We start from the raw sequence: 64,212 nt of genomic DNA, 5'->3' as shown, positions 1-64,212 counted from the left end.
AGAGTATAGGGCGCTTTGTCATTTGTTCGCGACGGATACAGGCGATAAAGCCACCACCAAAACGGGAAACTGGGTGTTGATAAGCTGTGATGACAAGATAAGATTCCCTCTTAGATGATGGAGATCCCAGAAAAGTCAACAATCGGCTGGATCATTCAGTAAAGGTCGAATGAAAGTGCAATGCTTCCGACATGGAGACAATTGCTGCAGTGAAAGTGTGAGAAGAAACAGGGATGGCGTTGGGTGCAATATAGCAGTTTTGTCGGCGCGCACTGTACCCTCCGCCTTAAAACCGCCGGACGGGGGGGGGGGGGGGGTCAACTCACTGTCACTGTGCCCTCCGCCCTAAAACCGCCGGACGGGGGAGTCAACTCACTGTCACTGTACCCTCCGCCTTAAAACCGCCGGACGGGGGAGTCAACTCACTGTCACTGTACCCTCCGCCTTAAAACCGCCGGACGGGGGAGTCAACTCACTGTCACTGTACCCTCCACCTTAAAACCACTGGACGGGGGAGTCAGTCCACTGTTACATCGGCGAGAAGACAACAGTCACGTGCACATCATGCACTGATTCAAAAACCACATGCGAACCTGGAGCCAGGCTGAGCCGAAGCGACGCCATAGATATCCGCCGTGGATGAATCGTGGTCAGGAGCGTGTCCCCGCACGTCCGTTTCTCTGCGCGCCAGACGTATCTGTGCGCGCCAGAAGTAAGCGCACGTCCGTTTCTGTGCGCGCCAGACGTAAGCAGATGTCCGTTGCTGTGCGCGTCAGACGTCAGCGGACGTCCGTTGCTGTGCGCGTCGGACGTCAGCGGACGTCCGTTGCTGTGCGCGTGAGAAGTAAGCGGATGTTGGTTTATTTGCGCGCCGGACGTCAGCGGACCTGTACGGGAGCAGGATGGACCGTGCTCTGCACATCCTTGAAATGTGATCGGTCTGACGCGGCCAGGATTGCAGATATTTCCCTGAAACTCCGCCCCACATTGCGGGGGAGGAGGAGAGCTCCGGACGGCTGGTGGTCACTATTGATGCATGGAACGTCATGACATGATTTCATACGTAAACATTGGAGTTCCAGGTTTCATCCAAAGCCACGTAGGGTAAACATGGATATGCCAATGATGATGTTGAACATTGCTGGCTGGATCAGCTCCGCACGAAATTACCCAGACCCATATCAGTCTTGCATAACTTCACCGCCTATCCTCACACTCTTCGTCACCTACTCAACAATCTCCAGGAAGTGGACACTTGAAATGTTCAGAGCAATCCAGTCACCTACGCAGTCGTGTAAGATAGGGCATTGAACGCCTACAGGGCACCGTAAAGGTATCAAACCATTGTCTGAAGTCACTGAGCTGTACTTCAGACACGCCAAACCAGGCACCCCACCACTTGCACATTCACACCATAGGCTACAGCACCTAGCGAGTTCGGCGACTTTTTGTAGCCGTCGACTTGCGGGTAAGTGTACATCCGGCATCACCATACTCCTGAAAGTGTACATCTGTCATCACCATACTCCTGAAAGTGTACATCCGGCGTCACCATACTCCTGTAAGCAGAAACACACCAAGTCGAAGAAGAACAAATAGCGACTGCTGGTATCAGCTAGGAAACAGGCCCAAAAACAAAGAAACTAATTACGAAAAAGGCACACCTCCCAACTCAAGGCGCTCGCAGCCCAGCCCGTTCTGGCACCGCCCGCCGGCGTCGGCTGCTGACGGTCGACGGTGCCGATCGGCCTGTCCCGTACCGCCGACATCAGCTGTCACCTGCTGCTGACGTCGGCTGTCACCTGCTGCTGACGTCAGCCGTCACGTGCTTCTGACATCAGCCGTCACGTGCGGTTGACATCAGCCGTGGCGATCACTCGGCGGCACTCCTGGCAGCAGCCGCCGTGATCAGTGAAGCCGTCCAGCCACCAGTCGCTGACCAGCCGCCGTGATCAGTGAAGCCGTCCAGCCACCAGTCGCTGACCAGCCGGCTTGACCGACCGCTGGCCTTGCAAACAACGGCGCCGGCGGAGCGTGAGACGACGCTAGTGTCAAGTTCATCCCGCTGCACGGTGGGTGGAAGGAGCTGAGGCGCCCGACACCGGTGCAGTCGGAGGAGCTGAGGTGGCCGACACGGGTACGGCTGGAATAGCTGAGGTGGCCGACACAGGTGCAGTCGGAGGAGCTGAGGTGGCCGACACAGGTGCAGTTGGAGGAGCTAATTGGACTGGGGTGGTGCGATGAACATAGGAAAACTTCGCCAGTTTCGCAAGTGTTCATCGTAGGTAAATGTGGTGTGCAAATGGAAAATGGAACAGATGTTGAACATGAAGCATGTGGTTAGTGATCATGTCGTGATATATGGGCGCAGCGCTCGTGGTAAGCCGAGCGTCAGTGGCCAATGAGTGTTATGCAATGAGTGCAGCGCTGCCGGGCCCATAAAACATCACTTTCAGCTCACAGCACTGCAGGACACTCACTTGTTAGGTAAGCATATCCCCAGCGTTGACAAACGTCACGTACCGTGTCCCGTTGTACCTCAAGCTCAGCGTCACTCGCAGTGTCAAGAAGGAGACTACCGTCAATCAGCTCACGAGAAATCGCCGCTGCTGGGTATTACCGATGCATCGCCTCTGTGCAACGCTCAGCTCTTAGCCATCATCAGCCTGACGTCATCAAAGTTGGTGGCGCGATTAACAACCTGACGAGAATTCCTGGGACTCTATGTTGTGCTGCCAATGTCAAACGAAACCGACATGTAATGGTACAATGCAACCATTTCCGACTTGAGATCTTAATAGTGATACGTGCATATGTACCCGGCCACTTTTGGTCCCAGATTTGTGGTGTCGATGCGTATTCCAATACATTTAGTTCCCCAAAATCATTCCATCATATGAATACTACCTAAAGTTCATCGCTAGTGGCATGTTGACATTAGCTCGCCATGCTGCGTTCTGCCATATTCGTAACGGATGCGTCATAAATCTGATTGGGCCACGGGTCATTCATGCATAAATCTCTCTGAAGTGAGCCGTTCTGCGCTCGCTACAGCGCTTCATGACCAGCCTGCTCTCGCGGCAACAGTCACGGCTCCCTTGAGCAGTAACTCTTCATGACCAGCGTGCTCTCGCGGCAACAGTCACGGCTCCCTTGAGTAGCAACGCTTCATGGCCAGCCTGCTCTCGCGGCAACAGTCACCGCTCCCTTGAGCAGCAACTCTTCATGGCCAGCCTGCTCTCGCGGCAACAGTCACCGCTCCCTTGAGCAGCAACTCTTCACGGCCAGCCTGCTCTCGCGGCAACAGTCACCGCTCCCTTGAGCAGCAACTCTTCATGGCCAGCCTGCCCTCGCGGCAACAGTCACCGCTCCCTTGAGCAGCAACTCTTCATGGCCAGCCTGCCCTCGCGGCAACAGTCACCACTCCCTTGAGCAGCAACTCTTCATGGCCAGCCTGCCCTCGCGGCAACAGTCACCGCTCCCTTGAGCAGCAACTCTTCATGGCCAGCCTGCTCTCGCGGCAACAGTCACGGCTCCCTTGAGCAGCAACTCTTCATGACCAGCCTGCTCTCGCGGCAACAGTCGCGGCTCCCTTGGGCAGCCGCCCATCACGTGCGCCCCCCCCCCCCCCCCCCCCACCCCACCCCCTTCCCCTCCGCTCTGATACGGGGCCAGGTTTGCAGCACTGGCCCCAAGCCACATGAGTCAGGCGGACGTCGACACAAATGAAGGAAGGCAGCCTGCCCCATTGCTCTGATCATGAGGAGGGTGGCAGATATGAACGACGCTGGTGTCGGTGTCTGTTGTCGGGGCACCTTGCCCGCGGCCGAGGGTGGGAAGCGGTGTCGAGGGGGACGGCAGGTGCGAGCAACACCGGCGTCGGTGGCTATCCCGCGAGTCACAGCACCGTGCCCGCAGCCGGGGGTGGGAAAGCGGTGTATGAGGAAGCGTGGACTTCGGGGGCTCCGCAGTGATTGGTCTGGGTTTGGGTTCCGATATCCAAACACGGCTCTACGGCCGTCACTGCTTCGTTATTAGCCCCACGTTTAATGCGTGATCCTCTGAGAACTGATCTCCCTCTGCCGCATAGATAATCGCTGGTGGCGTTTGGCCGTACCGATCCATTACGGCGCAGCGCCACAGCTTCGATGGGCTTTAGAACATGTAAGCACAGGGCGGGTAATTCATCCCGAGCATTCGGCATTGAACGGGCAGAGGTAGTTGTACCCAGGCAGAGGTCGTTGTACCCAGGCAGAGGGCGTTATACCCAGGCTCATTATGCGAAGGCCACGTCAACTCGGATACCCTAACCACCCGGTCTATTGATAACAGATAAGGCCTATCCATAGCCATCACCTCGATGACATCACCAGCAACATGATCTCGCCCAACGGCGACCACTGTGCTGATTTGTCTTTTATGATTATGTTATTTTGCTCGGTTCCTCCACGTTCAGTTTGTCATGTGAGATCATTTACGCATGGTGTGCGACTTCAAGTACAGGTTATCTCATTACAACAACTGCTCGATTACATGATTGTGAGCAAACATCAAACAGTTTTGTGCCCTCACTCCTCCGGAAAACTCGGTATTGTTTGACTTCATCGCCTATGACACAACTACCACTACCCGCATCGCTCAAAAGGCTCGACTTATCCACGCACCGTTAGAAACCAGGCCACCCAGGTTTGAAATACGGTCTATAAATCAATGAGCAGCGGACTTCGTGGTCCCTCAAGACATTGCAGTGAGGTGATTGCCAGAAACGCGAGCGTTTGCAATCACCTCAACCAGTTCCTGTGCCAGCTGTCAGCACTGATGGCTAGTCGGACCGCCCTGTTAGTGCGCGTGATGCCGCGAACAGACACCCGTAGGTAGCAACTTGATGGAGTGCAGAGGTGGGCATAGGCTTACAAACGCTTACTGGGTGCACAAAGTGCTGACAGCGACCCTCTTTGGATCCATGGACGTTCGTCTGCGTGGTGATAAACGGCCGGCTCGGCAGATCAGAGAATGGATCAGGTCGTCGCCCCATGACCCATGGAACCATGTCCCATGACCTGTGGACGACATTCCATGGACGGCTTGAGCACGTATGGGACTGCGCTTGCAGAAGAAGATTAAGAAGCGGTAGTGCAATGCAGCGCTAGGCGAGCTAGAGTGAGCCTGGTACGCCGGCTCACCCGGGTGGCCGCTGCAGCGCACGGCTCGGATGGTACCATAGCGCCACTGCAGCCGGTCGTGTCGGTAAGGCGCATAATTGTCACGGCGCTGTAGGCTCGTAAATGAAACTGACGCAAAGCATCGCTCCAGTCGTTACAAGCATTCTGAAGCATCGTAGGTGCCGATCAGTCGTGGCGTCATGCCGGCGCGTTTTTCTCCAACTGTTAGTGAGTCTGCCGACCACGACAGGCGACATCGCATGGGAATCCGGCCGCGCCCGGCCCGCGTGACGTGACAGCACTCCTGCACGCGCCAAGGCCACGCCTGTTGCGAGGCGGCCGCACTCCTGGGCCATACAATGGGCTGGACTGTGTGCCGCGTTTAGCACGCTGCTCGTGCCAGCCCGGTGCGCGTTGCGGCGGCATCGACGGAGCGTCACCCCACGTCTCTTCGTGACGGGTTTAATCGGCGGAGGCTGCGTGACGCAGACCGGGGATGTGCGCTGGGTCAGAGGCGCACCTGGCTGCACCTGGCTGCGCCATGATTGCATTGCGACTGCACCCGATTGCACCGCGACTGTACCCGACTGCACCGCGACTGTACCCAACTGCACCGCGACTGCAGCCGACTGCACAGCGACTGCGGCCGACTGCACCGCGAATTACGCTCCCGATCCGAATGCAGCAACTTTGTCCTGCCCCAGAGTTGTGAACGGAGTTCATTCAAGCCTGGCGCTACAATTGAAAAACTGCTGTCACATTGCGGAAGCCGCCCTGGAGGAGGTACACGGGACAGCTGATGTCCGTTTCCGTTGTCAACGAGAGCGGCTTGGCGATCGCCTTCGCTCAGCCCACTGTGCCCCGCTCACCTGCCGATCCGGGCGCGGGCCAGTCACGTGGCCACTCGTCGGCAGCGTGCGGGCGCGGCCGGTGTGGTCACGTGGTGTGGGCCGGTCCGAGCGCCGGTTCACACGTCCTGCTCGCACGGGCCCGGCTCGGAGACTCCGGGGCTGGCCGCCACCGGGCCGACGGGTCAGCCCTGCCTCGCCACCCCCGGTGCACAGCGCCGCCGGCCACCTCCAGCGGTCAGACGTCGGCTGCCGGTGATAGCGCTGGATGACTCTCGTGCCAGCCATTTGCAGCATAGTGTAAACATTGGTGTCCGCGCGGTCGTCGACAGATATATTGGCGGTGTTTGTACGCGAATGGGTGAATAGGTCGGCGCTGTGGCGGGAACTCCGAGACGAGTTGTAGGACTTCGGGCGACGCTTTAGTGTGACAGCGATAGGAGGCTCTAATGAAGCTGCTCTGGCTTGAAGACATTTCTGAAAGACCCTGCGCAATAAGAAGATGAAAATATAGCAAAACGGCGAGCGCCTAGAGGGGAACGATGTACAAGCTCAGGTCACGAAAGCAACTGTAAATGTGTTGGACCAGTCTTATTCCGAACCAGGCGGCCATAATTGGATCGTATGATTGTCAATGGTTGGATCGTATGAAGTCAATGGTGTATGATTTGTCTGGGATCTTATTAGGTAAATGTCACAGACAACAAATAGTACCTGAGAAGAGTGTTATAAATACCCAGTCCATACTCATGTCCATACATGTATTCATCCGGCCTGCGTTCTTTAGCAGCAACTCTCATCCGGCATGAAGAGGAGTGCCGTTTTAAAGAGTTCTGGACGCCCAGGCGCACCAATGATTGCAGGTTATTAACACGAGAGCTGTGGTGATGTATGAAACAAATGACCCCAAAAGACCGAAACAAATTACCCTGTCTTCCCCCCCCCCCTTCCTCCCTTCCACAACTCCGCTTGTGATAGTCGTCGCCATGGTCTGCATCCCGTCTAGTGGGGTGGCCAGATCTTAAGATCGTCTCGATACACTGTCTGCGTCGTCCTCTGCACCTTCCTCGGCTATCGGGTGAATTGATATTGGTGAGTGCATGAAATGCGACAGCCGTATGCAGAAATAATGATAATCGATACACCTTTGCTGTTAATTGAGTCTTAGGAAGACAGCCCACGAGACACCTTGCAGCGTTCGAGTGCCCACTCAAGCCCAGATAACTGGTATTGGGTTGCACTGGATGGGGTTAGGATGTCCCCCGCCGCCAGCACTGTCACTTACTCAAGTCCAGAGATTGGAAGTGCCCGACTAATCACCCAGAGAGAAATGGTTGCCATGCATCTCTTACGAAAACCGCACCCATCTAACCGCGACCAAATAGATGTCACCGAGCGGTACACCCTCCCCTGATTCCTGACCCGACCCCAAGCGCGGCTCGTAGCACCACCGGCACCAGTGACCATCAGACGAGCGCACAGCGCGTCCCGGCCCGTGTCGCTGCAGACGGGTTCTGACAGTGACGGAGAGGCTGCCGTCAGCGGCCCGCCCGCTGACCAGCATCGGTGACAGCGGCGCGCGCGCGTCTGCGGGCGGCGGCGGCGGACGTCAGGCTGCCGCCAGCGGCCCGGCCGCCGACCAGCATCGGTGACAGCGGCGCGCGCGCGTCTGCGGGCGGCGGCAGTCCCGGACGTCAGGCTGCCGCGCAGATCGTGGCACCGCACGGCTGAGGTGGGCTGGCCGGACCGGCCGGGCGCGGACACGGCTCAGATGGGCTGTCCGGACCGGCCGGGCGCGGGCACGGCCGAGGTGGGCTGGCCGGACCGGCCAGGCACGGGCACGGCTGAGGTGGGCTGGCCGGACCGGCCGGGCGCGGGCACGGCTGAGGTGGACTGGCCGGACCGGCCGGGCGCGGGCACGGCTGAGGCGGGCTGGCCGGACTGGCCGGGCGCGGGCACGACTGAGGTGGGCTGGCCGGACCGGCCGGGCGCGGGCACGGCTGAGGTGGGCTGGCCGTGAGGTGGGCTGTCCGGACCGGCCGGGCGCGGGCACGGCTAAGGTGAGCTTGCCGAACCGGCCGGGTGCGGGCACGGCTGAGGTGGACTTGCCGGACCGGCCGGGCGCGGGCACGGCTCAAATGGGCTGGCCGGACCGGCCAGGCACGGGCACGGCTGAGGTGGGCTGGCCGTGAGGTGGGCTGGTCGTGAGGTGGGCTGGCCGGACCGGCCGGGCGCGGGCACGGCTGAGGCGGGCTGGCCGGACCGGCCGGGCACGGGCACGGCTGAGGTGGGCTGGCCGTGAGGTGGGCTGGTCGTGAGGTGGGCTGGCCGGACCGGCCGGGCGCGGGCACGGCTGAGGTGGGCTGGCCGTGAGGTGGGCTGGCCGTGAGGTGGGCTGTCCGGACCGGCCGGGCGCGGGCATGGCTTAGGTGAGCTTGCCGAACCGGCCGGGTGCGGGCACGGCTGAGGTGGACTTGCCGGACCGGCCCGGCGCGGGCACGGCTCAGATGGGCTGGCCGGACCGGCCAGGCACGGGCACGGCTGCGGTGGGCTGGCCGTGAGGTGGGCTGGTCGTGAGGTGGGCTGGCCGGACCGGCCGGCGCGGCACGGCTGAGGCGAGCTGGCCGGGCACGGGCACGGCTGAGGTGGGCTGGCCGTGAGGTGGGCTGGTCGTGAGGTGGGCTGGCCGGACCGGCCGGGCACGGGCACGGCTGAGGTGGGCTGGCCGTGAGGTGGGCTGGTCGTGTGGTGGGATGGCCGGACCGGCCGGGCGCGGGCACGGCTGAGGTGGGCTGGCCGTGAGGTGGGCTGGTCGTGTGGTGGGATGGCCGGACCGGCCGGGCGCGGGCACGGAGTACCGCCTGACGTCGCCGCTCCGGAGACAGGTCAACGGTCCCTCAGACTTGTCTGGAGGAACGCTGTGAACGCATGCGGCTGAGCGGCCGCGAAACTTGGACCGGTCCGTCGGGGGTCACGCATCAGGCTGTCCGGTGTAACCGTGATCACCTAGATGGTTACGTGAACACGTGACCATCGCGTGGCCATGCGGATTCGTGACCATCGGGCGGTTGCGCCAACGCCTGGTCAAGAGACGGGGATGTGGTTGTCGAACCGCAGAGTGGTCACGTGGCCAGTTCATCACCGAACAAGCCTGCGTACGCTAGACTATTGGAAGGTCACGTGGACACCTGAACAACGGCAGTGACGTGGACGTGTGGCCGCCGAATGGTTACGTGTGCACGTGACCAACGCACGTTTACGTGGACATCTGGCCACTGGACGACCATGTGGATACCTGGACAGCGGGCGGTCATGAGAACACATCACCACCGGACGATCCTGTGGACGCCTGATCAACGGGCGGTCCACGACATTCAACTGATCGGCGATCTGTTGCTGGGTGCTGGTGGGCTGGGCTAGTGATGGTCCCCACTAAGGCAGGTACTTCCTTAGCCGGTTAGAAATCAGATGGCTCGCGTGGGCTGGAGAAAAATAAATCGACAAAGCGTTGTTATCGCGTTTGCTAAGGCGGGGTCACTCCCGGTAAGGGCGGTTCTTTACGTCACTGTTTTACTAATTACACCATTTTTGGCGTCATCAGACGCTGAGACACGTACAAGAGTTTGTTTTGTAGCGTCTGCAGCTGGTGTCACGCCGCAGGCGAGCGGCAAATGTCAACAGTGCACACGTACAAGGTTTTGCATTTCAGACTAAATTTACGCGTGCGACTGAAATTTATGGTGACAGCGCGTGCTTGGGTTCTGCGAAGACGAAAGGGGAGCATAGCGTCGTACCTATGCCAACACGTCGTTGCTATGAATGGATTGGCGCATGTGAAGCTGACGGAAGGGAAATGAATACATAGGTGCCGCTGGACTTAATGTGATACCAAACCAGAAATGTGGGGAAAATGGGATAAGCGGCGACGAAACTCATCATTCGTCACATTATGTTACACGCACCTCGGCGCCGCGCTATGTAGTGAGCACGCTTGACTTCATGAGACCAAATCACGCCGCGCGGTAGGCGTGAAATGGCCAATAAGTACGTGATGCAATAAAAAACCGCATGAAATACCAGGGCTAAATTGACAGTCCCGAAGACCAACCATCGGCCTCGCTCATGCTTACAGCACTTTTCGTGCATTTCAGATTTGATACCAAATTAGGTCCTTGCCTAAAAAACTAGCATGTAGAGGACTAATGCGAGCCTTTCATTGGGTGGATTTCCGGGATCAGAACTGACGCTGGCAGAACTTATTGCGTAATCCCGGACCTTCCCCATCTGAATGCAAAATCCATATCACTGGCAGAACTGTTTGAAACAAATTAAAAGCAGCAAAACACCGTATGTCAAAGGCGACTCGAGAACTGGCAAGGGCCGTAGGAGTACACGGCGACGGCGATCAGCAACAAGGGCCGTAGGAGTGCACGGCGACGGCGATCAGCAACAAGGGCCGTAGGAGTACACGGCGACGGTGATCAGCAACAAGGGCCGTAGGAGTACACGGCGACGGCGATCAGCAACAAGGGCCGTAGGAGTACACGGCGACGGCGATCAGCAACAAGGGCCGTCAGCTGGCGGCAGCAACGATGGGTCACACGCTAAAGGATCCAGGGTCTGGTGTTTGTAAAGCAGCCAGGCAGGACTAGTAACTCGCACCTGGTGATTGCAAAAATGAGCCAGTAAGAGCCAGGAACCAGGGTGTAGTACTTGCAAGGCATCCAATGGATCCAGGAATATGGTGCTGGCGTCTACTAAAAAGGAAAAACAGTCGGAGCCGGGATCCAGGGCGCGCTGTTATCATGAGAGGACAGTGGGAGCCGGAACCGGGAACCAGTGTTGGAACCCAGGCACATATCTGGCTGGAGATCATTTGGGGACACATTGTGTCAAGCCAAAGTGTTTATTACACCTTTTGTGTTCATTCGCGTCCGGCCAGGGATCTGAGACAACCGCGCCGGCCGGGGGTCTGAGACAACCGCGCCGGCCGAGGGTCTGAGACAACCGCGCCGGCCGGGGTCTGAGACAACCGCGCCGGCCGGGGGTCTGAGACAACCGCGCCCGGCCGGGGGTCTGAGACAACCGCGCCCGGCCGGGAGTTTGAGACAACCGCGCCGGCCGGGGGTCTGAGACAACCGCGCCGGCCGGGGGTCTGAGACAACCGCGCCCGGCCGGGAGTTTGAGACAACCGCGCCGGCCGGGGGTCTGAGACAACCGCGCCGGCCGGGGGTCTGAGACAACCGCGCCGGCCGGGGGTCTGAGACAACCGCGCCGGCCGGGGATCTGAGACAACCGCGCCGGCCGGGGGTCTGAGACAACCGCGCCCGGCCGGGGGTCTGAGACAACCGCGCCGGCCGGGGGTCTGAGACAACCGCGCCGGCCGGGGGTCTGAGACAACCGCGCCCGGCCGGGAGTTTGAGACAACCGCGCCCAGCCAGGGGTCTGAGACAACCGCGCCGGCCGGGGGTCCGAGACAACCGCGCCCGGCCGGGGTCTGAGACAACCGCGCCCGGCCGGGAGTTTGAGACAACCGCGCCGGCCGGGGGTCTGAGACAACCGCGCCGGCCGGGGCAAGCTGACTTCCCACCCAGGATCTCATTTTCCAGACACCATATAAGAAAAAGGAAGATGCCGTTGTGAAGGTCTCGCCAAAACATGAAAAATGTAGACACAGTTTTTAGCCTTAGGTCAAATATGGGGTCACCAGAGGTCACAAAATGTCAAAAGCGTTCGTTCGGGTACATGCAGTTTAAACCTACGTCAACACTCCATGATGGATATCTAGGGTTCAGAAATAAGCGTTAAGACTATGCAGAGCCCAGTTCTATTTCCTCACAATTGTCAGGTGAGATAAGGTGACCGTTCAAAATTTGTCTACCTGTAGCCTTTCGAGACCGATACTTTTTCACAATGTGCTTCTAAGTTCATTTTCTTAGATGCAACTGTGAGAAAAAGTATTCTAGACACAGAAATGTCATTGCGGGCTGACTTAGAGATCATCTAATGTCACCTTACGTTAAATCTATAAATCATCCAACTGCAATGTCAACAATGCTAGCGGGATCCATGTGACCAGCACAATGCTTTGTTATGGTTACAGATAGTGTGTTGTACATCTACAGGTACCCAAGATCGCATCAGCTTCATAAACACGATGAAGAAGTGGTTACAAACGTCACGTTCGTTAATCTAGCATCGTCGCTACTGAAAACACAGATCGCTGACCTTGATGAACTCATATGATTTTGTTGCCCTCACGTGACCTATTGTGATCTCATTATGTGCCAGCATTCCGAACATGTCTTCAGTGAAGTATCCGAATTCTCCTTTCAAACTTGCGTATTAAGACTTTTTATTTTGAGACCAGCATGTGCGCAGAAGCCAACCATTGTGGTAGGCCATGACCGGGGCAAGGTTATGTGCTCGGTGGTCGCATGATGGTTATGTATGCAATTTGATATTTTTCGAAATATGCGAACACCAAAACTACACAAAGATATATACGAATTTGCATTATATTTCATGAAAAATAGCAAAACTTGACCGGATTTTAGGTCACTAAACTCATCCGTTTTGAAAATCTGAAGCATTCAAATTGTGCGTACTATCACATTCTACAACTGCAGCGACAAGTTTGAACAACGACTAATGACCCACAACAAATTATGTGTGATCAAAGTTGTTTAGAGATTGACCGCTTTGACCTGACTTGGGTCACTGATCTTGATGGATCAAATCTTCAAATTCCCACAAATAATCCCAATTTAATAGATAAACGGATACCGAAAAATTGGTGCCGCTGCGAACGTTTGTTTTTGAATTGTATTCGACAAGCTCCAGGAGGGGAGGGCAACTCTCCTGCCGGGCGGGCACAAGTCGCTATCACTAATGGTTCAAGCCAATAACAAACATATATGCAATGCGAGCTGGCATAGCAGAAATTTTTGTCCGATCAGGTGACCTGACCGTAAACTGGCATGATCTTGACCCCACACAAACCATTAAGCCTTAGACCCTGAAGTCTCCTTGAGGGTTGCGATAATTTCTACGGTATCTGACATGAACTGTGATGTCATCAGTCGCGTGACGGATGTCATCGCCATGTCAACGACCTCTCCCGTGAAATTGGTCAGGGCTATCGACTGCCGTTCCATGTTTTTACCCTTCAACGCGAAGGAAAGGTCACGAGAGGTCAAATGCGAGGTAGCGGGGGAACTACCATTCTCACTAACACCACTCTCATGGTGAAATATCCCAGCGGATGGTGAAATATCCCAGCCGGAGCGGGAAAGCCGCCAAACCGCCAACAGCTTGCACAAACCGCTCTCATGGAGATCTGTTGAGAACAAATAAAACTCTCGTGCCAGGAACGGGGCTCTAAAAAGGGAGTTAGACGCTCGAACGTCGGCCGTAACGATGTTGATCTCGTTGATCGGTCAGCTCAGCGCTCTACGAATTGGAATAAAGAATAGAAATTGATTACGTCGAAGCGTTGGTAGCAAAATGCTGCGGCGTACGGCAGACTGTCACCTCAAGCTGATATCCTTGAGCTATAAAGTTGGCAGAACAAGAAGCAGAAATCATCTAGGATCATCGATTCCGCAAAAAAACATCTGGATGTCTCACCGTTTCAAAGCTGTCTAGTTTTTTGTGAGGATCACAAGCTAACAGCAGCGTTTAAGTTAGTGCTGATGCCACTAATTGTCGGCAAGACGTCACATACAGCGTGGGCGCACGGAGAAATAGTAGACCCGGTCGTCAGCGCCACGCGTGGATGATACCAGAAAACAGGCGATCGAACCATGCATTTTAGAATCTCCTGCGGATAGCACTTGTCAAGGCATTGGTATATCCTTCGTTCATGTGTTTGGCAGACGCAGAAGCACTGATGCGTAACGGTCACGTGCACATGGATAGATGACGTTGCTAGAATATTTGTCGCCTTTGGATCGCTGGGGTGAATTTTAAACGACGTCTCCAGCCTTACATCTTGACCTGCCCTGACCGACGTTTCTAACGCCAGCCCCTTGACATGTACGAAAACGGATGGATCTATGGCTTACGCACATTTCTGCATTGAAGTCTGCACCCACCGACCAACAATTTTTCCTAGTGTTATTATCCATTGTCTTCTCCATCAGCATTGATTTCATGCCACTGCAATGTCTGGTCGCCAAGTTCTGGACCTGCTTCCGATCGGCGAACTTGAGCTCTTCCACGGTATGAGAGTTATATCACTGGAGTGTGGCGCGAAACAGCGGTGATATTACAGCGTTGCAGAAATACACTGCTAGGTCGTGCCAGCCCCGTCGCTGTGCTTGCAGTTATTGCCACTCAGTTTCTAATCTTCCTTTTTTTCAAAATAGCGTGCAGCTTAACCACCACACTGTCGGATCCCGGCATCATTAGCGAGATTTCAATAATTTAAGCTATCGAATAGTGATGCTGTATCGGCGTAAAGCTGTGTCAAAAGCTGCATTGACCCAGCTATACCCAGATCAATACAGTTTTTGTCTTTTTCGGCTTTTGTTGCGAAATGCCTTTACTCAAAGGCACACCTCGGGTGGAGCACCTGCTGTAACGTAACGGTATTGTCACCCGACAGTACAGATGTGCGACCTCTGCGCAAAACATGTGGATGCAGGAATCGGTGAAAGAAACCCGTGTGGCAACGCCGTCCCAGCATCTGTCCCATTGCAACTGGGGGCGACCCAGTGTATAGCCGAGTCCCCTGGCCAATGCAGCACCGCCACTTGCCGGCACGCATTTTTTGCTGTTTTTCTGCCGAGCTGAGCTGCAACTCGCAGGTGCGCGAGCTACGGTGAGGACATCGCTGCAGCCTCCCCCCCCCCCCCGCCGCGGGAAAATAAAATGCGCCGATCGCTACCGGACCGGAATCAATCTCCGGAGTTCGACACCATGAAGACATCGGTCGTCCTGGCTCTGCTGGCGCTGGCTGCGGCCAGGCCGCGATCGCGTCAAGTCGACCAGCAGCAACAGGTGGTGACTGACGGGCCCCAGGAACAGGTGGTGACGGAGGGCCCGAAGCCCGAGGGTCTGCCGCTGGGACCTGCAGACGACCTCTTCGAGTACCGCAACCCCGAGACGACCGACTTCGGGGACATGCTGTTCGAGTCGGACATGGTGCTGACAGAGGAGCAGCGGTTGAACCGGCAGGCCGCCAGCAACCTCTGGACCAGCCCGGTCAGCTTCGCCATCAGCTCGAGCTCGGCGGGCGACCGCGCGGCCATCCTGGCCGGTATCCAGCACTGGCGCGACCATTCCTGCATTGAGTTCGACGAGGTGTCCGAGGGCTCGTCCACGCCACATATCAATTTCGTCAAGTCGAGCGGCTGCTGGTCATATATCGGCCAGATCACCAGCTCGGGTGGCCAGCGCATCAGCATCGGCAACGGCTGCACCAGCCTGGGCACCGTGGCTCATGAGATTGGCCACGCCATGGGCCTCAACCACCAACAGTCGCGCCCCGACCGCGACACGTACGTCCAGATCAACTTCGAGAACATCAAGTCAGGCAAGGAGGGCAACTTCCGCATAAGCAGCAGTTCTGACAACTACTCGGTGCCGTACGACCTGACGTCGGTGATGCACTACGGCAGCACCTACTTCAGCTCCAACGGTAAGGACACGATCCAGGTGAAGAACGTGCTGTATGAGGGCCTGATTGGAACACGCGGTGGGTTCTCGCACCGCGACAAGCACATCATCAACGCCATGTACCAATGCGACGATGCCTGCAGCAGCAAACCAACGTGCCTGAACGGTGGCTTCGTCGGCAAGGACTGCACGTGCGTGTGTCCGCACAACACGGAAGGCGCCAACTGCGAGTCGGAGACGGAGGACTACTACGGCGAGCTGGCGTGCGGCGACGAAGACATGACGGACGAGGGTACCATTACCTCGCCAAACTATCCAGCGAACTTCCCGCGCAACGTCGTCTGCTTCTGGGTGATCACGGCCCCCGAGAACCAGCAGGTCGAGCTGAGCGTTACCGACATGAAGATGCTGTACCGGTATGGGGGCAGCTGCCCCTGGGACTACTTGACCGTGCGCCATTCCGGCGACATCCACTACGACGATGTCAAGGCCTGCGACGCGGAACTCACGGGCCAGACGTTCACCTCCGCTGGAAACAAGATGGTCGTCAAGTTCAAATCCGGTAACTACGGCTGGTACCGCGGCTTCAGCGCCGCTGTCAAGTTCGTCTAATCTGCCTAGGATGGTCACCACCAAGGCGGCCAAGATGGCGGCGGCGTCAGGCGCTGGCGGGGCGAAGCAGGCCACGCTGCAGAGCTCTGGCGGCGCCTGCCAGACGGAGGACGCCACACGTCGAGTCCACGCCAAGCAGGGGCGAGGTGCTTAGGGAAAAACCGCGCCATGATTCTAGTTCTTGTATTCGTCGTGCCCTTTTCAGCGCTTTGGGCGAGATTCTTCGGCAAGATTTTGGGGGCGGGGGAATTTGTAGCTCGTACTGCGCGATATTGACAAAAAAAACTCGGTTGTGTGGCATGTTGGAACGTTCCGGCTCATGCTGGGACCGAAGCATTGAGAAAAGTACGGAAAACAATGATAAATTAGTACGCATAAGCCTCAGGTCTACCTAACCCTGAACGGTTGGGGAGCATTCCGTGCATGCACCGCTTTTAATCTATTTACTGACAGACATCACTGGGCTGCTGCCAGTGTTACAAATGCTACATGGTACCTGTCTCTGCCCTTTTTTCTCTGATTCCACTTCCACGCGTACGCGTTCCGTTAGTGATTTTCTTCCGCGTGGTCCTTTTAGCTGCCTTTCTGTTTGTAGATATCAGGTGGACGATTTGCACGCACACACAGGGACCAGCGTAGCAACGTAGAACATAGGGAAGCGCAATGTGGGTGCTGGGGTTATTTGTGTGACGGCCAGCCTGGGTGACTGCTGTGTCTTCTTCTGCAATAAAAAATATCAAAAAGGGTTTTCATTATGAGGTATATGAGCAGGGGGAGAGCACATTCCCAGGCCAAAACTATTGCCCGCTAAGGAATGCAGCAAATACGACGATGGTCCGCCACTGCGGCACTTGCCTCGTGCCGCAGTAAAGAACCGATAGTGTCTGCCTTAGAGGCAAAGGTGCCATCTTGGATAGTTGCTTATTCAGTTGGGGAGGGGCGTCAGTACCCTACCTCCCCACCCCCAACCCCCACCGCCCAAACTGGGCTCCAGCCCTCCCACCAACTTTGAGAAGAAAGTGGGCCAGATCTGGGCAGAAACCTGTTATTGGCATATTTCGACAGAAAGGCTGGGTCACTTTCACTGCCCAGCATCTTCCTCGACTCATTTTATAAGAATTCACCCCCTCCCCCGTAAAGAGTAAAATTGAAGTGTACAGCTATCATCCTTTAACCCAGCACACTTGGCAAGGCCTTGGTAGGACGTGTAGGTTTGATACGCTAGGTAGGACGGTTTTTGGTGTCAATTTTGCCAAGATAGCTCCAAGATTTCCTCAGTAGACGTTTGGAGTCCTTACTGTGCCAAGGTGCTGTTCAACAGGGCTTATAACATGTTGACACGCGCCTGGGTGGCCGGCTAGATACCCTTCGCTCGGGTGGGGGTCAATTTGCCCCCTCCCCCTGAGATCTTGGGAACTAAGAGAGCTAGAGACACCAAATTCCCAGGGTGTGTTGACCTGTACGTGAACTCCCTCTAGTCAAAGTTTGAGGTTCGTAGGTCATGACCTTTGGGTCAAATAAGGTCAAACAAGGTCAAATTCCATCTTGGTCTCCATAGTGTCTCCAGAACCTAGATAACTGTTTCTAAGCAAGAGGTCACATACTCAATTAAGGTCAGTAACCTTGTATGACCTTTTGAAGGTCATGGTGACCAAAATCATGCAAGACTGCTGAGTTTTGCATTTGAATAAGCGACAAAGAAAACGCTAGGCGGTGTGTTTCTGAAAACAACATGTTTTAGGCCATTCATGGTTCATTTTAGGTCAGTTACCTATTCTGGCCTCTAAAGGTCCAGGGGAGATGTGTAATGCGGTTCCTGCTATAAATGAATTAGAAATGAGCACCAGAAACTATCCCATACAGCAAGCCATAGAGTAACAAAACAGGTCGGTTTTGACCTTGGTCTGACCTTTATGCCTGACCTTAAGTCAACGTAATTTACTCTTTCAATATTTACGTTGCCTAAGAAAGCATCCCAGAGGTGCATGGCTTCGTCTAAAACGCCGTTGTTACACCAGATTGAACGATTCCCTAAAAACTGACTTCGCTGAAATGGCCTGACTTTGACCTGCCATAGGTCAGCGACCTTACAAGGTACCTCTAAGTTTTTTATGCCAAACGATGTGCCATTCAATTGCTTACAGCTATAAGAATTTGGCGCGGCTGCGCTGCGCCGTTCGGGAACCATTCTAGGAAAAACCTTCGGGGGGGGGGGGGCAATTTGAACCCCAACCAGAGCGTGTGTTAAGTGGGGAAAATAATCCTACGCTCAACCAAATATCCTCACACTAACCAGAAATTTTCCTCGCTGTCTTACCACTTTTTAAATGAAGGATTTCCTCCTGTCGTCTTTTAGAAGAAAGAGCAAGAGAGAGAGAGAGAGAGAGAGAGAGAGAGAGAGAGAGAGAGAGAGAGAGAGAGAGAGAGAGAGAGAGAGAGAGAGAGAGAGAGAGAGAGAGAGAAGAGAGAGAGAGAGAGAGAGAGAGAGAGAGAGAGAGAGAGAGGAGAGAGAGAGAGAGAGAGAGAGAGAGAGAGAGAGAGAGAGAGAGATATATATATATATATATATATATATATATATATATATATATATATATATACATGTACATGTTTATATAAAAGATAGGTTATGCTTTGCTGAGTGTTTGTCGACATAGTGCAACCGGAAGGTAAGGAAACCCATACCATGTCTTGAAATATTATGAACGCGACTTTGCATGCTCCACGTTTTGATTGTGTTTCACCAATGATTAATTTTCAAGCCACCAGACATGATTCTGAGAATTGATGATAGCATATCTAGGAAGTTTCGAAATGCAATTCTATTGTATTTGTACATTTTCATAGGAGCGTCATTTCTTTCGCCGACACCTACTTGTAGAAATCCACATCCTAGAACTTGAAAATTGAAATTCTCCCTCTGGAGGCATTCTGACTATCGACACACGCCACATATAGCAGTCAGTTTGTTTTAGTTTTGGTTGTTTTAGTCAGTAGCAGCTTGTTTTAATCCGTCAGGTCCAGTGAAAGTGCCTAGCATTTTGCTTTCGTTTTCGTGTGAATACCAACACGACTAATCCTAATCTGAGGAACCGGAATAGCGAGGCAGGGTAGGAGAATCCGTGTCTCGAAACCGTCCTATCGCATACGCCATATTAAGATTTGCCCTGCCCTACTCAAAACTGCTTAAAAAAGCCATGCCATTCTCTGGCAAGCGGCAGTGATGTAGAGGAGTGATAAGCGGAGTGAGGAGTGATGAGAGGAGTGAGGGACGTTAAAAGATGCTCAGCTTGTGGTACATAGCTCATGGAGCTATTCATCTAACACCGAAGCGCGACCTTCGCTGGAACAAAACCGCCTACTGCAAGTGTTGCCTACCGCTTGCAAAATAATGTGCTCAGAAAGAGACAATACGGGAGTGGAATCCAGCACGTCTGATTTTAAGGCGGCCTTTGCCAGTGCGATGCGCGACAGTTAGGACAGGCCGCCCGCCAGACGATGGTTAGGGCAGGCCGCCTCCCCAGACGACAGTCTGGGCATGTCGCCTCCCCAGACGACTGGGAATGCACGTGCCTGTTAGCGGGGGCATTCGCCAACGAGTGGTCCGAGCCGCAGGTTCAAGCCTGGCTACCGGCCTCGCTTTTGCCTTCTCCGCTGCAACCGATGTGAGATATGCCGGCACTAGTGACCTTGGCCACTACGCGCTTTATGGAATAACTTAGTAATCCCCACCATTCTGACCAAAGGCGACAATCCCGCCAGCAATGTCGGAACGCCCTAGAAAGGCGACGCGAGTGGTCAAGCCTCATGCTTGTGTCGTTGCTTACACTCTTCACATTAACGTTGTTGCCCAACTTCCCCGCATAATGCGTGGGTAGGGTTGGGTGGGGAGTGGGGGTCGTGCCCCGCACCCTGCCACCACGTCCATGGGTTCTACACCAGGTACTGCAGTCCTGAAGACCGGAGCCGGTAGCGGACCGAAACTTAGACCTGACGTCCGCCAAGTGCTGTATTCAGATCCTTAGGACGTCGTCTTGGCGCCAGCCACAGCCACACACGCTGACGCCGGACAGCGGCACATCAGGGCAGGTATCAGTCGTCCGGCCGCACCACCCGGGGTTACAGCCCGTACTGCCAGGGGCAGACGACCTGCCCCGGCAGGCTCCCGGCGGCGGAGTGGCCCGCCCCGCCAGGGGTGACGGCCCGCACCGCCCGGGGTGACGGCCCGCACCGCCCGGGGTGACGGCCCGCACCGCCCGGGGTGACGGCTCGCACCGCCCGGGGTGACAGCCCGCACTGCCAGGGGCAGACGACCTGCCCCGGCAGGTTCCCGGCGGCGCAGTGGCCCGCCCCGTCAGGCCCCGCCCGTGCACGCTTGAAGCTGCCACTTCACGCCACTCACGTGTTAATAAGCACCGTCGCATTGATGCGCCGCGCCGCAATAGCTATTACACACGCCCAAAGCCCGGTAAACGTAACAAAACTCGAATAAAGCGGTGAGCGCAGCACAACAGACGCCGGTAGCGTCACCGGCTGATTGATACGGCTGGCAGGGCGACGACCACCGCCGCCGGGGTGGCGCTGCCGGTCGCGAGGGGCAGACAGGGGTTATCGGCGCGATCCAGTCCCTCCTCTATACTAACGCGTTCCGAGCAGCGCCACGCCACAAAGCTGCCGCTAAAAATCGGTAGCAAAACTGACAAGCGCGATCCCAGCGCCACACTGCAGCAAACGCGCGAACTGCTCGTTGAGGGGACGGCCGCGCAACGCAGCACACGCAGAGAACAGTGTAACTGGCATCTGACTAGGCAATCGTGACACCGGGACGGCGGATTACATATCAGATGTCGGTCGGTGACGAGGCGTGACGTCACAGGGTGACGAGTGACGTCACATCGGCGACGCGACGAGTCGGGCGGCCTGGCCAGCCCGGAGTGATGTCGGCGGAGTCGGCGCCAAGGTGACCACTCCACGGTGACCACGGTCATCGAAGCCACGGTGACCCCTCCCGAGGCAACAGCAGCGGGCGGGAGTCAAACAGAGGCCGTGCAGTGCCCTCGGCGCAATATCCTGCGGGGGGGGGGGGGGACCGAGCACATCACGAAAAATGTCATTGGCAGCCAATAGTCCGCAACCGCATGTTCACACTGGGAAGCACCGCGCGCTTCCATCGAACACTGCGCTGCGCCACTACGCCACTCGCGCGAGCAACGTCACGAAAAATGCAGAACGATCGGACCGAGCGGACCGTCACTGTCGGCCTCGTACCTACGTCATGGGGGCACCGTTGCGGGGCGCGTGGTCCTTGAGCAGCTCGCCGGCGGACAGCTGACGGCCACCGTCGGCCAGCGGCGGCCAGGCGGCACCCTCGGCCGCCAGCTGAGCCGTCACAAGTACATGCGCCGGCTGGGACGACTGCAGACGCCGCAATCTGGGCGTCCGGTCAGATGTCAGACAGGGGTGAGACAGGGGCCAAGCAGGGTAAGGGTCAGGTGAGATCAGCGTCAGATGGGGGGGGGGGGGGGGAGAGGAGTCAGACAAGGTGAGAGTCAGGCAGGGTGAGGCGGGGTGAGGGTCAGGCAGGGTGGGCGTCAGGCGGTGAAACAGGGGTCAGACAGGATGAAACAGGGGTCAGGCGGGGTGAGACGGCGGTGAGACAGGTGTGAGGCAGGTGAGACAAGGGTCTGACAGGGTGAGACAGAGGTCAAGTGAGGTGAGACAGGGGTCAGGCGGGGCGAGACAGAAGTCACGTGGGGTGAGACAGGGATTGGACAGGGTAAGACAGGGGTCAGGCAGGGTGAGGCAAGGTCAGGTGGAGTGAGATGGTCAAGTGGAGTGAGACAGGGATCAGGTGCACAGGCGCGGGCCGAGAAACAAGTCAGGTGCATGCACATAGCCCAAATCTTGCTTCGAAGGAGCATGGGGGGGGGGGAGGGAAATGTCGAATGTTCTCCGAAATCCTGTCAGTTTGGACAAAATTCATGCGAAATCGCCCAGCATCTGCTCCCGACCTCTTGGCTCAGGGGAGAGGGAGGGAAAGATCGTGGGCAGGCCCCGATCGGATACGTGCTCGGTCGGATGGAGTGACGAGCTGGACGGAGTCCCGGAAGGCGGTTTGCGGAACCCCTGAGCCGTAGGAGGCGTTCAAAGGGAACGGAACTAGAGTCGTCGCGCGGTCAGATGCTCAGCCATTGCGACAGTCGAACCCGCCAGATGTGAAGCAAGGTCATATGAACGTGAACATTGTCGGGGAGCATGGCTGTCTGATTTGCTGAGCCCCACCCCAGCTGACAGCCGCCGACAAGCGGGGGGCTGTTTTTCCGGACGTGGGGGTCGGTCGGACAGTGCCTTTTGCGTAGCTCAGGCCCTGATCCGCCATCCGCTCTCACCACAGTGATGGCCCCGCGACAAACTACAGGTGGCGGTGGGGGGAGTCAGATATCCCCTTTCCGACATCTTGAGACAGATCACGTAAAAAGAAATGAAATGTTGTTACAGACTCATACAGTTCTGCTCCCTCCTCTCTCCCACTTCGCCTGCCTTCTAACCTGGGTAGCAGCCGCTCCTGGACCAGCGCCTCCACCAGGCCGTGCTCCAGCAGGAGGGCGAGCACCGCGTGTCCAACCGCCACGCCCAGCAGCAGCAGCCGCCACTGCAGGGACGGCGGCGCCCGCAGTTCCAGCCACGAGCTCATCCAGGCCATGGGCGCGGCCACGCACCATGCGCAGAAGGCCACGTTGAGCGCAATGGCCGCCGAGAAGTAGGGGTTGGTGTAGAGCCGGCGCCGGAACGGCGGGCCGCGGCTGAACACCACCGCCAGCAGGATGTACTGGAAGGAGGAGGTGCAGTAGACGGCAAAGTTCTCGTGGCTCCAGAAGTTGTCATCCTCGTCGCTCTTGGTCGGCACGTACGGCACGAACCAGGGCTGCTGCTGCACGTTCCAGTAGACGAGCAGCTGTATCAGCGCCACCAGCGACACCTGCAGCGCCTGGCGGCGGACAGGGGGAACGGTGTCAGCCGCTAGGCACCAGGCGGGCACCCTCTGGCTACATCCAAAACACGGGCCAGCGATCCATACCATCCGCCGCTCTCCTCGCTCTGTCATCAGACAAGTCCAAGCCCTCTCGCCAGCAACGGCACATCCAGGATTCCACCATCGACGGCATGGGGGGTGTCGCGCCAGCGACAGAACGACCGATATTGTACAGCTTCGGTAGCATGGATAGTAACGCAGTAGCTACAGCTAAGAGAACATCTATGCAATGACAGCATGGACAAGAACTCACCAGTGACAGCATTGGCAGCAACCTGCCAGGGATACTGTCCATTCCACTAGGGACGGTATTGACAGTACCTCACCAGTACCAGTGTGGGCAGTACCCCACCAGCGGCAGTATGAGCAGTATCTCACCAGCGACAGTATGGGCGCGACTGACACGAGCCTGGCCGTGGGCAGGCGCTTCGACAGCGGGCCGGGATACGCCTTCGTCATGCCGAACACGCCGGCGAACATGGTAATGATGAAGAAGTCGATGTACAGAAACTGGAAGTCGGTCAGGCTGTTATCCTTCTCATAGAGAATGAGGACCGAGATGAACTGCGTCAGGCTGTAGGCGGCCATGTACTTGAAGATGCCGAAGGAGGTGACAAGCGCCGAGCGGCCCTCGCGGATGATGGTCGGCACGCAGCTAATGTTGGTCTCCTGGGAGGTGAAGGGCGAGGCCACGCTCGCCTCGGCCTCCGACAGAGAGACGCCCGTGTGCGCCGCCTTCAGCGCGCCGCAGTCGTTGGCACCGTCACCGCACATACCTAAAGCGGGGGCGTAACGGTCGTTACGGCGGGAGGGCCACGCTTAAGCTCTTCAGCTCTGGGGACACGCCTCTGACGCCGTCACAGCTGGCCGTGCACTCAACCACGGCCGACCGCACGTGCTTTGCATGGTTTGACGCTTGTCAATAGCCAGATAACGGCATTCAACTCAGCAATTGGGGCATGTCACGCACCACCGAAGTGCAAAAGAGCAGCTATTGGCACATCGACATAAAGGCAGTCCCAATCACTGCCCAGCCCAATGTTTGATGCGACGCTGCTGGTTTCAAGGTCTAGGGCGCGTTGCAGCCGTCAGTGCATCCGGGCTCCATCACGGACCGTGGCTAGCCCTGCCGCCGCCGGTCGCCACCTACCGACGTAGTAACCCAGCTCCTTGATACACTCCACCAGGTGCTGCTTCTGGTCGGGTCGCATGCGCGCGAACACGGCCCCGCGGACGGTCAGACGCGGCAGCAGTTCGCGGAAGTGGCGACAGATGGCGTCGAAGTCGGGCCCGGTCACCGCCAGACGGCAGTCGGCGCCGGCGTCGACGTCGACCGCCGCGTGGCCGGCGGCGGCCGGCGGCGCCGTCTGCTCGAGCCGCCGGTAGGCCAGCCGCGGGCCGCACCCGGAGGTCGGCTCCACCGACACGGAGACGACGGGCGCGCCGGCCGGCAGCAGGCCGCAGTCGTGCGCCACCGACAGCGCCGTCAGCATGTTGTCGCCTGCCGGCACATGGTGTACGTGACGGACACCACTGGTGCGCCAGTTGGCACCAGACGCCACCTGTGGTGTGTCGGCACGCGGAGCGGGCAACACAAACACGACTGATGGAACATGATCAGACCAGTCTCAGGCATTGCCCCAGCGACTTTACCACGATGGCCAGTAGGTACATGCCGCAGATTCTTTCCTTATTCGCGTTATGGCGCCTAAATATATATAAAAAAACATCACAATGTCACCGCTCTTAAAACCTCAATAGTACATGCCATCAGACCTGAACAACCGAACGAACGAAATGACCCAGGAGATTCGTAAGCCATGCAATCCAATACTCGCCTTTCGATCCATGCCAAATTCGGATGTAATGTAAGATTCGTCCCAAGCAATATTCGTGTACCATTCACTCTATAGTGGTCTTTAGCAGAAGCCGACTATAGTTCCTGCCGAAGCGCAGCCGCCCCCGGTCGACGCTGGGCGTTGGCTACGGCTGGCTCCCCCACCTGTCACCATGATGGTCTTGATGTTGGCCTCGGCTAGGTCACGCAGTACCGGTCGTGATTCGGCCTTCAGCCGGTTCTCAAAGACCATGAGGCCGAGGAACGTCAGCTCGCGCTCCACCTCCTCGCGCGCGATGCGCTGCGCGCGCGCGTACGTCAGCCGCGGCAGCGCCCGGTGCGCCAGCGCCAGCACGCGGAAGCCGCGCTGCGTGTGGCCGTCGAGCACCGGGTGAATGTCGGCCGGCACTGCAGGCCAGGGCGGGGCACGCTGTCACGGCTGGGCGGCGGGACGGACAGGGCAGCTGCCGGCCGGCGCTGGCCAGAGGTAACAACGCAGAACATCGGCCAACGACCGACAGCGCGCGGGCGGAAGAGCACACGACAACTACAGCGGTCGTGCCCTGCTGCAGTGGTGAACTCAGTGGTGATGTGGTGACAAAACTCACAGTGGTGAGTTTTGCCTCTTATCTGACAGCCTGCATAAACCACCTCTTGGGTAAAGCTCTGATGTACGGCGTGTGTCGGTTGTGCGGCCTGCCACGCCGTTGCCGCCGGCGGGCGTGACTCGCTCCTCCTGCTCCTCCCTGGAGAGGGTGCTCACCGGTGGCTGGGTCGGACAGGGAGATGATCATCTCCGGCGAGCCCTTGCAGAACAGCTCCATCTGCTTGGCTCCGAGGCGGCGCGTCAGCACGGACATGCGCTGCAGCGACGAGGCGAACACGAACTGGCGCACGAGGCCCACCTCGAACGGCACCGGATCCTGCCCGACACACAGCGCGGGCCCGGCTCCATAACACAAACACGAGTGAGATCGTGGCACAAACCTGCCAGCGGTGAACTGTGCCACTGGGAAGTTCTTTCTCCCGGATTGCAACGCACTACCAGCGCATACAGAACGTTATACTGTTTTATCTGTGAGAATAACATTCCTCACATATGCACTTAACAACTTACAAAAGAACAGGCCAACAAAACAATACGATGAGTGCGCTAGATATCAATAACGCGACGCAATCAGTCAACACACTTCCGCACGACCACAAGACAGCCTTAATACGTGGGTGAGTTCGACTACGCATGCCCATAGAGGGATAACATGGCAAGCACCAAGCACCATGTTCTTGACACGAACGTATCAGGGAATACGAATTAAAACCACAAAACCAATCATAACAACCGGACATTTAAATTTGATTTCAGCCGCAATCTACATATGCATGTATGCATGATGTGCAGAGCACCACGGTGGCAGTGTTTGACGTCATGGCAGAGCGATAGTTCATTAACACGCGCCCGGGTGGCCGGCTAGATACCATTCGCTCAGGTAGGGTGGAGGGGGGGGGGGGAGATCAATTTGACTTCCTGAGATCTCGAAAAATAAGAGAGTTAGAGACACCAAATTCAAATGGTGTATTGGCCTGTACGTAACCTCACTTAGGACAAAGTTCGAGGCTACTAGGTTATGACCTTTGGGTCAAATAAGGTTAAACAAGGTCAAATTCCAGGTTGGTCTCCAAAGTACCCCAAAACCTAAAAAAAACTATTTATAAGCACGAGATCACGTGCTCAGTCGAGGTCAATGACCTTGTCTGACCTTTTGAAGATCATAGTGAACAAAATCATACGGGACTGAGTTTTGCATTTGAATAAGCGACAAAGATTACGTTAGGCGGTATGTTTCTAAAAACAAAATGCTGACCTGGGTCATTTTAGGTCAATGACCTATTCTGACCTCTAAGAAGCCCATGGAAGATGCACAATGCGGTTCCTGCTATCAATGAATTATAAATGAGCACCAGAAACTATCTCATACAGCAAGCGCTAGAGCAATAAAACAGGTTGGTTTTGACCTTGGTCTGACCTTTATACCTGACCGTAGGTCGGCGTTATCTACTCATTCAATATTTGTGTTGCCTAAAAAAGCATCTCAGAGATGTGTGACTTAGTCCAACACTCCGTTGTTACATCGGATTGAACGATTCCCCAGAAACTGACTTCGCTAAAACCGTGACCTAACTGACCTGCCATAGGTCAGCGACCTTACCAGGTGTACTTAAATTTGTGATGCCAGACGATCCGCTATTCAATTTTCTACAGCTATGCAAAATTTGGCGCGGCCACGCCGCGTCGTTCGGAACCATCCTGGAAAACCTCCGAGGGGAGTCAATCTGACCCCCGAGCGCGTGTTAACCCAGGCAGAAAAGACCTCGCGCGGAATTTTCTGATCAGTCAAAGCTCAAGTATGGCTCCCGTACAGTGTGCAGAACCGGAGCCCGAACTGTACTGTGAACAATGAAGCTGCTCCTGACGACGGCGGGCGCTGCTGAAGCGACCGCGCCCATCCCAACGTACTGCAAATAATGACACGAGAGGGTCGCCGTCTCACGCGCCGTGCGGCTCTGGGAGCACCGCGCCTGGTGACCTTACATGTGTCTACACGTCAGCGGCCGCCGGCTACAGATCTCAGCATAGAAGGGATGCGATAATACTTCCGTTTGCTAAAAATGCAAATGTAAAACTGACCCTCACTTGCACCGGGAGCGCTATTGAACGAGCCGCTGCCTGAGCTGGTATGGCAGCAGCGAAACTGAGAGCCCTGGGGCTCAGGCGGTGCCAGCGAGTTGGCAAAGAAGACCAGGTCATGACGCCAGTAAGGCACTGAACGTAAATCCCAAGCCCCTGAATGGCAGCTGCCATACGCGAGTCCCACTGAAAGCATTGGTCACAGATCCATTCTAGATCTAGGTCGGCACGCGCATGTGCCACGAGCGAATGGTAAACACCTAGAGAGCACCGAGATAAAGAATGAGCAAGCCGGAGCGCCACTCACCTGGCCGAGTTCCTGGAGACGCAGGTGGGCCGGCACCAGGTCCGGCCGCCGCGGCCGGACCACCGTCGGCGCCAGCACGTCGTACTTGGTCGACTCGTCCATGTCCGGCTCCTCCAGTTCCCAGCCGGTGGACTCGAACATCTACCCGACAGGCCGCGGCGAGATCTCACCACCGCGCCACCGCACCAGCCGACACGGCCAAACCAGGGGTGCGACCGCTCCAGCCGACACGGCCAAACCAGGGGCGCGACCGCTCCAGCCGACACGGCCAAACCAGGGGCGCGACCGCTCCAGCCGACACGGCCAAACCAGGGGCGCGACCGCTCCAGCCGACACGGCCAAAAATCAAGGCTTCGTCTAGCACAAACACAATAACCACCAAGCCTCCTCTAACACAGGAACACATATAGAACATCCTGCCTGACGTCTCTTGGTCAACTGTCACTCACTGAGACTCGGCTAATCACCAGCCGGCTCCACTAGTGAGCGTTCGGGCGGTTGCCTGACCGCTGACTGACCTTGAGGTCTAGCGGGTCACCAGTGAGCTCGCTGTTGATAAGCATGAGACCGTGACAGGCGGCCATGCCGGTGGTGAAGAGGCCCACCGGCAGGGAGGCCACCTCCTCCAGCGGGCCGACCGCCGGCGGCGCGGCCGGCTCCGACACGCGCACCACGCCCTTCATGTCCAGCCCGTCCTCGGTCAGCGTGCCCGTCTGAAACGACGCGGGCGCGTCGGCCGGCGCGCGCGTGGGCGGTGGGCGACGGTCGGCCCAGCGTTTATCGGCGAAGTGGGGGTGGGGTGACGAGCCGAGCCCAGGCGGTCAGCGCAGCACTCCATCCATTTCAGCACTTTGGCGGGGAGGGGGGGGGGGGCAAACATATTGTGGCTAATGATACACGTTGCGTCTCGGCTCGGTCCAAGTCAGAACTAAAGGAAGACGCGGGACCTGGCTACCAGTGCAACACTCCAGTCGCTCCGGCGCTGGTCGCACCGGGCGGAGCTCACGACCTGGCACGAGGCAGGACTATGCCGTCGGCGAGATACGCGGCGCACCCGGCGCTGCCGGCACCGCCCGTCGTGCGGCAGCAGTGGTGGACGCGCTTCACGCCGCGCGAACTGTCGCGTCGCGGTTGTGACCGCGGCGTTCCACATCGCCGCGCAAACTGCCGTCATGAAGCCTCGTCTATCCCACTAGGACCATCCCAACACCGGTCTCCTGCTCCCGGTCCCCTTCCCTTCGCCGCCGCATACCGTCCAACCACCCCACTCTCAGCCGTCAGCGTCACAACCGGCCGGGCGGTCACCTTGTCGAAGCAGACGTAGTTGATGAGGCCGGCGATATTGATGGAACGGGGGGAGATGCAGAAGACGCGCTGCTTCAAGAGCCGCTCCACGCCCACGATGATGCCGACGGCCATTGCGTAGGGCAGCGCCGGCGGCACCACGATCGTGATCAGGTCCAGCACGTCCAGCGCCACCTCCTGGGGCTCTAAACCCCGCATCACCTGCCACCGAGGCGTCGTCAGCTACCGCGCGTCCAGGAACACGTCACTCATCAGCAGCTTGGGAAGCGTCAGCATCAGCATCAGCAGGGCTTAATGCCTTCTCCAGGTGCACCGATAACGCGGCGAGCACGGCCATGCCTCGCTTTGCAGCAGCCTGCACTTTGCCGGACGTGAAGGAATGCTCTCTTCAATATGTGCCCGAGTGAGTGGGGCCTGTACCTTCCCGTTCAAAGGCCTGAGGCCCGGTTTGGTGAAAGGAAGTTCAAATCTACGCAGTTTTGGGTCACGCCGTCAGCCATGCAACCGCCGGGGCCATGCGCCAACGACTCGAGTCGAGTGCTGAAGTCAACTGGGCCTTTGCTTCCGGCCCACGTGATTACACATAGTTATTTATAAATGGTCTGCGTCATTTTCCCCCATATCTTTGGTGGCTAGCTGTGACAATCATTGATTGGGTGCTGAACGAAATATCACCAATCCGAGCACAGGATTGGGCCAACAACCGCCATGCCAGCCGAGTTGGAACACGCACGCACCGACTATCGCATACCCAGCTATCGATCAGCAGGCCACCGTGCCAACGAACACACGACCCGTCTGAGCGCGAGCACCCTGACTCCGGCCCCACTGAGCCAGCGACCCCACTGCCGCTGCCTTTGTTGTTGTTCATTGGTGTTTTCGGGCGCGTCGACTGCAGTGGTCATTTTGCGCCCACACTGCCGGTGTCGGCGGCCGGTACCTTGGTGTAGGTGGAGTACATGACGCCCACAACGGCCACGGCAGCCAACATGCCGACGAACTTGTACGTGTCCTGCTCCAGCTTGAAGTCTACCGGCGGGGGGTACAGGATGGAGCGCACCAGCTCGCCTTTCGAGGTCATGAAGCCGGTCCGGGTCACCAGGGCGAGAACCTGCGGCGGACATCGGGTCGGGTCAGGTCAGGTCGGGTCAGGCCCCGGAGAAAGCACACGGAAGCGCTGGAACGAATGGGTGCAGGAAACGGAGACTGCACCTGGCTCAGTTGGCGACAGTGAATGGTGATGCATCATGCTGTACTCTCGAGTGCACCACACCGCCGTCTGGTGCCAGGTAGAGCCAAGTATATCTGCACCAGCGCTTTTGCGTGGGCGGGCCATTGTTTCACATATAACTATTATGGTACATCCCTCTCGCTCTCGCTCTCGCTCTCGCTCCTCTCGCTCTCGCTCTCCTCTGCTCTCGCTCTCAGCTCTCGTGCGTCGCGCACTCTCGCTCTCGCTCTCGCTCTTCGCTCTCGCTCATCGCGCTCGCTCTCGCTCTCGCCTCTCGCTCTCCATCGCGCTCCGCTCTCGCTCTCGCTCTCGCTCATCCGCTCGTCAGCTCTCGCTCCTCGCGCTCTCCGCTCTCGCTCCTTCGCTCTCGCTCCTCGTCGCTCGTCGCTCTCGCTCTCGCTCTCGCTCTCGCTCTCGCTCTCGCTCTCGCTCTCGCCTCTTCGCTCTTCGCTCTCAGGCTCTCGCTCTCGCTCTGCGCTCGCGCTCTCGCTCATCGCTCTCGCTCTCGCTCTCGGCTCTCGCTCTCGCTCTCGGCTCTCATCTCGCTCATCGCTCTCTCTCGTCTCTCTCTCTCCTCTCTCCTCTCTCTCTCATCTCTCTCTCTCTGCTCTCTCCTCCTCTCTCTCTCTCTCTCTCCTCCTCTCTCTCTCCATCTCTCTCTCTCTATATAGATATATATATATATATGGATGTACCATCATAAAATGTAATGTAAAATGTAATGTAAAATAAATGTAAAATGTTGTGTCCTTGTGATGTTCCCATTATGAGTGTTTTTTACATGTATGAAGATGAAAATAGCAATCCGTCTTACTTCAATTAGTTATGCTTCATTTATGTTCTCCGTACCAAAAGAGAGAGGGAGAGGAGAGAGAGGAAGAGAGAGGAGGAGAGGAGAGATAGAGAGAGAGAGAGAGAGAGAGAGGGAGAGAGAGAGAGAGCGAGAGAGAGAGGAGAGAGATAGAGAGAGAGAGAGAGAGAGAGAGAGAGAGAGAGAGAGAGAGAGAGAGAGAGAGAGAGAGAGAGAGAGAGAGAGAGAGAGAGAGAGAGAGAGAGAGAAGAGAGAGAGAGAGAGAGAGAGAGAGAGAGAGAGAGAGAGAGAGAGAGAGAGAGAGAGAGAGAGAGAGAGAAGAGAGAGAGAGAGAGAGAGAGAGAGAGAGAGAGAGAGAGAGAGAGAGAGAGAGAGAGAGAGAGAGAGAAGAGAGAGAGAGAGAGAGAGAGAGAGAGAGAGAGAGAGAGAGAGAGAGAGAGAGAGAGAGAGAGAGAGAGATAGAGAGAGAGAGAGAGAGAGAGAGGAGAGAGAGAGAGAGAGAGAGAGAGAGAGAGAGAGAGAGAGAGAGAGAGAGAGAGAGAGAGAGAGAGAGAGAGAGAGAGAGAGAGAGAGAGAGAGAGAGAGAGAGAGAGAGAGAGAGAGAGAGAGAGAGAGAGAGAGAGAGAGAGAGATATATATATATTATATATATATATATATATATATATATATATATATATATATATATATATATATATATATATATATACCTATATATGTACCCGCCTGCAATCACAGGCGGCCACGTGGTGAGCTTGGCCGTGGTGCGGCCACACTGACCCGCTCGTGTTTGTAGTAGCGCGTCTGCAGGACCAGCGTGCCGGCGAACAGCGTGTGTCGCCCGTGCTGCTGCGGGCTGTAGCGCACGTCCGGCCGCGCCGGCAGCGGCACCTTGGTCACTGGTACACTCTCGCCTGCGGGCACCGGCGCCGGCGCCGGCCGTCAGCGGCGACAACACACCAAAAGCCAGGCGGCGTCCCACGCCAACGGGACGGCAGCTGAGTGGGAACACGCCACTCAAGGGACTTCTCCACATTTGTATGGCGTCGCGCAATCAGATAGCCATTTTCAAGATCATGTCCTGAAGTTCACAGTCATGCCCTTTTTCAGACTTAGAATGCTTTTGTCTCTAAGGCAGGCGCCAGCGAATTTGTACAGAAAGCTTCGCGTCACCTCATTTGACGTCACTCATGGATGCATGGCGTCATAGAAACGTCACACCAATTATAATATATCATTATAATTACAATATACAAGCACGCACAAAGCAGAAACTACAACGCCAGGTTACGCAGCCTCGGATGCGACCACACTACCCTACGTTGACCACAGAGAGGCATCTGGGACTCCTGACGGCACATAGCCCCAAGTCACGCGCCGGACCAGCCCCGCGAAACGCATGGGTGAGCCCATCGAGTCATCATGACTGGCCCGTGCCGACACATAACGTCACGACCTCAGGAGCCAATCACGGGCGAGCATTCAACATGCTCTCTTTCGAGCACATTTCCCCTTAAAGCCATTGAATTCTGGCCAACAAAATTGATTTTTTAGCGTTAGATTAAACGATTTCAAGTTTCACACACCAACAAAACTGACTTTTTGGAGTTTGAATGAATGCCAGCGACTCTGGCGGCATAGAAACGTTCCATGATGTAATCAGACGATGATGTATTGAGGAGCGGTTTTATCGCCTAGTGAAAATTATGTTGTCTAGGGCAGTCTTTTGAGCTTGAAAGCATACCAACAGCTCCAAGTGAGCTGTTTCCATGTTATCTGAAGCTTGCCTCGACACCTTTAAGTGTGGAGCATTCCCTTCAGCCCTAACCCACCCCGTGCAGCGGGCGCAGTATCCGTAGAGCCGCCCCGTGCGGCGAAAGGCCTAACCGTGGCCGACGGCGAGGCGGGAGGTGACGGCCGCTCGGATACACGCATCCGTGGACAGCGCGTGTGACTGTGGTCTCGAAGCAAAGGCGGGATGGGGGCTGGCGCACCTCTCGGCTGGCCTCTGTCCGCCTCCGGCCATCCCGGCCATCCCAGCCCCCCCCCCCCCCCGCCCTCTCACCAGTCAGCATGCTTTCGTTGACGATGGCGTTGCCGGCGAGCAGGACAGCGTCGCAGCACATGGTGGTGTTGTGGGACGGCACGACAATCACGTCACCCGGCACCAGCCGGTCGGCCTGCACCGTCTGGCGGTGGACGGGTCCCATAGTCAGCAGGCGGCGGCGACTGGTGGGCGTGTGTCACGCCGCCGACCGGTCCGGCGCCGGGCCACGGTCAGCAGGCGGCGGCGGCCCGCAATCGCCTGCGACGCCGCGCACCAACCACCTATGAACTAGACCGTGTAGATTGCGGACTGCTGTATATTTAGTGGGAGAAGCAGCCAGCGGAGGCGCGATAAAAAACTGCCTCCGCCCGGTGGCCGCAAGGACGCGGACCCGGCGAGCCGCTCGGCAAATGAAGATGGGTCTGCTGTTGCCCTCGCTAACAATGCCACAAGCCGTTGTGCTAAACGCCCAACTGGCAACGAGTTACCCTCAATGAGCCTTAACACGGAACTGCTCCATGTGCCGCGCGATACACCTGCCTCGCACTGATGCCGCCAGGCTACACCCGTCTCGATGACGGATATCGCTCGGACACCAGAGCCCGTTTTGGCCTCTGCTCCCGGCACCTGCCGTGCCAGCCCCACCTGCGTGCTGTTGTCCTCACGCACCACCTCAACCACGTCCGTCTGCTGGATGGTGCGGCGCAGATTCTTCTCATTCTGCGGAGCGCAACAGCGCCGATTAACACCAAATATACACAACGTATGAGACGACGAAAACGTGGAGGAATTTCGTGGGCTAAGAGGCAGCACAGGTGAACGTGAGCAGTCGACTGTGTCCGTGTATAAAATGCAGCGATCACTACATTGCCAAACTAGATGGCACAAACAAGACCTCCATTCGTCTATCAGCGATGCATGCACCACGATGTTGTGCTTTTGCAACGCAAATGTCGAAGGCAACCGGTTCCGGTTGCACCGAGCTAATGCAACGAGCTTGCAGCGTGGCACACGGATTATAATTTCATATATCATAGCCATGGAAAATCCAACCGGAGCATGGCTAAAGTCAGCCACCGTCGAGAAGCAAACAGCATGGCAAGGACAGAAAGGGGTACATATGGATACGACACGCACCACAAATACGCCGAGTGAGGGGCAAAAACAAACATGCCACACGATTCTGCAATGCACGAATAGCACAAAATACCTTGTGAGGTGCGCCCTGTCACAGGTGCCGCGCCCCAGGGGCTCCCGTCAGGGTGTGGGGTGCGCCCTGTGACAGGTGCCGCACCACGGCCCGTCAGGGTGTGGGGTGCGCCCTGTGACAGGTGCCGCACCACGGACCGTCAGGGTGTGGGGTGCGCCCTGTGACAGGTGCCGCACCACGGACCGTCAGGGTGTGGGGTGCGCCCTGTGACAGGTGCCGCACCACGGACCGTCAGGGTGTGGGGTGCGCCCTGTGACAGGTGCCGCACCACGGACCGTCAGGGTGTGGGGTGCGCCCTGTGACAGGTGCCGCACCACGGACCGTCAGGGTGTGGGGTGCGCCCTGTGACAGGTGCCGCACCACGGCCCGTCAGGGCGCGCGGTCGACTCGCCTTGCGTTGCTGGTAAACAGCTGTTGTGACGGACGCCACCGAGGCCACGGCGATGGCCGAAGCGTAGTACACGTACTCGTCCGCGAACCACAGGATGCAGGCGCATATTTGGAACACGTAGAACGGCGTCAGCACCTCCAGAAAGATGACCTTCAGGATGGGCGTCAGCTGAATATTGATGCTGTTACCGCCGTACACGGCGCGCCTGGCGACGGGAGGGGCGGCTGTGATGGCGACGGTGGCCGCCATCTCAAAAAGCAGCGCAGCAGATACTTTGCAGCGGGCAGCAACACAACAGTTTCACTTTACTGTTGGTCGGCGGCACGCGACTGCAACGCGGACAACAGAGAACATACAGTCCAGGGACCACGGCAGCGGACCGCAAAATAGAGGTTCAGCCTGCAGATACGCACCAAAAGAGCAGTTACTCCAGCGGCGGACCCGTCTGACACCGACCTGCCGTCCTGCTCCCCAGCTGAGAGGGGCTGCTGCTCGTGCAGCCGCTCCAGCGGCATGTCCGAGAAGAACAGCTCCAGCCGCTCGAACGCGTCGCTGGGCCCGTTCCAGACGTGGCAGAGCTTCTTGTGTCGGAAATAGCGGATCTCGGTGACCGCTGACGTCACAGGTAACGTCACGTTAGTACGAACAGCCAAGCATCGCACTCATCCAAGTGGTCAAATGCCGACACTCTTACGGCGCTGCCCGGCCGTCCAAGGCTGCAAATACTCACGTCACCATGAGTACATAGATGCGTCGCACATGTCTTGCAGTAAACAGACAACTCAGTGACACCAGCCTGTCAAAGAAAGGTGAAGGTTGCATACCGAATACAAACGTCTGAACGACGTGACGCGAGCGAACCGGCACGCTTGACACGCCCGGATATCAGCAGTGCGCTGCCGCCGCGGCCGGCGCTCGCAGACACGCACGCCGCAGCGTCAATAATGTAACAGAAGGCTGGACAGGGCGGCGACAGGCGGCGGTCGGCCGGCGCGTCTTCGCTCAGTGGACACCAGCAGCGCAGCCCCACGGCGTCGCGAGGCTGTACAATGCAGGCGGTCGAAGCGCCACCCATGACATTTCATTCGCGCGTTGACCGGCGCGCCATGTTGCCAGGGGCGCATCAAATGGAGTATTCGACGAGGCAGACGACTGTGTCACCACTGAAGCTAGAGGGCCCTCCGGGACGAAACCCTCCTAACCCCCTAGAGAGCCTTGAGCACGCTTTGCTGCCCCCCCCCCCCCCCGCCCACCGTCCCACTATCCATCCCACCGGCTCACCCTTAAACTGGCGCGAGACCATGTCAGGCACGTACAGGCGTGGCTTCTCCATGTCGATGGCATCCTCCTCCCTGGAATTCCAGGCACATTTTCAAATGTGGAGGCAGATATCGATGTACTCGGATTGCTGATTATGCGCGAGTTCACGCGCAGCTGTCATCAGCTTCGGCTGAGATCGCATGGAGCGCGGAGATCACGAAGGTCCATAATCCGAGACTCAGAGACAGTCTGCCGACACTAGCAAGAAAGGGATCTATCTCTAGCATCTTGGACACATCCAGCTAGCTGGGTATATCGACCTGATCAGAGCAAGATGTCAGCTTGTAATAGGGGTACCGCGCCGCGCCGCGGTAATACCACGCCTCTCCTCTGTAGGGCGGCATCAGTCTTCTCACGACAGCACGTGGTCAGTGGCGCGCACCTGCGCACCTGGCGCTCGTGGGTTCGCACTTTCTGTCCGTTATCATTCAGTCTAACTCGTTGGATTCGCCGCATGAGACTGCGATGCTGGCGTGCATAGCAGCTACGAGTTGCAATGAGCAAATGATGCGGCGGGATAACTCGTCTCGGAGGAACTCGGAGGAAGTCGCCTCCGCGGTCTGGCAATACGAGTCAAAGCATAATGGTACTGCATTCTGGCAAACATTTCCAACTAGAGTCACACCAGCTCTCAGCATCCAACTGGTGCCAGGTGGTAAGCAGTCAGACTGGCGTAGGCACACAATGCACGGGAAATTATAAAAAAGATAGCTGAAGATAGATATGCATGATCTACCGATCAGATATGCACAGCCGGTAATTAGTAATTATAATATAGGTAACAGTAATAAAGGCAACGGTAATTAAGAAGGGGTCCAGAAGGGTGAAGGTCACTTTCAGGCCCAGACCAGACTTTTCTACATTGAGTCCTACTCCGCACCCTACGATTGGATCGACTTCTGAGATCAGAGCTAACGCTAAGCAAAGCTTGTTGTGCGAGCCCTGATCCCACCAAACACCGTGAAATTCGATGTCGACGGCATAATTTTGTGGCAAAAGTTGAACTTGCCGACGTGCTCGGCATCGTCAGTCCTGCCTTATGACGCCACCTGGAACTTAGTGCGGCCGCTGAAACCGGTCGCAGGCTATCCCAGTCAGGTACAAACAGCGAGCGCCTAAACGGATTCGAACCCGTCCCGCTAGGGGGGACACATCCGAAGACAGACCCTCCAACCAACTGAGATACCAGGAAGGGACTTGTTACAATATACTGTATATACTATATCGTAATTCTGCACGTCCAATACGAATAATTATCACGATGGGATACCAAAATACCACAAATATCTTCTACATAAGACGGTCCCACTCAACCTGAACGCACCGCTACTAAACATAACCAATCGCTAGGATTAATGCCGGAAATGTTTGGAAGCTGCCGCTTTTTTTGCGTCAGCATTAGCAGCGTGCATATGCTGCCAAATTTAAGGCATCTTATTTGACGTGGGCGTCGGATGACGTGGATCATATCTCGACACATATGGGACGCTGTCCAGGCTGCGATATTCCGAAAATTCACAATTTTTTAGAGGATGCACTTCTATCACGTAAACAGTCCAAGAACCGTGCGCTAGACTTCAAATAAAGGAAGGGGGAGGGGGGGGGGGGGGCTGGTCGGCACCCCGATAATTCCCGATATATCTATCGCGTACATCACATACCGTAACATCGTATCCAATTTTAAAACTAGAATGTACGAGTCAATCATTTTCAAACAGTGATAGATACACATTGCGTAACATAACTTACAACAGGCACTATCAACTGCAGATTGCCAATTATTTCGTCGAGCGTGCCTATTCATGTCATTAACGCCAATCAAAGAGGGTCAGGGTAGTTACCATCCTACCCTGAATTATTATGACGGGCATGTTGCACTAATACCGTCAGCTTCGATGACGGGCAGACTTTCCCGATTATCGCACGTTATGAGGATGATGGTATCGCATACTGGATCAAATGTTCGTCATGACAGTCTCTCTCAGAGCTCCTTTGGACCGCCGCTCTGCAGGTGCACGTCGTCTACTTGGGGGATGTCGCTGTACGGCCTACGCAGCATGCTCTACCGGCTGCACATTCACCGTGGGTACATGAAAATAGGCACACTAAATACGCCGGTTTCCAGGGATCAGCATCTCTCTCAACAGTGTTCCACATAGCATAAAAGGATGTCGGGCTCTGATAGGAGATATGAGCAGCATTTTCTTTTTTCGATGCCCTTGTAATGTAATCCTTCCAAGTTTGCGTTAAAGTGGTTTATTAGAAGGTCAGACACCATTGGTATGTTCATTTCGCTGACTTTTTCTGAGCTGTAGTACCTGTCCACCATCTTCTTACAAATGAAATCCAAACCGGCGTTGGTAAAGGCTACCGTCGGCAAGAAATTGACGGATTCTGAGAAGAATTCAAAACTTATCCGAAGCACCGCTTTACACGACTGCAGGCCGCGAAAACTCCAGAAAAATCTGGTGCTTACCATCTTTATTATCATAACCACAAGACATCCGCTTTTGCAAAGTGCAAAGCAGATCAAAAAGGTAGTGAACCCTGGAAGCCTTCACAGGTACACTAGTTACACACGGTGAATGTGCAACCGGTAAAGCATGCTGTGCAGGCCATACAGCGACATCCCCAAGTAGGCGACATGCACCTGCAGAGCGGCGGTCCAAGAAGCTGTGAGAGAGACTGTCGTGACGAACATTTAATGCAGGACAACCCATTACGAAATACCACCATCCTGATAACGTGCGATGATCGGGAAAGTTCGCCCTTCATCAAAGCTGATTATATTAGTACAACATGCCCATCAAAATAATTCAGGGTAGAATGGTAACTACCCTGACCCTCTTTAATGAACATTAATGACATGAAAAGGCACGTTAGACAAAAAAAAATGGGAATCTCTAGCTGGTAGTACCTACACTAATAAGTAATGTAACGCAAAGTGTAACTATTACTGTTTGATGACGATTGACTCGTACATTCTCGTCTTAAGCCTGGACACTATGTTACGGAATGATATATCTGGCGGTGGTAGAAGTCCACTGGAACCTTGTAAAAACCACTTCTCGGAACCAATTCTTACTTGAAAAACACATTCCTTTCTCATCTTAGTTTCTTATGTACGGACTACGGCGTTTGTCGACATCGTCTGCGAGCATGCTTCTGAAGCCCGCTCAGTCATACGAGAAATGGAACACATCCCGAAATACGCACACGCACGCACGCACGCAGTGTGCGTGCGTGCGTGGTGTGGTGTGTGGTGTTGCGTGCGTGCGTGCGTGCGTGCGTGCGTGCGTGCGTGCGTGCGTGCGTGCGTGCGTGCGTGCGTGCGTGCGTGTGTGTGTGTGTGTGTGTGTGTGTGTGTGTGTGTATCTCAAGACAAGGCGAAATGTGCATGCCGAAGAAACCTTTGATCGCTGGCGTTTGCATAGTGATGCAAAACTTAGACAAACCGCCGCAATGCACTCCGCCGGAGAAAAGAAGGTGATGCCTTCACCACCTACCCCACGGCAGGAGAGGTCGACCGCTGGATCTTGACGCGGTGGATGAAACGAGAGGTGTGCTTCTTGTACCGCTCCTGGAAACACACCAGTGTCGCATGTCACCTTGAGGCACAATGAACCAAGCTGAAATGGTGCTTATTAATTGAATCCATTGTTTCATTTCTTATTTCAAAGTTCAGTTGCATCTGATGGAACGGTGCTGGGACCAAATCTTCGTTACCCACAGCTTGTTGCATGGACAGTGGCCCACAAACTATGCGATCAGACCTAAAGGGAGATTTGGTCGTAGTCAGCTGGCTACACAGTATCGAGTCGTTTGCTGTGTCACCCCACGACACGGCCGGCCGTGGCAAACGTCTCCGCTCCACACCGCCACGGAAATTGGACGTCAGCAGGCTCATCTTGGGACGTGGGACGAGACGCGCCAGGTGGCCCCTGTCCCACCGCGGCGGAATACAGGGCGATCTAACACAATACGCATTCAAAAAGGAAACCAGTGTTCATATGCTCCGGCAATTATCTTATTGTTTGGCTGCGGACAAATGTTTGCATTTTTTTTTTCAAAAACGTGATGGCGTCAACAGACAACAGTTTATCGACTGATAGAACTTATCCTTTAAATATCTAAACCTTGATTATGCAATACATTTTACCGTTCTTCGTAAGTCTGCCTGCTACCTGAATGCCAGGCATTTCTATAGCTGTTTCTAGCCCGCATGGGTAATACATGAATTGCTAAAGCTATTCGTACAACGGCCTCCATCCTCGAAGCAGCCGTGCGTGCGAAGCGAAGCCTTCGGCATCGGCTCCCACCCCCACTCCCACCCTCGCGCGCCGGCCGCGGGCCACTCCAGCGGGCGGGCTGTCACGCGTCCATCGGCCGACCGCGCCCCGTCCGCACCGGGGGCCCCCGACCCCCCGCAGCAGGGGTTACCGGCGGAGGCGGCGGCCGATACGCCGCCACCGCCGGCGCACAAGTCCAATAAACACTCAGGGAGGGCCAGGCGCCGCCGTCCGGACTATGGCTGGAGGCGGGCTGGTCGGAGACATCTCACAGACAGAACACGGGTCGAGCAGCGTGCACTGGAGGCGACCTTCCCCACCGCGTCGACCATGATGGGGCCGCGATACCGGCCCTGCCCTACTCCCGCCATCAGATCAGTTCGGAATGGCCGCCTCTGGCAGGCAGCCAGACGTTTTTTTTTGGGGGGGGGGGGGGTGGAGGGTGGCGTGTGTAAACTTACTGGACGCACACACACCGGACCTGGGAGTGGTCCGGCTGCGGCCGAAACAGCGACGTGACGCCGGTCCCAGGGCCGGCATCCGCCCCGCTCACTTCTCCCCGCGTCACAGAGGCGTCAGCCTTTGGCAGCTCTAATGAACATTCCAAAACCCGCACATCCTTCGCAGGCGCCAAGGGACTTTAATCAACGACTTTCACGCGTTGACCGCGATCTGCACACGGAATATACCATGAGTCAACCTTAAATAGTGGAGAGGTCTGCGGTACACCAGCCACAGGCGCTAGTGTAACCCCCCCCCCCCCCCCCCCCCCCCCCAGGCGAACCGTGCCGCAGATCTGCCGGGCGGATGCGGCCATGGCAGGCGCGACTAAGCCCTCCAGTCAACACCACTACAATATTAGTCACACCAATGCTCAGTCGCTGACACGCCGACTGGACAAAGTCGACCAGCTACTGCAGAAGCACCACCTGGACATCCTGCGTGTCGGAGACATGGCTCAAGCCTAAGGTACTCGACAGGGTGCTGATATTGCGGGCTACAGCATACTGCGGCATGAACGCGGTGTCGCCCGGCTGACAGTAGCCCAGCAGACCCAGGCGCACGGAAGTGGGGTCACCATACTCGTCGCGGACTCTCTCTGCGCAGTGAAACTCGACATAGGCAGTACCAAACCTATGGTGAAATCCCTGTGGCTCTCGGTGAGTGGCCCCCGCCACTGCACCGTGGTGATCGGTGCCATCTACCGACCGCCGAGGGACCAACGTCCCGATGCCTGGAGAGCGTTCGAGACCAACTACAGGCCGCCGTCGCCACAGGAAAAAGGCATTCGCACTGGGAGACTTCGGCACCAATCTCCTCAGCCCGGACGACCCGGTGTCCGCGGTTTTCAGACCATCCTGAGAGACACGAGTCTCGCACAGCTGGTCATCAACCCCACCCACCTCCAACCGACATAAACACTACTAGACATGATTGTCACCAGAGTGACCGGTCCCCGGGAATCCGCTGAGGTTTTCCCCGAGCCTGTGGCGGACCACCAACCGGTGCTACTCTGCGCTCCCGTCCCCAGAGAGCACCGACGATCAGTCATCCCCACCGTGCGACTGTGGAGACTCGTCGACTGGGACGCGTCCACCCAGAGTCCGCGGCTCGCCGATTGGGAGCCGCTTTACGCGGCCGGCACCGCCGATGACAAGGCGGCAAAATTTGTGGAAATGTGAAACGTCGCAGTCGACGCTCACCGCCCGACCATCACGGTGACGTCACGCCGGCCCGGCCGTCCATGGCTGCGTGGATGCACCGAAGTCTCCGCAGCTGTGGAGGAGCGCGACTGCGTCTGCGAGACCTGGGAGCGCTGCCGTACCACAAACCTGGGAGCGTGCCGCGTATACCAGCGGTGCCGTAACAGAGTGATGGGACTGACCACTCTCGCGCGACGCTGCTACCTGTGCAGCGGTCTGCTGACAGGGCGGCGAGACTTCTGGAGCCGCCTCGAGAATTTCAGACAGCCGTCAGCGAGAGGGCGTGACACACCCGACTACGACATGGGCACCCGGGCGGACACACTCAATGCCCACTTCGCTGTCGGTCCCCGCATCGCCGTGGAGGCGGTGGCGGTGCGTGGCAGCGCAGGTGCGCCCCGGCTGGACCGAGCCCGTACCGTGTCTGTGCCTTGGCGTTCTCCGTGAATCCAGTCACTCTACCGGAGCTTTCTACAGCCATCAGGAAGATGAGCGCGTCGAGGGTTGTCGGTGTCGATGGTGTACCACTTCATGTAGGGAAAAGGTGTTTCCCTGTAATCGGCGCCCATCTCCTATATCTGATCAATTTTTCTGTCACGTCACGCACCTTTCCGTCCGTCTGGAAGACCGTGCACCATCCCGGTGTTCAAGTTAGACGATCCATCAGACCTGAACAACCTCTGGCCTTTTCTATCCTCTCTGTACCGTCGAAAATGACCGAGAAGGTCGTCTGCTCGCAGCTCACTTCTTACCTTCTTGACAGCCATGTACTGACGCAACCGCAATATGCTTACCGTCTACTACTACTACTCCGTCACTCGACGGAGGACGCCCTGATCGACGCTATCGGGTGGCTGGCAAGGACTGACGACAGCGGCAATGTCACGTCGATGACGACGATTTACTTCAGCAAGGCCTTTGGCAGCGTTGATCACGGCGTCCTCCTGAGGAAGCTGGAATGGTGCGACATGTCCCCGGAATGGTTCAGAGATTACCTGAGCGGTTCGAAGCAGGTGGTTAGTGGTGGCTCGGCTACCATGTCCCACGGGTTGGCCCGGGGATCCCCTATCGTCCCAATCCTGTTCCTGATCTTCATCAACGACCTATCCAGTTTCCCTACCCTACGGCCGCCTACCATATCCTACGCCGATGACACCCAACTCCTTGACTCCGCTACCCCCGATGTCGTCGGCCTGTCTAACCTAAAAGCCAGTGTCGAGGAGTCCGTTCAGACTATTCAAAATCGGTTTCAGTCAAAAAGCCTTAAACTGAAACCCAAAAAGACAGACTTGATGCTGGTCGGCACCAAACTTTCCGCCACAAAGACCGGGAACTTCCACATTACTATTTCTGGCAAAGGCATTCATCAACCATCTCGTGAAGATACTGAGTGTACTCCGCGACCACCAACTCCCTGAGAACCCCACATCTCTCTCCTCTCTCGTTCAGCGCTGTTATGCAATCCTCGTATCCCTGTTCAAAATTCGACGCTACCTTACCCCTGAAGTTTTGAAATTCCTCGTCCAAATTCACGCATTCCCCACATCCCCTACTGACAGTTCATCTGGGGTGAAGCGGCCGAGCATGCCTGGGCACGGCTAGCCAGGATGCAAAGGGCGATGCACTTCGCAGCCAGGCTAGTGGCTGGTGTCCGCCGCAGCGATCACATTTCACCCGTTCTGGAAGCGCTCGGCTGGCGTAGCGTCGCGGATCTTGTGCCCCACCGGAACTGCCAGAACGTGTACAGGGCACTGCACGTCCCCGAATCCCCCGGCGCACTGCATGCTCTAGTCTTGACGCACGCCATGTGTTCTCAACGTCAAACTCGGGTTGTTTCGGGCGGTGTCGGCTCGCTACATCTGTCGTGCGTCCGACTAAGCGCCTCCCAGCGGCATTTTCCGTACTGCGCCGCCGCCGCGTGGAACCGGCTGTCTGCGGCGGTTGTCCGCGCCCCTTCGCGCCGAGAATTCTTGACTGTTTTAAAGCGCTGACTTAATGACTGAAACTGCTTTCACCTACGCGCATATGTGCATCTTTGTGCACTGTCTGTGGGTTCCTTTTCTTGTACGACTAGGCGCAGAACAGCCACCACGTGGCTGCGCCCTGTATAAAATCAGTGTAATTGTAACTGTAGCCGTTGGTGGTAAGCGGTGCTGTAGCTGGGTACTAAGAACAAGATAACAAGATACACGTTACTGAAAACAAGCGTCCCAGTCAGCACCCTGCTCCATGAAAGCAGGCAACTGAGGTATGTTTGGTTTTGCAATGACAGACACCACTGTCGGACGGCCAACCACCAGTCACACGCGCTCCTCCCTCCATCCACTCCCCCCCCCCCCCCCCCCCCCCCTCCAATTTCAGCCGACAGAGGTCTCCAGCGGGAAGCAGACAACGTGGAATGGCTTCACAATATGGACGTGCATGGACATCGATTCTGATTTCCCGGCAACTGAGCGAATCACATGTGAGCGATGGCGAGATGACAACTGCCCGCCCCAGATACGGTGCCGATCCCGAGGCAGCGAATGGAAATCGGGCGTGCAGGGCAGGGCAGGGTGGGGCAGGACAGGGCATGACGTAGAACAAAAATCGCCCACACATGTCCCTGATTCCGCAGTACAATTGAAGTCGTCTGTAAACGATCACATTACGGCAAGGGACACATGAGTGAGGCGCTCCTGACATGTCATGACAATGACAGTGCGCCAAGCGCGGCGGTAGAACGGGGCAGCAGGCACCTCGGGCAACACGACCCGGGTTCAACCCACGCATCGGCGCATCGGGGCAGCGACGGGGCTGCGGCCTGCCGCGCGCCGCGGGCGCTGAGCTCAGCCCCGCGGTTCGGCCAGAGCCGTCCTGGCCGGCGCGAGGCCTCTGCTGCCTGGAGCTACGGTCGGGTGGCCGTGGCCCGGCCCCGGCCCGTCCTCCTAGGCAGGCCCGGACGGCCCGCCGGCTCGGGCGCCGTCCGTCCCGCTGTCCGCGCCGTCTCAGCGGAACGGACCGTGGCGTCAAAGCACGTGACGTCAGCACGGGGCAGGACGCCAGAGCCATGCGCTGCCTGATAAATGAGCTGGAAAAATGCCCATGTTTCATGTCGATTTGTCTGGTGGCGCTCTTGCCAGCTTACGGATGTGAAGCCCGTACAAGCGTCACTGCCATCATCCGGCACGTAAAAGCGAGTACAACCCCACGCGACGCGCACAGGACAGTCAGAGTGCGTCAGGCTGGGCACCACCCGTGCTCGTATACATTTCATAAGTGATTGCAAATGACATGTTGGATCAGGGGTTCCACTGTTTGTGCTGATAAGAAGGCGATGACCGACAAAAATAGCAGTCATGAGACGCGCCATTAGACGCAAAACCAAACGGGAAATGGGAAATTCGGGGACTCGGTCCCATCCCCCTTCCCACAATTATTCAGGAGGATTACATGATTTTTAGCTGGATTGAGACACGAGTAACTCATTACTAAGGAAATTCGCGTTTACGCCCGTGTAGACGAAAGACGAGTCACCAACAAACCAATGCGGGTCAGACAGCACAAAGGCGACGGCTACCATCATCAATATATAATTCAAAAAATACCGTCGTCAAACGAACTGGCACATATTTGGTGTCAAACGCACAAGACTGATATTAAAGCTGAAACTAATATTTCCAGCTTCCAAGCATTTAAAGCATTTCAATTTTGTCGATTGTTATGTTTCAACTGCGTTGCGTTTCATATGATCTATATTGGAATGACCAGTCCAAGAGCCCCCATCCCTTCCGTGAAAAACCGGGTCGCATGCCTGCGCATCACATACAACTCTTTCGCTGTCATGCTAGGCTTCCCGAATGACTAAACTTTTTCATATGAGCTGAGATCGACTGTCCGTAAAGCCCGCACGCTTTACAAAACTAAACCGTTATTTCCAATGAGTGGGGGCACCACCGAAACGACACATCGCCTCGATGCGAGAAGCCACAGTGGGTTAGACACGATGCGCTGGGGATTGGCCACCAAAAGTCGCTTCTGTCAGCGAGTTAATCCTACATGCTTGTGATAGCCTGCCCAGAACACGCAGTGGCCTTGCACGCAGTGCATTCGAGTGCACCCCAGTCGCTTATGAGTCACCTGAAGTGTACGATTTGCTCGTCTTTTTTTGCAAAATGAAGCCTCGTTGCGCACGTATGCGTCACAAAAGGCTAAGCTGTACGGGTTCTATAAACGATATACGACCCAGAGGGATTGTTTTCGGGCGTCAGGCGCCCATGATCTGATCAGCTTTCTCGCACGACTACAGAGATGAGACGAATTCCGCCAATCTAGCGTCCAGTAAGCCTTGAGCTCGGCCTGGCTGCCAGCGATGCTGCAGGCACAGCCAATCTTGACGTCGGCTTACCGGAAATCTTTCAGTCCAGCGGCGAGGCCCGGCTATTAAAATATTTAGCGCCCCGTAACATAACATGTTAAAGCTTGTACCGTAATATTTCTTAGAACTTAAAAGCGTGCTGTCTGATCAGGCGGCGCATTGTTGTAACATTGCGACATCAACATTTTCCTCCCCAGCATTTTTATTTCCCCCATTTGCCCCAGGAAAACGCAAAATTCAACGTAGAAAGAAAAAACCGCCTTCACGCGTCGAAAACGGGTCCAGATCTCGGCAATCAGGCGGCGCAGCGAGACGAGATGGTCCCCCTGACAGGGGAGAAAACCGACAATCCAGCAAGCGAAACAAAAGGTCGATATGTTAGACAGACAGGTGCACGCGCCCGCGAGGCATACACCCGCCTGCTGTCGTGTTTTTTGTGGTATATGCCAGATATGAACATCAGGGTAGATAACTCCGTGAGACCAACCACACGGCTGCTGATGTAGGCGTCGCACCGGCTACAGCTCACCAATAAATGTGAAAGCTGCCCAACTCACAGATTCACCAGTTACTGGCCGTGCAACAGGTCAGTGGCAAGTTTTGGAAGCAAATGTTCATGCAAGAAGCCGTGGCCTAGGCCGAGACTGACTGGGTCATACCAACCACACGGGCATGAAGTCCTGTTTACTGTGACCAATATCGTCCCCCCCCCCTCCCTAGAGTACCCCCCGCATTACTTCAATCACAGTTGTAAAAATCGCAAATCATCGAAAGATCGTCGCTGTTTTTGTCTAAACTTGCCGAATTTGACCGGACTTATAGCAAGCCATTCTTTAGAAATCATTTGTGAAGTAGTGCACAAATGTTGCCACGAAAGGTGCTGATTTTGACGGCCCAACCTGTCTGGCTTCTTGGTTTAGCTGTTCGGCACCATCTACATAACAGCTGGCAATTTTCCCTCGGTTATAGCCTAGCTCGTCCCATGACGCGCAAGGCGCATTACCGTTCACAGAAATTCCACGTGGAATATTGACTTACATCCTCAACCAGTCACCCTCGCAACACATCAACCACTCTTTTTGGTTCCCCACAGCCGTCGCACGCTCGTGCACGCGCGCTCGCTTCCGCAGTGATTCAGTAGGGGGCTGCAGCACGGCGCGGCCAATGTGGTCATTGTAGTGCCACAACAGAAAGGGAGGGGGGGGGGGGGCGGTCTGCTTCATAATATATCCCTCACACCACATCTTCACTGCACTTCATAATCAGGACACAAGCGAGTCCGCCGCTGCAGCAGCCTATCCGTCTCCTCCCCGACGTCCTGGCCCCCTGCCGCGGCCCGACTCGCAAAAGCCCCACCGCTGCAAGCAGCCTCCCGGCCTCCTCCCCGACGCCCTGGCCCCCTGCCCTGGCCCGACGCCTTGGTCCCCTGTCCCGGTCCGACGCGCTGGCCCCCTGCCGCGGCCCGACTCGCAGAAGCCCCTCCGCTGAAGCAGCCTGTCGGTCTCCTCCCCGACGCCCTGGCCCTCTGCCCCGGCCCGACTCGCAGAAGCCCCGCCGCTGCAGCAGCCTCCCGACCTCCTCCCGACGCCCCGGCCCCCTGCCCTGGCCCGACGCCCTGGTCCCCCGTCCCGGCCCGACGCCCTGGCCCCCTGCCCTGGCCCGACGCCTTGGTCCCCTGTCCCGGCCCGACGCCCTGGCCCCCCGCCGCGGCCCGACTCGCAAAAGCCCCACCGCTGAAGCAGCCTCCCGGCCTCCTCCCGATGCCCTGGCCCCCTGCCCCTGGCCAGACTGCTCTGACCCCCGCCCCGGCCCGACTCGCAGAAGTCCCCCCGCTGCAGCAGCCTCCCGGCCCTCTCCCCGACGCCCTGGCCCCCTACCCAGCCCGACGCCCTACCCCCCCCCCCCCCCCCGGCCCGACGCCCTGGCCCCCTGCCCTGGCCCGATGCCCTGGCCCCCTGCCGCGGCCCGACGCCCTGGCCCCCTGCCCCAGCCCGACGCCGTGGCCCCCTGCTCCGGCCCAACTCGCAGGAGCCCCGCCACCACAGCAGCCTGCCGGCGTGTTCCGCGGAGCCGCCGGGCCCGACTCACGATGACGAGGACGCTGGAGGCGACGCGCAGGTGGCAGCGCCGGTGCGTGCAGCGCAGCATCCAGTCGCGGCGCCAGTGGAACACGAGGCGCAGCAGGCCGGCTGTCAGCACGATGCACAGCCAGACCAGCGCCGTGCGCGGCACGCTGCGGACGAAGCCCAACATCGCCTGCGGCAGGCCGGGCCGACGCCTGAGACGGGCTCCGAGGCCGAGCCGCTTGTCGGTGGCACGCGACGTGGGATGGAATGAGCCCTAAGGCATGGCTTCTCAGAGATGGGGGATCCTGTGAGCCAGACTGAGTCTTGTGACAGGTCTGCTGGAGACATCCCACAGGCAGGGGGCAGGTTCCTCATGAGATATTAAGGAAGCCATCCAAAAAAATAATGACTGGTGACCAAGTGTCTTGAGAAATCAACATTCAATAGGTTGTGAATGTCTGACATTTCAATAGCTGACATGACTTCTGACAATCTGGAGCCATATGCCCAGCATGACTTTGATGTGGGATTAATAACTTACCACAGATATCTCATCACCATCAGTAGTTTTATGTTTCTTTCCATTTGCAGCCTTCCTTGCATCTCCACCTGCAAAAATACATCCTGATGTTTAAACTAGGGCATAAAGAATCTTCCACCCATGTACAAGCCCAGCAAAAGTGAACTTATGCCTGGTTTCATTTCATGAATAATTGAATGAAATCTTAGCTTAACCACCTTATTTTCTACAAATCAGTTGGTTTGGCCAACACAAAATTCTGACTTAATTTTACAATGAACATCCTCTTACAACCATCACAATATGGGCATCACAAGATACCAGGTACAAACAATATTTATCCTTTCTATTCTTGCAGGCACAATGATCATACATACACACCTTTGTCAGCCCAGGCCACACAATGAATGTCAACAAACACAATTTGTTGACTGCTATTCCCTATATGTACTAAAGCCCACTGCCTGAGTGGGCCATTCCATACCAACACAATTATGCAACCAAACCCACCTCCCAGCAGCCCCATGGATGCAGGCCTGCTCTTCATTGCAACATGAAATGTTGCTGAATCCTGATGTAGCTGTTTCACTGGACTTCATTTCAATGGTGACACACTGTTACTCTAATACCAGCAGCATTTAAAGTAAAAAATGCAAAATATTTCTTGCACATAAGTATCACAACTAGTTAGTACGCATTCGTACAGGCATCTTCATGAGTAGCAGTAACATTTTGCTGGACGCTTGGTAAGGGATGTCAGGAGTACCCTTCTTCACCCATTGTGATACACCACAAGACCCTCTGGAGCTCTCCTATTCCACAGAACAGACTTGAGTCTCTGTTATCAGCATTTTGCCTAACTTAAGCATTGCTCTTTTATGAAGGAACTTGATCAGAGCCTTGCTTGCTGGTAGATAATGTGGAACAGCCTGAACTGTTCCAAACACAATGCACTTAACACGAGCTAAGCAACGGATATCCTTCCTGCTCTATCCCTGAGTCGCTGGCACGCACAGCACTACAAGATGAGAAGCACTTGCTGCTTGGTTAATGGAAGGCCACCGATGACTCGTACTGCCACACCAGTAAAATTTCACGGACTCGGCAGATATCTTGACACGACCCCGACGCAACTCGCGACACTAACGGCAAATCCACGCCCAGCACGATGCCAGGCGCCTAACCACGACGGCCACCCAACCACTTCCGCACGCCGTGCGTAGCAGCGCCCGCAATGCGCGCGCAGGTTCCAGCAGACAGTTGTGCTGAGAAGGAGAAGGAACTAAACAACTGCCAAAACCTGTTTATAGTCCCACGCTCCGAACCTATGCAGCTGATCGGCATAAACATAAGATATTGGATGCCACCTTGTCAACAAATTGGACTTTGCAGAAGACGGTTAAATTGGTTTAAGTCGAAAGCTACAAAAATGCCACGTACCAAAAAACAGCTTGCAGAAAACCCATGCTGCAAGTTCATGGACACATTTTTAGAACATCGTCACCAATCGCTGCACCATGGTCAGAACTTAAACTTTCAAGACGACGCTGACCTTAGATTAGGTCGAAGGTCACCGAAAACATTCGAAAGCACCAAAAATAACTACAGACGACCCCATGCTCCAGGCGCATTGGACCGGTCCGCACGGAGCATTCTCCTATCAATGCGACGTAACAGAAACTATCTTTGCAGAAGATGTTGGCTTTGAGTCGGGTCAAAGGACCACAAAAACACCAAAACTGACACATACAATTTTGCAGTGAACCCCATACTCCGAGCCCATGAAGCTGATCATCACAAAACCTTAACCAATCAATGCATCGTGGTTAATAGGCCCGAATCCTGTCCCAAACTGGTCAGGCCAAAGTCTGTTTTTGGGCTTTTTGGTGACTTGTATCCACCCAATGTTACTACCTCTTGTAGGAATAAGCTATCGACCCTCGAGAGTCGATTGGTAAATGCATCGTGGCGATCTGATCAATGAGCTGAGAGTAAGGGGTTATCTGTGAACTGGCTTTTTGCAGATTCGAGCGTTTTTGGCAATCTTTGAAGTGACCCAAAAGTCACCATCTTCTGAAAAGAGCAGGTAATCGACCGAAGCGCAGCGATTGGTGAATTTTGTGGCGACCAATTCCAAACGCTGAGGGTATGATGCCGTTTGCAAACTGGTTTTTGACAGTTTTAGTCGTAATCGGTGACCTTTGACCTGATCCAAGATATTTCAGCTCTGGATAACACATAGGTAATCCAACATATCGTATTTATACGTAAATATTTCGTACCAATCGGTTCCATAAGCTAGGGACATGGGGCTGCCTTCAGCCAATTTTGGTGGTTTGGACATTTTTAATGAGCTTTGACCTGATCCATTGGCATAGACGTAGGAAGGCTTTAAAAAGTGGGGGGGGGGGCAATCTTACCTACCCGACTCATCTATACCGTTCGGTAAATAAGACTATACAGCTTCCTAAAATTACTCGTTGTTTCAATACTGTTTCTATCGGGGAGGCGAAATACCACTGACGGGCAAATATTCTCCCCACTGGGGAGACATCTGTCAGCATAGTTTATATGAAATGCACTAAAGTTATCATGAGCAGCGATTTCGCCGACCGTTTTACAAGAGGTACGGCGGTCGCGGCGTGTTAGACAGAGATCTATTCTGAAGCTTTAAATACTACCTGCCAGAGACGAAGTGACAAAAGCTACAAACCCGCGATTTTTCCTGTGGCAAGCGAGTCACAGAATGAAGGTCCCTTTTGGGATATTCCTTGTTTGAGCCCTGCCCCCGCCCGCCGTCAGCAGCCATTGCCCTGGAGAAGCTGTCCCCCGCGGACTGACTGCAAACTGACTGCAAAACGACTGCTCTTCTGCATGTTTATGGATCAGTATCACTACTTGTTGGTGCGTTATGGAGATGGAATGCCTTCTGCAGCGCGTATTTCCGAACTGTGGTCATTTATACTTTTTTTATTTTTTAGCGCAATGCGAACATACCGCGATATGATTTGCTCGAACAGCAACTAGACGACCATTAATGTCAACCATTGGACTATTGCAGGGAGCATGCCACTTAAAAACAAAACAGTAGTAATAGCCCGATCCCTAGTCCAAAAACAAAGAAAGTAGAGACATAGATCAGTTGGTATTTCGGCAGCACGCCTTTATCGAAACGGAAATCAGTGTTAACCTATAGCTCTCTATCTCTAACTTGTCCTCTTTTTCTATGGCAAATCAGGCTGTTACCACTGTCTTATACATATATATTTTTTATACGCCGTTACCCAAGAACAGGTAACCAGGAGTGCCCATCCCTCAATCCCAGCGACGCAGTAAACCGTACGTTAACACCAGAAAACATAAAATCAAGTCGCGGCACTCCCAGCTAGGAAGATGAAACAAACTTAAAAAAACAGGCGAGGAGGTGGAGCAGACCCGAGGGAATTGTGTTATGTGAGAGGGAGGGAAAAATCATAGATGAAAAGGCTTAAAGTAGTCATTAGCCAAAATCAGCTAATGACAGCCCGCTACAACCGCCCAATAATCTACAACCACTCAATTCCCGGTGTTAGTAAGGGTTATACAGTCACAAGTCGGAGGGGGCAATTACCTGGTCATTTTTGTGCTGGGTTTTGGGCTGGATTTCCAGGGAGTCCACCCAGCTAAGCAGAGCTTGTTGCTGGGAGAACTCCCGGAGCCAGCGCCATTAATTTGGGTATATGTGCATGACTTTATATCAGAAATTGATTATGAAACATGAAGGAGGTCAAATATGAAGTGCGTTGGATACGTACAGCACAAGGATGGCAATGTCTTCAAATATGTTTGTTACGTTAATATGTGTTCACGAAATGCTTGCGGATGATGTTCTTAACGATGGTTTTCGATACAGGGATATCAGCTATTCTTGGAAAATATGGAACCATCATGTCGTTCCACAGCTTAGGGCCACGGCAGGATGCTGTAAATAGTCTATAATTATATATACCACACCACAGCAGAAAATAAACTTTCAAAAAACTGCCTGCCTTGGATATTAATTGGTCCGCTGGATATTCATCTGCCCCTCCTCCAATAAAGGCGACTTGACCCGCTTTTATGTGTAGGACGAATGTGTTCACGTTTCTCAAAAGTTGCGTATGTCTACATCTGTCGTAGGTTGTCCTACGGAAATGGCTGCCCGGCTGCCCGGAAATGCGTAAATGGCTGCCCGGAAATGCGTAAATAGTAAATGGTAAAACATGTGAAAACTGCCAAAAACGGGCGTTACCCAGCGTCATAATATGCTTTAAAAGGACATTCCTAAGGGGGGGACGGAGGGCCTCGCCGCTCTTTCCCTCTGGGTTCCGAGGGAATTCAGAGCTGATCGAACGCACGCATTTTCTTTAAATACAACACAAACAAGTTGCAAACAACGTCTTCAAACATTTAGTGGCCAGAAATGGTCCCGTGGAAAGATCGAATGCCAATGATCTGATTACAGTAATTCTTAGCTGATTAGAAGGGTCCTTTAAGAGAGAACAGAGTGCAATTTCGTCAATACGGGGGACCTCAGCAGGGCATGGAAGCGAGACCATCATATTGTCAATCATCGTCATTTTGATCAGTGATGCCAACAGCTATCCATAAATCTAGTGTAAATTGCCAATATAATGCAATAATGCATGCCAATAATGTATTGGCGTGCATCATTGCATTGTTTATGTCAAGTATTCAGGCGGGCGGCGGATGGCCCGCTCTGCTTGCTCCTATGCCTATGCCCCTCGTGCGACACCCACACAAGCACGCGCAATGCTTTCTTCTGGGGTGATGGAGCACGCACCGTCCGCCCGTCCTCACAGACCAGCGTAGCGTCTCCCTGCCCTTGGCCTGACCTTTGGGCTTGTCACCCAGCGTTGGGGCGGTGTTCAAGGGCTCTCCCATCGCGGCTGCCTGCTGCGTCCGCCGTCTCTCGGAGCTGTTCACAGGAGCATCAGGCCGCGACGGCGCGCCACACGCAGGCAGCCGCGCACTTTTCCACCGCAAACACCCCGCAGCAGCGGCGCTCGTCCGCCGGCCGGCGGCGCCGAGCGCTCGCGCAGTAGCGGATCGTGCCGCGCGGGCCGCACCTCCACGCGGCTCGGCTCGGCGCAGTCACACGTGCTCGCCGAGACGTGACACTCCGCACATTAAGACAGCGTCCGGCGTGGGGCGGTGCGCGGCGCTGGTGAGGTCTGGAACTGGAGTGGTTCGGTGCTGGGTAGGTGCGTACCTGGGAAGATCAGTTACTGGACAGCTCCGGCTTTGGAGTGGCCTGGTGCTGTGTGCGGTCCGGTGCTGTGTGTGGTCCGGTGCTGTGTGCGGTCCGGTGTCGTTAGCGGTCCGGTGCCGTGGTCACCCGCACACGCGCAGAAGAGCTGAGACGAAGCGGCGGCGAGCGGCCGGCCGACGCGACGCAACTACACTGGCGGACACGGCGGGGGAGAGCGCGGGCTGGCCACGGAGAGGACAGCTGATACCCCCGGCGAGGTCACCCAGTTTGGGCACGGGGCGCCTAGCCGTTTGTTGTATGTATTGTTTCGCCCAGCAAGAGCAAGAGAAGTAGGCAACATAAGAGATATAAGCAGTAGAAGCAGGGGATTGCGGCCTTCGAATGAAACCGTACCGCATAGGAAAATCCATACCGCATTTGGCCTTGAGTGTGATGGCTTGTTGGCTATGGTGCCTTGTCTCGGACGGATCACAACACGCGAAGATCAGAGGTGGTGCCCGGATGTGCATTTCCGCTCGCGAGTATACCGTTAAGAGAATACACCTAGCAGTATTTAACGACCTTGGGGTGACCTTGGGATTTTATGTTGTGTATCGCCGTTGCACAATTGGTTATGTGAACAAGTATCGTGTGGTCACATGCTAGAGACGTATCGCATCGTCAAGAGCGGTAAGCAGAGGCTTGCTGGAGCTTCCATAAAAAGCTCTTGAAGCACTTAATACATTTGGCTGGAATTATAGGCCGCGAAATTTTCAAATTTTTTGAGATGCTGAAATAAACCCATTTTTTATGGGTTACAAATGATCAATATTTCCCAATTTTGAGAAGGAAATTGGCCAGATCCGGGGTGGAACCAGTTTGTTTGTGTCTTTTGTTGTGGTCATTCCATTTGTTCGGGTCGTTTTCACTGTTCATCCCCTCCCCAGTTTTTATTTTGTGTAACTACGTCCCTGGTCGCATTCCAGTCATATTCATCGTGCTTCGCTTTCAGATTTCCGGTAACACGGGCCTCTAATTCAATTTCCCCGGACTGATGTTCCTTGTTTTGATAAAACCAAGAAAGCCCCTTAGGTTATGGATACCGAGGGTAGCGCGCTTCTACTACACCAACAGCGTAACTATTCCGACAGACATGAATATCGACATGTATACATAAATATAGACATATCGACATACGGCACTTCTGGCAAGCATGTGCTGCAAAGCTACCAAATTAGAGAAGCTTTCCTACCGTGTCCCCAGGCAGCTTCTGTTGTAAACACAAAATTGACTGTCAAAATGTATAGAATATTACAGATGTGGCAGGAATAGAGAAGTAGGTGCTGTCGAGATATTACCAAAACGGAACATGACAAGAACGAGTCAGGAACCCGCAAAATAGGAAAAGTGAACAGACATGAAATTTTTTTTACCATAACGCACTGTCGAACAATTTTTGGCTCTCTTGGAGATGGACTTGACCACGACGCTGAGATCGCGGGAACAACCAGGATTGGAGGGTTGAAAATGAAATCTAGAGGAAACAACCTGAACTAAACATGGCATTTTGCTTCGGTGGATTTGAAAAAAAACGACAATGCTGCAGGCAAAAGTAGATCGGGGTAAGCACACACGTGGACATACATTGCACATAAAGAAAGTGACAAATCTTGTTTTCCATCCCCCAATCTTCAATTTCTCGTCCCCTAATCTTTCACCATCACTGGCGATGACATGACGGCCAGGAGACAGCAGATGGAGGATAGGTAGCAACAAGACAAAGAGAATAAGACAGGTTGGCGCCTGGAGCAGGGTGAGAGAGGACAGGGTAGAATAGGAAAGAAGAGAAGATAACAGCACAGGGCAGGAGATCACAGGGTAGCACAACAATCAGACCGTCAGGACTTTACGACACACTCAGCTGCTGAGGCTGTATTGCGTCGCCTGTCTCCCACCCTGGCAAGAGGGACGGGCACCGCGGGTTTTCTTACCTCTTTTCTTACCTCTGGTTTCCCAGACGTGCAGGGGCTAACGCAGACGAGTTAACCACTACACTATCGGCACTCTAAGGGTAGAACAGCCTGTCCTAAGGCAGGACAGAGATGGAGATGACATGATAGGACAGGAATGACAAGAAAAGGGTGGCGCAGTACATTACAGCGCATGACGAGGATGGCCAAAATAGAAATCGTCAACATATATTGTGAAGAGATGTTTATTTCATACTTACCCAAATTACAATATGAACCTCGGCTCTTGCACTACCCCTGTTTCCTATTTCCACCCAGCACTAGTCAGTGTCGTGGTCTTCGGCCCACGTATCAGACCCCTGTGTTCCCCTGAATGTGAAACAGTGCACAGCTATCTACGGCCGACGCGGGTGGTGGGCGATAATTGACGATTCCGTCGACAGCACAAGGCGGCCCCACCCTATTTCATTACTGGAGTCAGGGGCTGATCCAGGATATCGTCAAGAGGGGGGGGGGGGGTGAAACATTGTAGGGCCTCCAAAAAGTTTGGGACCCGCTCCAAAAAATTCCTTGCATTTCGGCCAATAATTTGTTCTATAAATAAGGCACAACATATGCTCATATATACGTATATATATATATATATATATATATATATATATATATATATATATATATATATATATATATATATATATACACACGTGCTTAATAAATACGAGAGCCCTTTGAACCGTGCGCAGCCCTATACAGCTAGGTGTGCTACGGATGCACATGCAGAGCCCATTCATTTTCTACAGTTCGTGTTAAATGTTGTGATTTTGAGGCTAAGTGCTTAGGACAAACGGGCGAAATTAACCCAAATTGGTTCCTAAATACCATCAAAACCAAGCACACCCTTTATTTCTAGTTTATTTACGGCTAGCTGGCTGGGCAATGTAATCAGCCGATGGCTGATGACTAATGTATAATTTTCCTTTGTTTTAAAGCAGTACAGGAAACCCTAGTATTCAAAATGTGTTAAAAACGTGGTGCATAAGTATGATAAGTCTCACGCTCAATAGCAAATGGAAATGACGTATACGACGCCGGGGACATGTAAGATTGCGTCCGACAGGTGCGCGTAAAAATTAATCGCACATATCCGACTCCTGCTGTCGGGCTAAGGCACCAAGGTCAATAGGGACGAGACCTGAGGGACCATGGATGCCACAAGAGGCAAAAAAAAAACAGGCTCCCGTCAACAAGTATAGGGTCCTCGGAGTAAGCGAGAAAAAAAACACATGAGACTAACAATATGGGCCCCTTAACAGTCGGTAGTGCCTGGACAGGATGACATAAAGGGTTCCCGCGAGAGCACAGGACCCTCTGAGCAACGTAAAATTGACCGAGACCATGAATTAATACTTCTGGTGCGATCAAGAGTGCGCAGGCAGGTTAACAGCAAGAGCATTGACAGGAGTGAAGAGTTCTCCGCAAATGAGATGAAAGGGAAAGAGCTCCCGATCAAAGCAAAAGGCCCCTGAGCATCGAGTGTCTCAGTGCCTTACACCACCTACCCAGCAACAGCACAAGGCCCTCCGAGCAAGTGGAAAGAACCTGAGATTGATATGGAGGTCCCCTGAGCAGCTGAGTGCACCCTGGCATTTGGGGACCCGGTAAAAAGATATAGAGCCTTTCGGGCTAACGGGAAGAATCAGTGGAGGAAAACCTGATTGGTCAAGAATGCTCAGGCATGGAAGCAAATAGCGTCCCGACAGCAGCGTCAGGCTCCACGAGACAATGCTAGGAGATCAAAGGCATCGTGGAAAGCTCCTTAGTGATCAGATTGCCCCGGCAAGTAGACTTATCGGGTCCATGCAACAGCGTAATGTCTCTGAACAACGTAATGAGCTTCAAAATTTTCCCTGACAACATTTTTGCAATCAGCCAAGGATTAACTTTGTCTGCTTATGAACTCTTCACTTTTGCTAGCAACCGTTCTTGGTCATCTGTAGGCCCAAATGCGTCCAATTTTGTTGTTTTTGTGTTGTTTAGTTAGAAAACTGCGTCTTTTCCGTCGGTTATGAGCCCCTTTGGAGCCTGTAGGTCCTTTCGGTATGGTCCAGGGGGGGGGGGGGCATGGTTCCGTGTTTTCGCCCCCTCCCCCCTCCCCGTCTGTGTCCGCCACCAGCCCGAGCAGCTTAATAGATGGAGCCCACCAATGATATAGACCCATCTATTCAAATAAGAAGTACCCAAAATACAGCATGGAGAGCCTCGGAACGATCGAGAGTGCTCGAACAGGTAACAGATGCGGTTCCCGACAGGAGCGCAGGGCCAGTGCCCAAGCACGTTAACACATAGGGCCCCCGTCAAGAGCGTGGGACCTCCATTCAAATAGGAGTACCCAAAACCCAGTGCAGAGGGCCCCTGAAAGATGAAACGTATCCGAACGGATCATCAGATGGCCCCGACAGAAGTGTAGGACCCTAAATTCAAATACCAAGATCCCATATACAGGGCCCCCAAACATTGGAGTGTGTCTGAGCAGATTAACAGATGGCTCCGCCGACAAGAGCGTAGGGCCTTTCGTTCAAATATTAAATATCCACGACACGATGCAGAGAGCGCGCCAGAGCATGTTAACAAATAGGGCCTCCGTCAAGAGTGTAGGGCTCTCCATTCAAATAGAAAGTACCCAAGACCCGACACAGAGATCCCCAACAATCGAATCGAGCGGCTTATCAGAAGAGGCCACGACAAGAGCGTAAAGCCCTTCATTCAAATAAAGGGTCCCCAAAACGAAGTGCAGAGGGGCCCCGAAAGATGGAGTGTATCGGAGCAAGTTATCAGATGGCCCCGATAGGAGCGTAGATCCCTAAATTCAAGCATCAAGACGCAGTGTGCAGGGCACCCGAACAATCCAGTGTGGCCGAAGAGGCAAGCAGAGCTCCCCCCCCCCCCCCCCAACAAGTACGTAAGGCCCCCGTTCAAATGGGACGTACGTAAGGCCCAATGTAGAGGGCCCCCGAACGATCGACTTTGCTCAAGCAGGTATCAGATAGGCCCCCGTCAAGAGCGTTGGGCCCTACATTAAAATACCCAATGTGATGGGCCCCCAAACAATCCAGAGTGCCCGAGCAGGTTAACAGATGGGGCCGCGACAAGAGCGTAGGGCCCCAAGCAAGTGACATAAAATTGGAGGCGTCTTAGATCAATGCGGGGGGCCCATGAGCATATCGCGAGTGTGTCGTTAGGTTAACCGAGACCATCGTAAAGGGGCCGCTGATAAACCGGGAATACCCCGATAGGTTAAACATATGGGCCAAGCTATAGCCTCCAGAGCATTTCTGGCGAATGGAAAGAATTCGTGGAAGGCCCTTGGTTGAGAAGAGCGCCCCGGCACGCTAGCAGGACGTGCCTAGCAACAGTGCAGGGCCCTCCGAGCAAGCACAAAGAAATCAAGAACAACGTGGAAGGCTCCTTAACTATCTGAGTGGTCCTGGAAGTGGGCACATAGGTTCCCCGGAAACAGCATGGCCCCTGGACAGCGTAATAAGGCTTGAAATTCCCAACCAACAGCTTTTTCAATCATTTCAGATTTTTCTCTCTTCTCGTGGGTCCTTCACTTTCGCTCTCAACTGTTCTTAGTCACTTGGAAGTCCAAAGATGTCCAATTTCGTGCGTTTTGTGTAAAAAATACACCTGCTCGATTGACTATGCGCCCCTTTGAAGCCTATGGGCCCCTTCGGGGCCCAAGGGTGGGGGCATGGCCCCGTGGCCACCCCCTGGGTCTGCCCCTGATTGGAGCCTTATGTACATCATAAACAATGTAAAAAATGTAAAAAGGTACAAGGTATTATACTCAGAAGTGCACAGGGAACGCGTATGTTTAGATTTCTTGTCGTTACAAGACATGGTCCAGTGAATATGAACAAGTAAAGCTGCACAAGGTCAATGATCAGGAGAATTTTCCGATTGACCTGATATAATCGGATCAAATGTAGACCCAATACCAGAAAAGTTATCACAAATTGCGAGATTTCGTTGAGGCTAATTCACTATAGCTTTCTGCGAGGCCTTATTTTTCACAGCATGGAAACAGAACAGAGGTGGAGGTTGTCGTATTGAGCCGCTCTTTCAGTCCGCTGTACGAAAAACGGCGAATCATGGCGAGGGTTATAAATCCCTTGTGTGCGCTATTTCAAGTCGCCGGCCATGTTCCTGTGCACCGAGTGCGTACGCAATTAACTTGAGATAAGGGGCATAGTCTCCTTTTCAGTAGTAGTCCCCCACGAGCGTCGATTTGCATTCTTTTGGATGGGCCACTAGACCCCCAAAGTTTGGTTTGCTCCCCCAATGGCGAGTTTGTCCCCAACCTTCTGTAGCCTGTCACAGGTAGAAAGAACACAGCAAGTGCAAACTAAGATGCGATGCTCAGTTCAGTATTGCTGAGGGCCCTTGTCAAATTCTTAGAGCACCACGTATGTACTGTGTTAACTGAATCATTTTATGTTCTCGCTACATTCTGTATGTTTTGATTGCACAATCCAGATGGCTGGTAACCTCTGGTCCAGTTTTAAGCTATTCCCTGCGTATTTTGGAGCTATTCAGCAACGTTTTAAGTTCTATAGATTGCAACAAACTACGTTCGGTGCGGTATTCGGTCACGACGTGTTTTCGAGGAACTAAAATATACCGGTAAAATGTCAGCACCCAAAATCTTGACCAATTTACTAGCCGCTACGCTCGGAAGAACCCTTCAAATGTGCCGACCTCCACCTCGACTTAAAAATTCAATGGAGTAAAACGAATACATGACGTTCGCCACCAAGCGACTAAACCGATAACATTAAACGTCCGGCACTGACCACCAAAACAACGCCAGGGCTTCGAACATGCCTATTGCGAATGCTGTGTTCCAGTTTGAAACCCGCTTTGCGGCTTCCTGTCAGGGGTTCGATGGCGGGCTGAAGTACTCGCTGACATCAACTTATACTCTTTATTTCCGAAACCGTATACGTCCAAGCATGTCTCAAGTTACAGAACATCGACCTTTAGCCGATTACTAAAGCCTGTTTTCAACTATCGATGCCCAACAAAATGATAATGATCCCCGACAACTACATCTCTCACCGAGATAGAGCGAGGAAACATATTGGAGCAGGAGTGTAGTTTCATATTCAGTCGACAGAGACTACGGTTCCCTAACTGTGAGAGGACTTTAGGTCATATCCGGGAGGAGGGTCTGTTTTTAGGTATATTTTAGGTAGATTTAGCCATTTTCCACTCTGCCCCAAAACAGACTTTTTACATTACACTTTTGTGGTAAAGCCTTCATGACGGTTACACGCGACGGATTCGCCAGCACAGTACCTCACCGCCGAGCCCACAGCATCGCTCCAAAGCCTCTGAGTCAAGAGGCAGGTGGATCAAAATCGCTGTAAGATGATCGTCTTATACAAACCACATGGCGGCATCGCAAGTTTCAAGGATGTCGAAGACGCGTTGAAAAAAGGAAACTACATCGGGTTTTCACACTGCCACAAAAAGATTCTGAATGAAAGAATTGATTTCTACAGAACTGCAACTTCAGATTTAAAGGCAATGTTTCGTGTTTGAATATCTTTAAGTAAGCATCAGATTTGATGAAATAGGCATTCTTATAACTGTTAGTACAATTTTAAGCAGAAAACACTGCTCTAGACAACAATATCTCTGTCAAATAAATTTGCTCCTAGATTCGTCATTGTTTGCTCACGTCACTGTACCTTGCACAACATCGACCGAGAACCGATTGACGGTCGTTATATCAGGAAATCGTGCTCACGAACACCAGATATGAATAATTCAATCATTACATTTGTCTTGGCCTTGACCACCACATGCCTGATAAAATAGCAAGACTTAAATGGCATTATTATGACATCACAAATGATAAGGTGACCTTCAAATACCCTCCCAAATTATCCTGCCATATTTTTGTGGGTTTTAAGCTCATGAACCAGCGGGTTTTATGTCCTCAAAAGGGCAGTGAGTTTTATGTCCTCAAAAGGGCAAAAGGGCATGGCAGTGAGCTGCATGAAAAGGTCTTCAATATGGCTATTTTAGTTCAAAACCATATACAAACGTGGAACACTCCTTTTGATAACTGTTATCTTTCGAGCGTATAAATCTGAAACTCTTATTTTTGGAGAACAAATGCCCAAAATATAAATTTATCGTACAAATTACCAAAACACCAGGACATAAATCATCAAAACAATAGACAATCAAGAGTCGAATAATTAATAGCAAATTTCTCCTTGCTCGGAAGATGAAAAAGTTTCATTAGTAAATGAGGTCTAAAATTCAAAAGAGTCAACCCACATTTGCTCAACGACGGCAATACTTTCACAGAATAAATAAGTGAAACAAATTACATAAAAAGCATGGGGAGCAAGAACACGGCCGGACCGGGTTTGTAATTTCCATTAAACCGAGCGGCATCGGCTGCTGCAGACAACACCAGGTGTCGGCCATCTCGGGCGTGCGAGAACGACCGTTGTAAAGTAAGATTTTTAAAAGTTTGTTTTTTAACGATTTTTTTAAACATTGCTTTTTTCAAGGACTGGACTGGGCCATACATTTTACCTGAAAAATTTGAGACTGGCCTCTGAACGGCCTAACGGCTTAGCAACGCGAAAAATATAAATATTATTTGACTTTTCCAGTTTTACCACCGGATTCCAGCCCCGTTTCGCGGCGCCGTAAATCCTAATTTGTTCCTAATGTCAATCTAGACATTGTAGAGGTGAAATGTTTGCTGGGATTGCCTTCTAAACGTACTTATTAACCTCTTAAAGCGATAAGGGATGCTTGTTTCAGATGCGTCATCATTTTCGTGCAGCCTGTTGGCCACCGCCCCGCATTAATCAGAGGAGGGAACCAACGCCGTGCGCCTGTTGGCCACCGCCCCATAATAATGAGAGGAGAGAACCAACGCCGTGGGCCTGTTGGCCACCGCCCCATATTAATCAGAGGAGAGAACCGACGCCGTGGGCCTGTTGGCCACCGCCCCATATTAATCAGAGGAGAGAACCAACGCCGTGGGCCTGTTGGCCACCGCCCCCATACTAGTCAGAGGAGGGAACCAACGCCGTGTGGCCCTCGGAGGCTGAAACATCGCTTGTCCAGATTTCGTGTCTAAGACTTGCAAGCGTGCATATTTATAATAAACTGATATTTTTCGCTATTCAGTTTTGAATAAAGGGTGAATATTCCCAGACAAATGTGGTTTGGCTATGTCAACACACATTTTTTATCCCATTTCGATCCACAATCTACGCTCACAAAGTCCCCGATAGCTATTTCTATAGAACCTTCCAAAAAATTCGACGACGCCCCCGAGTGTTATCGGTTTAGGCAGAGTTCACTGAAGCATTGAAAAATCAATAGCGCCAGTGGTTTGTCCCATGGAATCCTCTATTACCTGGCAACAGCCTTGCTACTATTACCTTCAAACCCTGTCACCGGCATCACATCATTGAAAAGTGCGGAAATGCACAGGGATTCCAGTTGTTCTATAACATCATAATTATCTGATTCCAAAGAGCTTCATGCGTCAAACACTGCATTCTTCAGTGTTGCCGAATGTGTTGTAGTGCATCACTGCTGTAGGCGCAGTGGGCACTC

The 64,212-nt window shown here is 54.4% G+C and overlaps 2 protein-coding genes across 5 annotated transcripts; one reads left to right on the top strand and one right to left on the bottom strand.

The window, feature by feature from the left end:
- Nucleotides 1–14,932: 14,932 nt before the first annotated feature.
- LOC119097497 (blastula protease 10-like) lies at nucleotides 14,933–16,243 on the top strand. Its single transcript, XM_037220527.1, has one exon. It carries the CDS (start codon nucleotides 14,933–14,935, stop codon nucleotides 16,241–16,243), a length of 1,311 nt encoding a protein of 436 aa, XP_037076422.1.
- A 3,991-nt stretch (nucleotides 16,244–20,234) lies between these two features.
- On the bottom strand, nucleotides 20,235–55,333 carry anne (polyamine-transporting ATPase anne boleyn). 4 transcript variants are annotated; one of them, XM_037219300.1, is made up of 21 exons: nucleotides 54,608–55,333; nucleotides 49,378–49,445; nucleotides 48,859–49,026; nucleotides 39,928–40,001; nucleotides 36,383–36,453; nucleotides 35,558–35,714; nucleotides 35,102–35,306; nucleotides 34,146–34,220; nucleotides 33,519–33,642; nucleotides 32,234–32,367; nucleotides 30,352–30,522; nucleotides 29,412–29,612; nucleotides 28,625–28,819; nucleotides 28,107–28,247; nucleotides 25,877–26,036; nucleotides 25,279–25,521; nucleotides 24,427–24,777; nucleotides 23,655–24,052; nucleotides 22,792–23,231; nucleotides 21,516–21,674; nucleotides 20,235–21,313 (listed from the first exon to the last, which is right to left on the bottom strand). In XM_037219300.1, the coding sequence occupies exons 3-21, from the start codon at nucleotides 49,021–49,023 to the stop codon at nucleotides 21,277–21,279; spliced, it is 3,501 nt and encodes a 1,166-aa protein (XP_037075195.1). In that variant the 5' UTR covers nucleotides 49,024–49,026; nucleotides 49,378–49,445; nucleotides 54,608–55,333; the 3' UTR covers nucleotides 20,235–21,276. The 4 variants fall into 4 exon arrangements, with proteins under 4 accessions (XP_037075195.1, XP_037075194.1, XP_037075192.1 ...); XM_037219299.1 differs by lacking the exon at nucleotides 54,608–55,333 and adding an exon at nucleotides 54,231–54,409 and having other exon boundaries at nucleotides 21,512–21,674; XM_037219297.1 differs by lacking the exon at nucleotides 54,608–55,333 and adding an exon at nucleotides 54,231–54,409.
- Nucleotides 55,334–64,212: the final 8,879 nt, after the last annotated feature.

Source organism: Pollicipes pollicipes, unplaced genomic scaffold (genome assembly GCF_011947565.3).
Source record: "Pollicipes pollicipes isolate AB1234 unplaced genomic scaffold, Ppol_2.1 Scaffold_4295;HRSCAF=5057_pilon_pilon_pilon, whole genome shotgun sequence".
Taxonomy (NCBI): Eukaryota; Metazoa; Arthropoda; class Thecostraca; order Pollicipedomorpha; family Pollicipedidae; genus Pollicipes; species Pollicipes pollicipes.
This window is presented reverse-complemented; position numbering and strand designations above follow the sequence as displayed.

Excerpts from the sequence above, each read along its gene's own strand:
- LOC119097497 (XM_037220527.1), top strand. The coding sequence starts at position 14,933 with ATGAAGACATCGGTCGTCCTGGCTCTGCTGGCGCTGGCTGCGGCCAGG.
- anne (XM_037219297.1), bottom strand. The coding sequence starts at position 54,279 with ATGGGAGAGCCCTTGAACACCGCCCCAACGCTGGGTGACAAGCCCAAA. Across the intron at positions 49,446-54,230 it reads GCTGGGTGACAAGCCCAAAG|GTGGAGATGCAAGGAAGGCT; the intron begins GTCAGGCCAAGG and ends GTATTTTTGCAG. Across the intron at positions 32,368-33,518 it reads CAACGAAAGCATGCTGACTG|GCGAGAGTGTACCAGTGACC; the intron begins GTGAGAGGGCGG and ends CGGTGCCCGCAG.